At 37.2% G+C, this 72,089-nt stretch overlaps 1 protein-coding gene across 2 annotated transcripts; it reads left to right on the forward strand.

The window, feature by feature from the left end:
- The first annotated feature begins 5,456 nt into the window (after window positions 1-5,456).
- On the forward strand, window positions 5,457-57,294 carry LOC149815798 (uncharacterized). Of its 2 annotated transcripts, XM_089988365.1 has the most exons (7): window positions 5,457-5,550; window positions 6,263-6,378; window positions 8,953-8,988; window positions 9,660-9,887; window positions 41,819-41,991; window positions 50,927-50,977; window positions 56,328-57,294. In XM_089988365.1, the coding sequence occupies exons 5-7, from the start codon at window positions 41,915-41,917 to the stop codon at window positions 56,920-56,922; spliced, it is 723 nt and encodes a 240-aa protein (XP_089844491.1). In that variant the 5' UTR covers window positions 5,457-5,550; window positions 6,263-6,378; window positions 8,953-8,988; window positions 9,660-9,887; window positions 41,819-41,914; the 3' UTR covers window positions 56,923-57,294. The 2 variants fall into 2 exon arrangements, with proteins under 2 accessions (XP_089844491.1, XP_089844492.1); XM_089988366.1 differs by lacking the exons at window positions 5,457-5,550; window positions 6,263-6,378; window positions 8,953-8,988 and having other exon boundaries at window positions 9,599-9,887.
- Window positions 57,295-72,089: the final 14,795 nt, after the last annotated feature.

Raw genomic sequence — 72,089 nt, forward strand, 5'->3', positions numbered from 1 at the left:
GAACTTGAGTTTTGTCCCCAAAGCTCTCTGCAGTTGCTCCCAAAAGTGAGAAGTGAACTTCGCATCACGATCAGATATAATCGATATCGACACTCCATGGAGTCTGACGATTTCTTGAACGTAGATTTCTGTCAATCTTTCTGTTGAGTATCGAGTGCTGATTGGTAGAAAGTGGGCAGACTTGGTGAGTCTGTCAACAATCACCCATATTGAATCATGTTGGAGTTTGACGATTTCTCAAACGTAGATTTCTGCCAATCTTTCTATTGAGTACCAAGTGCTGATTGGCAGAAAGTGGGCAAACTTGGTGAGTCTGTTCACAATCACCCATATTGAATTGTGTGGTCTCTTGGTTCGAGGTAATCCAATGATAAAATTCATCGTAATGCCCTCTCATTTCTATTCTGGAATATCAATTTGTTGCATCTTTCCGCCATGTCGTTGATGTTCGATCTTGACTTGCTCGCAGATCAAACACTTTAAGACAAACGTCGTCACATCTCTTTTCATACCCCCTCCACCAGTATTTTCTCTACAAGTCTTAAAATATTTTTGTACCTCCAGGGTGGATAGTGTACTTGCTACTATGAGCTTCCCAGAGTACTTTCCCTCTTAGCTCTGGGTTATTTGGAACCCATATTCTTTCTTCCATCCATATTCCTCCATCTTCTTCCAAATGAAAGAAAGTGTCAACTTTTTCAACACGAGCTTTTAACTCTAAGTACTGGGGGTCCTTGAATTATTTGGCTATAATTTGATCAAGGATCTCAATATGGATTGTCAAATATGACAATCGGATTCTGCTTGAATCAGCCAAAAATGGCTTCCAGTTGACGAAATCCTCCATCAACTTCCATTGTCTCGCGAGGCTGGCGAGAGTGTCAATAGTCTTGTGACTAAAGGCATCTGCTATGACATTCGCCTTTTCAGTGTGATAGAAAAACGTGAATTCATAGCCTTTGAAGAATTCCAGCCATCGTCGTTGTCATATGTAAGTAAATGCATAATCGAAAGTGCAGAAAGCAGGAAGCCTTGACATTATACGATGCGACATCAAAGGTAAAATACACGAGCCTTGGCGATATAAGATGCGACGGTCAATTCTAGACGATATACACCAAGATTTGTATCCAACGATAGTTATGAGGCGAGCGAGTGAACACCGAGGTGTTCTAGAGGGCTCAACCAGAAACTAGGGCGAGATACCATTTTTAAGAACGCATATACTGCGCATTTGAACATATATATCTAACGATAGTTACAAGGCGAGCGCGTGAACACCGAAGTGTCCTAGAGGGCTCAACCAAGAACTAGGATCAGATACTATTTCAGAAAGTATATGCTATATACAAACAAGCAAATACTTAAAAGAGATGGATCAACAAAGCGAACTTACTTCAAATTGAAGAAAAAACAACTTCGAAATGCTCCAACTGCTTCAAACAGGGTTCGATCCTTCCTTCGAAAGGTCAGACTAGGTATGGGTTCAGAAAAATCAAACCAACACTTTGGACAAAAAAAGACTTTGACTTTAACTTCAAACCCAACTACGTGCAAGTCAAGTCAACTGGGTTTGGACTAGGTCAGGCATGCTCAGACCAAGTGAGCTCACTTGGGGAGGTTTAGGAGAGAGAGAGAAGGCAAAAGAGAGAGGGAGTGGATTGGGCACAGTGGAAAAGAGGTCTGAAGCTAAACTCTGCTGGACATAGTGTCGAGGTTGCTAAACTCTGCTGGACATAGTGTCGAGGTTGCTTAACTCTACTGGACACAGTGGAAAAGAGGTCTGAAGCTTGTCGTGGTTGTGGATTGGGCAAAACTAGAGAAACATGGTAAAACAACTAAATCAAATTGGTGTGATTTGAGTTTGGTAAGCATTTCGGTTGTAGTTTTGGTTTAGAACTGAGATGTTCTGATCCAGGGGTTCTAGAGACTCCTAGAAATGTGTATAAGGGTTTGGATATGACCTAAACTCAAAGAAAGGCTACTGATGATTAAGGTTTAACGGTTTAGCTAAATCAGACATTTCGAGCACTTGGCAAGATGTTTTGGGTTTCAGGACTTAGAAAGTTAACAAAAGCTAGACTAAGGATAAGAAAGGTTGGTATAAGTATGTATGAACTCTGTAGTGATTTGATATGTTGTCTCACATGTTCGAAAACTCATATACATGATTTGCAATACAGAATGTCACTCGGCTCACCGAAAGAGCAAAACACACGGTCCAAGTGTTAGGGGAAGCTCGAGCTTTAATGAAAGGTTAGACGTCCAACTTTCGAGGTCTGATATGCAGAGAGGTCTTGGAAGTCATGAGAGAGGAGGGAAAGAGTAAAGAGAGAAGATAGTAGATGATAAGAGAGATAGATATACGTTAGAGAGAGAAAAAGATAGAGGAAAATAGATAGAGAAAGAGAGAAAATGTTAGGGAGATATGTGACACTTCAATAATCAAATTCACAATTCAAATAAGTTGTCACATACCTCCTTATATAAAGGGGGTTGGGGTTGAGTCCTAATTAAACTACAATTCATCTAATTATGAAAAGTCAATAATACATTTATGTTAGGAATCCTATTTTATTAAGAACTACTAATTAATTTAACTAATTAAGAACTCTTAATTAAAAGTTATTTAATCTACTAAATCATCCTCTATAAGGGGGGACATCCTCTCAGGCTCTCTGGATTCACGCTCCCACATGTGGGGGCTCCTCTATTATTTGACTTGCTATTTGGTGATGCCACGTGTCCAACTTATCCTCTTATGACTTATGAATCAATTAGTCTTCGCTTAATTAGATAAGCCACCTCAACTGCCATGCTACTACCTTGGGTCCCACACACTTCTGTTCAAGTCTCCTAAAGCTCTAGAGGTGACATATGAATCCTAGGCATTGGATATTGTTCTACAATCATTTTTTGAATCGTAACATTAGAAGATAATCTTCTAAGGATGGTGTTCTAATTAAAGGGATTTAGGTGTTGCTCAGTGGACAAGAACAATAATTAAATGGCATATAGTTTGCCTTATATGAGTTTAAAGAGAATAAATCACAGTTCAAAGGACAAACCTCAATATTGGATCCCAGATCTGAATCATTTGTAATGAGTGCTATTGCTCTCATGTGATTTCTCATCCATATCTACCTAACCCCATCTTGCCAATCCAAAAAGAAAAGTCGGAGTGAAGCATTGAGTATCTCATCCTTGCTTAATATTTGGTGTTATTGAAGGTAAGAAGCTATTGAGTATAGATCATCTTCTTTTCATAATTTTTAGATTTTTTCGGTAGATTGAACATCATCAATGTAATCAGCAAGGTTTGTTTATTACAAAATGAGTATTAAACACCGTGCTGCGCTTGTCGCATGTAAGTAGGTTTTCTAAGAGCTATAAAAATCAACAACCAACAACACACTAATATTTTATAACTCATATTTTTATATCAAAATAATATTATCTAAAGTTTGATCATTAGCAAACAAACCATGCTTAACACTTCTATGTGGTCAAATTGAGTTGATCAGCAATTTTGTGCCTTCAATAGCACCAAATATTAACCCTTCATTCTTCCTTCCAGCTTTATGTTAAATCTACATTGGGGAAGAAAGAAAAAATGCTTTAAAAGGGACTAATCTATCAAAAAGTATCTCCACTTGTGGTGTTTCTCAATTGGTTAAACAACTGTATCCAAAGTCCTCCAACATTGCGAGTTCAATTCCCCTAGTAATCAAACTCTCAAAAGGCACAAAGCAACATTATGAGGCCGATCTACTTTCATAGGTAGGGACGACAGTGAATCAATGCAGATGCGGGGGACAAGCTCTCCACCCCTGTCCCGTCTCAAAATTTTGACCTCCATTCCTGCACAAATTTTAATTTTCACCATCATTCTTGGTCCATTCCATGTTTCATATCCTCCATTCCGGCCTCAAATGGAGTAGGTTTGGATCAATTCCCGTTTTCCACCGATCCACTGCCATCACTTTTGTTATTCACCAAAAGAGACAATACAAAGTAAAAGTTAAAAAAAAACTTAAAATAATCCAAACCAAATTTATTACACTAGGAATGAAACCCAATGCCCTATTAAAGAGTAATTTTGAACACATTCAAGAATCCTTATAGTTTAACCACAACCAATTAAAACACTAGAATATCTAAAGCCAAAAAAAATTCACAAGACTGTCAATTACCATTTAGCCCCATATCCAACCCTAGCAAATAAATGACTAAAACAAAGAAAACCATTTTAAAACAAGCTCAATCACCACAAACATGAGTAGGTGGAGCACAAAAAAAAAGAAAAAAAAAGCCATAATTATGAACCAAAAAAGAAACAAATAATTAACAACAAAATTACATACAAGATGAAACAACAAAACAACAAACAAGTTACAAACTAGACGTTACGATAAAGAACAAATTTTGATTAACAAGGCATAAATATTTTGCAAAGCATAGAGTGAACCCTAAAAACAAACCATACTTGAATCATGTTTGTTATATTTTATAGTTCACAATCAGTCATGGGGTTGTTAAAAATTAATGCTCTCTATGTCATTATATATATATATATACACGTGTGAAGAGAAAGGTAGGTGTGTCCATAGGCTAAGTTGCACTAAAATTATGTCTTGCTCTTTAAGAGAAGGACGCGTGGTAGGAGGTGTAAAAGATATTGCTGGTTGCCTCTGTTACTTTTGAGGGCAGGTTTGGAATAGGGGTGGCAATCGGGTCGGGTTGGCGTGTCAGCATACCTCAACCCGAACCCGACCCGTTTATTAAACGGGTCAACTGTGGCAAACATGAACCCGACCCGTTTAATAAACGGGTAACCCGACACGACCTGCCAACCCATTTAATAAATGGGTTGGGTCGGGTAAACGGGTTTTCAGGCAGGTTGGCGGGTTGACGGGTTGGCGGGTTGACCTAAGAGGCGGGTTGGCCGGTCGGGTCAGAAATTGCTACCCCTAGTTTCTAAGAGAGAAACTCTCGTAGAAAAATAATGAAAGTTTTGCCTATCAAAAATTTTTATATAAGATTTTTTTCAAAAAAAAGTTTTTTGCTTGTTTGTTTGTGCGGCATTAGAGTGGAAAAATATGAAAAAAATAAAAGAGAGGAAAGGCAGGGCGGTTGGTGTGAAATACAATCAGTGGAGAGTTTAAAAATATTTTTTCTCTTGATAGAGAACATTCATCCGTAACTATACTGTAAATTTTTTTTTTACACTTTCGAAAGGTCGGCATTTTGCATCACTTTTCCTAATTCTTTCTCGCTTCCCAATACGCCCTGAGACGGAAACCAATTTTGGTTTTTAATTTTTGCTTTAAACTCTTTCGAGTCCGTAGTCAAATCTCCATTATTTAAAACGAAAAAACAAAGAAGAAAACGAAAAGCCAAAACCCTCAGCATTCCCGCTTCTCCTCCATCTTCTTCGATGAGAGTTACCCAAGCTCCAACCAGCTGCCGGTGTTTAGCGGTTTTTTGACGTCTACTGCTCCTGGGCGCTTTTTTCGGTGTCTGATCCTGCATGAAAGACCACCCTATCAGGTGCTCTCTCTCTCTTGCCGAAAAAGGGGTCAGGCCCCTTTCCGACGACCTCTTGCCCCTCTTTGACCGGAATAGGGGCCAGCCCGTCTCCAACCATCTTCTTTCTGTTTGGTCGGAGTAGCGGCTGGCCAGCCCCTTTTCCGGTCACTGCCTTCGGCTATAATAGGTGTCCGACCAGTTTTTTTCGGCCGCCCTCCTCTCTCTGTCTAGCCAAAACAAGGTCCTGTTGAAGTTTCGGCCATCTTCCTCTCTTTGCTAACCGTAATAGGGCCCAGCTCCTTTTCCGGCGACCTTCTCTCAGACTGGCCAGAAATGGGGCCAGCCTATCTCTCTTTGTCCATGGATAATGTTTTCTAACGAGTTTATATGCAATTCCTTTTCTTATATGTTTTTATATTCTTCATTCTTTTTTTGGTCGTGTTTAGGTCAATATTGCTACTTGCAATGTCTTTCTTTTTGTGCTGGGGGTGAAAGGTTTGTTTTTTCCAAGTGCATTGCTATCTTATTGGGTTGAGCTGCTTCCAGCCATTTCAGAGATTTTTGTTTGAATTATTATTTTCTGAAATTTATCAAAGTTAACTTTTGTTTTATTTTTTGAAATTTGCAAACATTTCTTAGCTATTTGTTTAGGGATATTTCTAAAAGGGTCAGAAATAGAAAGATCCTATGCATTTGCTCTTTGCTTATCGACACTATATTACTGGTGGTGCAGCCATTTGAACTAGTGGTCAAGATTTATCAACCTACTTGAATTGGTGGTTGGACAGCCTTAAAGGATCAATATGAAGTGTAGTTTGCCATCTTAAAGAATTAACATTAGGTGGTAGGGTAAGCAAGATTTTTTTTCCTTTTTTTCCCTTTATGTATCGATGTCCTGCATTCTCTTTTATTTCATACTGATATTTGTGAAGCCAAGAAAGGTTGATCATGTAGTTGAAATTGTATATGTGCTAGTTGACTTGAACGAAAAACACAAAAGCTTTTTAGTAAGAGGTATATGTGCTAGTCGGCTTAAACAAAAAAAAAAGGCTTTTTTAGTAAGAGGATGTAAGTGTTGTGAATGCAGCTATCCTATTTGGATAGCAGTAGCGTTTGGTCCCTGGCAAAACTCAACTTCATACAATGTTTGGTTGGGTCATGCATTCATTGTTTAATCTCAATATGAAGGGTGAAGCTTATTAAGGATTTTTAAATTTCAAGTTGTCTTTATCTGTTAAGATGTGTTTTACCTGTTTTGCCTGTTTTTCATAGTTATAGAGGGCTGGTAAACGAGCTGAACAAACCGAACAGGGCATGTTCGGGCTCTGCTCATTTACCAGTGGACTGAGGTCGTGGCCCGCTCATGTTCGTGTTTAGCTGAGCTCGAGCTCAGCTCATTCCTAAATGAGACGAGCCAAACATGAGCTGGCTCATGCAAAAACATTTCATGTTATTTATACATGGAACATATATATTTTCATATATTATACTTAAAAAATATATATTTGTTACATATTACACTTAAAATATATATATTTGTTACATATTACACTTAAAATATATATATTTGTTACATATTACACTTAAAATATATATATTTGTTACATATTACACTTAATATATATATATATATATATATATTTGTTACATATTACACCTAATATATATATGTTACATATTACACTTAATAGTTAGATTATATATATATGTATATTCTCTTATCCTTCTCTTTATATATATATTTTATGCATTCTTCTTTTTATATATTATACTTAAATATATATTATATAAAAAATATATATATTTTTTTATCTATATGAGATCTCCCGATCCAAGCCGAGCTAAACACTCTGTGTTCGGGCTCGACTTGTTTAAACTAAACGAGCTGCTTGTGGCTTGGCTCAGCAGCTATATGAACCAATCACAAACGAGTTCATGACGAGCTGAACCGAGCCGAGTCACGAGCTACTCTCTTTGTTTACCAGCCCTAATTATAAGTATATGAAAATGATGCACACTCACAATTTTTGCATTGTATTTTGAGGGTCAACAAGGAGGAATTTATCAAACTTGAGAGGAATGTCATCCTAAAATTAACAATTATAATGGTACATTGTTTAACTCATACAATAGTGATGTAGGAGCAAAATTTTGACTCAAGGAGCATGAACAAAAAAAAAAGTACGAGGAAGATCATGTAATTCGATACATATGGTCATCTGCATCTTTATTATATTTTTGTTTCTTGTGATCAATATGGCCATCTGGATTGTGTATGGATCATAATGTATGGACTTCTACATCTCCTTCTAGGTCAAGATACCATGACTATTCAAGTTGATTGCTTTAGATTATCCCCGATATTCTTCCTCACAAACAAATGTGAAATTTTTCCAATATTTAAGAATTTCATCGAAAAAGAATATCACAAACAAGACATCTTGAAAACATTATTGAGGGAGAAATGCTTGAAACAAAAAAATGCAATCAAGCCAACGACATTGAGTTTTTATGGACTGAGGCATTTCATACAACAAATCATGCCATAACCACCTCCTCCTTGTTGCGTTGAATGGAGAATCAACATAGGAAAACTCTAACCAAAACACGCATGCTAATCAAGAAACAAGGAAAACAAACAAACAAACCATATGCTTCCGTGCCAACATTAGCAATAAACGAATAAACGAAACCAACATAGCGTTCCAAAATCATGGACGAGATTGATTCGTTGTATGAAATGCCTCAGTTCATGAAAACTCAATGCTGTTGGTCGGGTGCATCCATACCAAGTCTTCTTGATTGCATTTTTGTGTTTGAAGCATATATTTTCTCCCTCAATAATGTTTCAAGGATTCCTTGTTTGTGATATGATTTTTTGATGAAATTCTTAAATGTTTGAAAGGCTTTGAATTTACTTGTGAGGAAGAATATCCAGGATAATCTGAAGTAAAAAACTTGCAAAGTCATGATATGTAGACCTAGAAGGAGAAACAATTGGAGTCGAGCCACATTGATTCAAGATTGAAGAAGCTCTTGTGTTATTGTGAACCAGAGGTAGTTGAACATATACTTTATTACTTTGAAGACTTTAAGGATTCTTCACTATAATGATCCAATCAGCAATGCCAGGTGTTATTCGCATGATTGGCATGTCAATATTCACTAAAATGAATGTTTCTTGGCAAATTTTCAACTGATGCATGTGGTTGATGCTGGCAACTTTTACCATGTGCTCCAATCTGGTTGTCCAGAAGATGTTGGAATGAGATGTGCCTCGGCTTATTGATCTTCTTAAGGGTGCCTTTATCGTTTATCTTTTACCAGTTGTTCTCTGTTTCCGTGGTAGACATGAGCATTGATTTACTATTTTCATCACATTTGATCATAATTGATAAATTTAATCTTTTACTGTTTGTGTAGTGAATTGCCCAGAGTTACCAAAAGCTTCTTAGATAGGTGAGAAGCCCACTTCCCGGAAACTCGCTTTGGAAGCACGATACTCCTCGCTTTTGAAACTTGTTGATAATCTCGATTCTCCCACGCTTCTCCCATGCTTTTCACACACATCATCAATTCTTCTTATATGTTCTCTCACTCTGCTTTTCATATTTTTTATGTGTTTGCTCTCATGCTTTTCACTCACATTCACATGCTTTCTCTAAATTGGTGGTCATCATTTTTAGATTTTGTTAAAAATTTAATTCTTACACTAAAGAATCATGAATTTTAAGAATAGTCACTTTTATTTTAGTGTTTATTTGCGTTTCATTTTGATTCCAATTCAATTCTTATATTGCTTTTTTTATTTCTCGCTTTGAAACCTTTTCTGCTTTGGAGGAAGGAAATGCAATGAGTAAGTTGATGGGTGTTGAATAGTGTAATGCATATGAGGGATGTAATATAGGTATTACTGTGTTAGTGCTACCCTTTGAGTCTTGTATATTTAATTATTTTAGAAGGGCATTTTTGTACTTAGCCAGAGAGTTAGAAGTCAACAATTTGTGTCTTTTTGTGTAACCATCAGGGGACGTCCCCTATATCTTGTAAAGCTCTCTCATTCTTTAGTTAATAAAGTTTTGGTTCTCCTACTTATATTGTTGTCTTTTGCTCTTATCTTCTATGGCTAGGCATATCTGAATATGGTATCAGCGCTATAATCAGAGGCATCAAGAATGATGTTTGAAGCGTCATTGGGTGAAGGATATTATCTGAAAAATTGATCCAGGAAAGACTGTGACTGACACCATCCTCAAATCAACGATCCAGATTGAAGGAGACCTGATCAAAGATTTGAGTCTAGCATCCGATGCACCTTGATTTTAGAGAGTTTTCAAATCAAGTAGCAGTCAATTTGGGTAAGGGATTGATTTTTTAGATATTTGTTTTGGATTTTCTTTTAGAGGTGGTAACTAGGGTGCAGATTTGGGAAATTTCAGATCTGGTCCCTGTTTTGATGGCTGAGATAGCATGCATTAGGGTCCTTTTTGTCTTAGATGTCAACTAATGCAGGTTATATCTGGTAGTTAGATGATTTGATTGAGTTTTGTGAAAGATTTGGGGCTTTTCTATTGAAGTCAACTGGATATCAGCGTGAGTTCTCTGGTAGTCAGCTGAAATATTGTATTGATTAGTTTCATAGGTGCTGCCGAGTCAATTTAAGCTTTGAATCCATGTCATCTGATTGAGATCGTGGTTTGTTCAAGTCTGGTGAAGTTGATTTTTTATTAATGTTTGCTGTTGGTTAATGATGGTGCTTGGTATTTGACTGTTGTGGTGTACCATCAACTTCAATTTGATGCTTAACCTATGTCACATGGGTGCGGCTGCGGGTGCGGGGATGCGACACTTCCAAAAAACCCGGGGGTGCGGCAGGGGCAAAAATGTAAAAAAAAAAGAATATATATATATATATATAATTTTGAAGTTTTAACAGTTTAACATTTAACAGTAAACATTGTCATAAACTCATAATATGATTCATCATGCACGCAATATATCAACCTAAATATCAAATTATCAATCAAATAAGTAAAGCAATTACATAAATCGACCTAAATATAAATCAAATAAGTATTGTATAAAAGAACTAAATTACATACCAAAGTATATCATGATGAAGTAATGGATGTTAATAATTTTCTCATCAAATGCATCATTAGAAGGAATACTGGGCTCAGCTAAATCCATGTTTGTTACGTTGAATTCATGTTCTCCATTGAAGTCACACTCTTCTGGGTTTACATCCCAAAATTTGGATGTTCTTTGTTTGCGTTATAAACCCAATTTGAAAATGATAAATACAATACAAGTATATTTAAATGAAAACTAAGAAATAATCAAATAACTAAGAGAGCAAATTAGTACCTGTATTCATCATTGCTTTGCGAAAGTAATCGAAGATTTGAATGAACATACTAAATCCTCTGCACGCTTGCTGGTGAGTTTGTTTCTCTTCATGTTGTGGATTTGAGAATATGTGCTCCAATTACTTTCACAACAAGATGAAGTAGCAGGCTGCGATAACAATCTTAATGCAAGACGTTGCAGAAGAGGTGTTTCTGATCCAAATGTTGACCACCATGTGATAGGATCTATATTATCTTCTTCTCTCGCGAATAATGCCGTTCCAAATAATATCGAAGATGAAAATTTTCCAAACTTTTGTGTGACTTGATGTAGAAGATATGCTTTTGGAAAAAGTCTTGTCATACACATATTTCTTGAAATGAAATGGGGATCTTCGAAACACGAGCTTAGATTAACAAGAGCAAGTGTCAAGAATGACACTAAAGCATAACCCTTAAAAAGGGTATAACTGGAAACAAAATAAAAATAAAAATGTATTCTTTATTGATATGAAAAACCAATTGCTTAAGAAGCATTGGAGTAAAATACAAGAGGGGCTGCACCCCTTTATATACACAGCTGAAAGAGGACTCAATAGAGCTGTTGGGCACAATTCAACAACTCTATTTAGAGCTGTTGGAATGTGTCAGTCCAACAACTCTATTAAGAGCTGTTGGACTGTGTCAGTCCAACAGCTCTATTGCTAGTCAAGTCTGGACAGGACTTGACTAGCAACAGTCATTCTAGTTCAAACTGAACTAGATGACATAAAGACAAAAAATAAAAAATAAAGGAAAAAAATTACAGAAAAGAAAGAAATGAAAAATGTATATATATATATAATAATATAATATTATTATATATACATATATGTACAGTTTTACATTTTAACACTCCCCCTCAAACTTACGGTACAATGAGCGAAAGTTTGTCTAAGAGAAAGTGAAATCGGGGAGCAGCGAGAGGCTTTGTAAAGAAGTCTGCTAACTGATATTCTGAAGTGACATATGGCAGATCAATTATCCCGTGTAGATATTCCTCTCTGACGTAGTGACAATCCATTTCGATGTATTTGGTGCGTTCGTGGAATGTTTTGTTACTGGCAATGTAGATCGCACTTTTGTTGTCACAACACATTTGTGAAGCCTTTGTTGCTTCAACTCCCATGTCAGCAAGCAGTCGTCGGAGCCAAACTACTTCCATGGTCGTGGTTGCCATGGCTCTGTATTCAGCTTCGGTGGATGAGAGAGATACCTTCTGCTGCTTTTTACACCTCCACGAGATTAATGATTCCCCTAAAAAGACACAAAAGCCAGTGGTTGAGTGTGTTATTGGGATCACCTCCCCAATCAGCATCAGTATATGCAATTAAATCAAGAGAAGATGAGGAAGATAAGAAAAATCCTCGTGAAAGAGAGGACTTGATGTATCTGATAATACGCATGACTGCTCCCATATGAACAGAAGTAGGAGCATGTTGAAATTGACTTGCTGTATGAACAACATGTGCTATATCTGGTCTGGTAATGGATAGATAGGAAAGTGCCCCGACAAGCTGTCTGAGATAATAAATATCCTCTGGAGTGTCGACTTTCTTATCATCAGTAATACCAGACCTGAAAACAATATCAAAAGCAAATTTAGTCTGAGATAATAAATATCCTCTAGGAGAATAAGCAACTTCAATGCCTAAAAAATATCTCAACAAGCCCAAATCAGTCATTTCAAAATGAGATTTAAGAAGTGTTTTGATTGTTTCAACTCCCTGTTTATCGCTTCTGGTGATGATCATATCATCCACATAGAGAAGAGGCACAATGATCCCTACATCAGAATTCTTAATAAACAAAGCAGTGTCAGTTAAACAAAATTGAAAACCAATATCAATCATAACACGACTAAACCTATCATACCAAGCTTTTGGTGCTTGTTTAAGTCCATAAAGAGCTTTTTCTAAGCGAAGGACTTTACCCTTAGGAATACTTAGACCAGGAGGGGGTTCCATATATACTTCTTCAACTAGCTTTCCATTTAAAAAAGCATTTTTGACATCCATTTGAAAAATAGACCATTTTTTGATAGAAGCTAAGGCAATTAAGGTTCGGACAGTAGTCATACGAGCCACCGGAGCAAAGGTTTCTTCATAATCAATCCCATATTCTTGGGCATAACCTTTGGCTACTAAACGGGCTTTATATCTTTCAAGAGTACCATCACTCTTGGTTTTAATTTTATAAACCCATCGACATCCTATAGTTTTCTTCCCTGGAGGAAGATCTTGAATATTCCATGTAGAAGCCTTTTCAAGTGCATCTAATTCAGCTTTCATGGCTTCTATCCATTTGATATCATTTTTTGCTTGAAAATATGTGGATGGTTGTTCATATGAGTGAATTAATGCAATAACTGCCCTATATGTGGGTGAGAAAGACTCGTATGATACAAACTTTCCTGGAGGCCTCGAGATTCGGGTTGATTGTCTAGTTGGAATGTTAGAATATTTCTCAAGTGCACATGGAGGATTAGACTCTTGTCGCCTGGAATATTGAATACTAGTATCTCTATGAACTTCTTCATTTTCAACATTAAGATCAATAATTCTTTGATCATCATCAAAGTTATAGTCAAGGTCATATTCATTAGATGTTGATGTTAGATCTAGCAAAAAGGAGTACTCAGTGACGTCTTTTAATTTTCTAAAATCAAAGAAGCTCTCCTTTTCAAGAAAGGAAACATTTCTAGACACATATAGTTTATTATTTTTAAAGTCAAAACATCTATAACCTTTCTGGTTTTCAGCATATCCTAAAAAGGCACAGGGAATCGCACGAGGGGAAAGTTTATCATTTTTGTCAGTAAATATGAAACATTTGCACCCAAATATTCTTAGTCTAGAGTAGTCTGGAGAAATGTTCATAAGTTTTTCAATGAGAGTGATATTTTGTAACGAAGAAGATGACATCCTATTAATGAGATATGTGGCAGTTAAGGCAGCTTCTGGCCAAAAGTCTTTCGGGACTTGATTTGCTATTAATAAAGTCCTAGTGGTTTCTATAATATGGCGATGTTTTCGTTCTGCCAGTCCATTTTGTTGAGGTGTATAAGGACAAGATCTTTGATGTGTGATGCCATGCAATTTAAGATAATTTTGAAAATCTGTGGATAAGAACTCTCCCCCTGAATCTGTGCGAAAAATAGTAATATCATTTTGAAACTTGTTTTTAACTATATTATGAAAAGTTTGAAAGTATGAAAATACTTCAGACTTATGTTTGAGAAAGTACATCCATGTATATCGGGAGAAATCATCGACAAAAATAACATAGTAAACAAATCCTCCTTTAGAAATTACTGGTGTAGGACCTCAAACATCCGAGTGTATTAATTCAAAGTGGTCTTGAAGAGAAAAAGGTTCTGTTCTGAAAAGGTAATCTTTTCATTTTGCCGAGAATACAATCTTTACAATCAAATGATTCAGAATTACAAAATTTCCCTAGATTTGGAAAATGTTGGATTTTGGCTATATGTGGGTGACCAAGTCTCTTATGCCACAGTTCCAACTCTATTTTTTGAATATTATAACAAAAAGCTTTCTTTGGCATTTCCAAAAAATCCATGTAATAGAGTCCTCCTTCTCTATGGCCTTCCCCAATCAGCTTGCCTGACTGGCGATCCTGTACCCAACAACCATGAGAAGAAAAAGAAATATTACACCCATAATCAGAAATTTGAGATACAGATAAAAGATTTAAATTTAATTTGGGAACATGTCTAATTTTTGGAATAAAAAAATTTTTTGTTTTATAAATTTTTTCAAAATTTCCTATTCCTTCTATTTCAAGAGAAGTCCCATCAGCAGTAAAGACCTTTGGCACACTTGTTTTATTTTTAACACATTTGGATAGACTTTGATTATTTGGGGTCATATGAAAAGATGCACCAGAGTCAAGAAGCCAAGAAATTTTACCTAGATCAGAAAAAGATGAGGCTGCTGCGCCGGTTGAAGCTTCAGATGAGGAAGAGGCACCTTTGATGAGAGGCTTAAGAATCTCCATTAGTTGGGCCAGGGAAACTGGTGCATCCTGATCTTTAGGCTCCGATCCAGCAATTGCAGCTCTTTTTTCTCTCAGCTCCTTAAGTTTGGGACATTGTGGCCTGTAGTGTCCCGGTTCATGACAGTGATGACAAATAACTTTCTTCTTATCATAGTCACCATTTTGTCGGTTAAAGTGAGGAGGCCTATATGATCGAACATCATTCTTTGGTCTAGACACGGCTAAAACGGAATCATCTTCAATTTTTAAAGAACCTTTCCGGAGACGATTTTCTTCCATTGTTAACTCTTCAATAGTTTCAACAATAGAAGGAATTTTTCCCCGGTGAAGTAGGGCCGATTTAGTGGTTTCAAATTCCGGCCTTAATCCAGTGATAAACTGGTAAAAATGTTCGGCATCGAGTTGTTTCTGACGAAGCTCGATGTCTTCGGCACAATGCCACTTTGGTTCTAAAAGGGAAAGTTCTTCCCAAAGTTCGGACAACCCATTGTAATATTCACGAATAGTTTTGTCTCCTTGTGTCATCATTCGAACTTTTTCTTGGAGGTTGCACACGTGTGCAATATCTTTAACGGAATACATATTCTTAAGGTATTCCCATGCCTTATCGGCATGATCAAATTTGGCAAGACTTGAGCATTTTTTAATGTCAACGCTATTGATAAGCCATGACATTATCTTCGCATGAGATATTCTCCATTCTTTCCATTTCTTCTCGTATGAGGCAATAACCTTGATTTTCTCTTCTTCCGATAGAGGGACCTCTTTATCTCCCTCCTTTTTAGTAAGAGATAGCTTAGGTTCCGAATCGGAACCATCCACAATCCCCCATAAGCCTTTTCCCCATATATGGTGCTTCATGATTGAAGCCCATTTTACATAGTTCGTATCGCTTAGTTTCATAGGCATGATGGTGACTTTATCATTGTCATCCATCGATTACAAGGAGAGAAAGAATAGGGATAAAAGAGAAACAAGAAGGAAAATGAAAAAGAAAGAAAAAAAACAATACAACAAGATGTGAAATCTTCTCCAATGAAGTGATAAAACACTTCTCTTCAAGTGGCGAACACTTTTGCAAACGGGCACGGAAACCGAGGCAGCTTTTCCTCAAGATTTAGTACTTCCGCGGCTTTGATACCATGAAATGAAATGGGGATCTTCGAAACACGAGCTTAGATTAACAAGAGCAAGTGTCAAGAATGACACTAAATCATAACCCTTAAAAAGGGTATAACTGGAAACAAAATAAAAATAAAAATGTATTCTTTATTGATATGAAAAACCAATTGCTTAAGAAGCATTGGAGTAAAATACAAGAGGGGCTGCACCCCTTTATATACACAGCTGAAAGAGGACTCAATAGAGCTGTTGGGCACAGTCCAACAGCTCTATTTAGAGCTGTTGGAATGTGTCAGTCCAACAACTCTATTAAGAGCTGTTGGACTGTGTCAGTCCAGCAGCTCTATTGCTAGTCAAGTCTGGACAGGACTTGACTAGCAACAGTCATTCTAGTTCAAACTGAACTAGATGACATAAAGACAAAAAATAAAAAATAAAGGAAAAAAATTACAGAAAAGAAAGAAATGAAAAATGTATATATATATAATATAATATTATTATATATACATATATGTACAGTTTTACATTTTAACATTTCTATGTCTTGATATCTCTGGGTCTAAATTTGGAGGGCCACCACCAATATCACCAGCCCGCCACTTATTTGCATAATATTTTGGATTAAGAGAATGTGCTATGCAATGCAAAGAAGTGTTGCTTTTATCCCATCTTATCTTCTGACTAAAATTGAATGAATATGATTAAAAAATCTGAATCATCCAATGCAGGATTTTTTTCTTCATGCTTGAAAACTATAATTTCTATTTTTTCAATCATATTATCTCACATTTCATAAACTCTGTGAAGCATGAGCTCATCCTTATCAACTTATCTTAACATTTCCGAAATAGTTTGCGTGAATTGAAGGAAGTATACTACTCTGTCCTAAAACTCATCATCAATAATGAATTTTTTAATTTCTTGAGCCTTGATATTATCATCAGCACGATAAAATGTCAAATTTTCATCAGTCACCATCTTAATCAAATAATTCTTCACTCTTTTAATCCTTTTCACCGTTACAATAATGGACACAAAACATGTTTCATCGACCTTCAACAATTTCAAGTAAGAATGCCTATTAAATATAGCATTAGCACGATGGTGGTTAACAACAAAATTTATAATGCTTTTGACATTTCTTTCTAAATCTTCAATCCATGAACATAAAGCATATGATTGTGAATTTTCTTTCTTCTTTGGGGTTGCAGATGCTCTTTAGGGTTAGATTTTTAAGCTGTGTGCTACACAAGGAGTCCAAAAAATATGAGGGTACTCACTCTCCAAACTCAACGCTGAACTTTTATAAACTGGAGCGTTGTCTGTAATGATTTGTACCACTTTCTGATCACCCACTTTTTTATCACTTCTATAAACAATCCCTTCAAATACTCTGCATTTTTATATTCCCCTGATGCATCAACTGCTTTCAAGAATATTGGGCCACTAAGCGAACAAACAATGAAATTGATTAATGAACTCCTTTGAATATCTGTCCATCCATCAGACACAATACAAACTTCATTTTGCTCTCATGAATATTTTTTAATCTCTAGCAACCTCTCTACATTTGCCCTCTCTTCTGCAAGAAGTGTGCTTTATATTTTTTCTAAACTTGGAGGCACATAACCACTCAAATTACAAAATTACAATTTGCCAAGGATGTTACTAAATCCTTTCAATAAGGATTTCTAGCCGCATTAAATGAGAGTGATGTAGAATAAAAATACCTCCCAACTTTTCTATCCAATTCTTTTCTTCCATATGTATTGAATGATGCTTGTATCGTTCTTCTACCTCCGACATTGACTTTTTTTTTTTCAGCATCTTCTTGGTGGCTTGCAAATGACACACTGACTGCAGAAGAATCGACCATTGCCTTTCTCTTCTCATATTCTTCTTGTATTTTCTTGTATTGTCTTCGCATTGCCTCATCAACTTTTCTGCAAGCTGAAATGCCATGTCCTGGTATCTTCAACAAATGAGCCTTCACTCTTGTGTAAGACCCAACAAAATCTCTTTCGCAGAGCTTGCATCAAAATCTCTTGTTTCCACGACCTCCTTCTTCAGTTTTTGCAAGTTTATCTACATGTACCCATAGTGGCCCCACATCATCAATCCCACTGCAACTATCAGCAAAACTAGCAGCAAAACTCATATGTTGGGATGAGGATGACACAAGTCCTTTTCCTTTATCCGTCATTTTTATCCTGAAAACACAAAAAAATACATTAAAATTTTCAAATCAATTTGAGAACACAGGGAGAGGGGGGGGGGGGGCTCAGCCCCTCCCCTGCCAACCCAACAAGAGAGCGAGAACAAGGGGGGCTCGGCCCCTCCCCTGCTGAAAACAGAGGGAGTAGGGGGGGGGGGCTTAGCCCCTACCCTGCCGACCCAAAAAGAGAGCAAGAGGGGGGAGGGGCTCGACCCTTCCCCTGTCGACAAAAAAAAAAGCCAGATGGGGGAGGGGCTCGACCCCTCCCTTGTTGACCGAAAAAAAGAGCCAGATGGGGGAGGGGCTCGGCCCCTCCCCTGTCGCGGCCCCAAAAAAGAGCCAGATGGTGGAGGGGCTCGGCCCCTTCCCTGTCGACCCCCCCCCACCCCCCTCAAAAAAAAAAAACCAAATGGGGGAGGGGCTCGACCCCTCCCCTGTTGACCCAAAAAAAAAACAGATGGGGGAGGGGTTCGGTCCCTCCCCTGTCGACCAAAAAAAAAACAGATCGGGGAGGGGCTCGGCGCCTCCCCTGTCGACCCAAAAAAAGAGTCAGATGGTGGAGGGGCTCGGCCCCTCCTGTGCCGAAAAATGAGGGATCGGGGGGGCCGCAGCCACTCCCCTGCCGACCCAACAAGAGACCGAGAGAGGAGTGGGTGGGGGTGCTCGACCCCTCCCCTGCCGACTCAAGAAGAGAGTGAAAGAGGGTACATACATGCGAAAGGAGAGGAGGAGCTGGGGCGACAATGGGAGAGAGCTCTTGCTCAAGCTCAAGGGGAGAGAGAGGAGAGATTAGGGCAAAAATTTTTTTTGCCCTAATCCTCCTTTTCATCGGGGATTTTTTTTTATGCCCAAATAATGGACAAAAATGACCCTGGGTGCGTTGACCGAACCCAGGGTCGTGTTGACCGCACCCGGTGCCGCATGCGCACCCGGTGCCGCATGCGCACCCGGTGCCGCATGCGCACCCGGTGCCGCATGCGCACCCGGTGCCGCATGCGCACGCGCACCCGCGTCGCGTCGCATCGATGCGGGTGCAACATCTGTTTTTCTGAGTCCCTGTGACATAGTGCTTAACTAATTTTGGTGTTGATATTGCACCACTTGGTTTCAATTGTGATGAGTTTGGGCTAGTATTGCTGGTTCCTACATTGTTTGTTCTATCGGATGCATTTCATTGGTATTTTGAGAAGCATATTTGGTAATCATGACTGTTTTGCTGCGTGCATATGATTTTGTATATCGTGGCACTTGTATAGCTGCATTTGTGTGTTTGTGCACGATTTAAACTTTTTTATTGTTGGGTATTTGTGTTGTTTGAAGGGGTGAATTGTAGTATGTTATTAACTTCTGGTAAGTGTGGCCATTGGTGGAGGCATTTGCATGTTGTCTTTGGTAAAGGCACAATATAGCAGATATCTTGCTTGGATTTTTGACTAGGTGATATATACAAATTTCTTCGATATTGTTTGGCCGTGATTGTTGTCTTTGTGTTGCTTCTTTATTGTATTTGGGGTTGGAGTGATATGTAGGTTTAGGATTTTGGAGTTTTGAGGCAGACAAATAGAATATACAAAATATTCAAAAGTGACAGTATTTTATTTGTTGCTTCTGCTGTAGTCATTTGAAGAAGGCTTGTCGTGTGGTAAAGAAAAAGAACTATGGGACCCTCATCATTAATTGTGTTGAGCTATGTCACATGGATGCGAGAATGCGGCACTTTAAAAAACCTTGGGTGCGGCGGGGCAAAAATGTAAAAAATTATATATATATATATATTATATATATAATTTTGAAGTTTTAATAGTTAACATTGTCATAATATCATTCATCATACTTGCAATATATCAAATTAACAATCTACAATTCTATGCTACATCACAAAAACTAACACCACAATTAAATTAACCTAAATATCAATCAAATATGTAAAGCAGAAAAGAACTAAATTATATACCAAAAGTACATCGTACAATGTATATGACGATGAAGTAATGAATCTTAATAATTTTCTACTTCATCATCAAATCCTTCATAAGAAGGAAGACTGAGCTGAGATAAATCCATGTTTGTCATGTTGAAATCATGCTCTCCCTCTAAGTCACACTCTTCTGGCTTTACATCCCAAAATTTGGATGTTCCTTGTTTGCATTACAAACCCAATTTGAAAATGATAAATACAATTCAAGTATATTTAAATAAAAAACTGAGAAATAATCAAATAACTAAGAGAGTAAATTAGTACCTGAATTCATCATTGGTTCGCGAAAGTAATCGAAGATTTGAATGAACATATACTAAATCCTCTACACGCTTGTTGGGGAGTTTGTATCTCTTCATGTTGTGGAATTGAGAATATATGCTCTAATTTCTTTCACAACAAGATGAACTAGCAGACTGAGATAACAATCTTAATGCAAGACGTTGAAAAAAAGGTGTTTTTGATCCAAATGTTGACCACCATGTGATATGATTTATATTATTCTCCTCTCTCGCGAGTAATGCCTCTTCGTATAATCTCGAAGATGCAAATTTTTCCATCTCTTGTGTGACTTGATTTAGAATATGTGCTTATGAAAAAAGTCTTGTCATACACATATATCTATGTCTTGATAGCTCTGGGTCTAAATTTGGAGGGACACGACCAATACCACATTCCTGTCACTTTTTTGCATAATATTTTGGATTAAGAGAATGTGCATTGCAATGCAAATAAGTGTTGCTCCTATCCCATCTTCTGACTAAAATTGAATGAACATGGTTAAAAAATTCTAAATCATCCAATGCAGATTTTTTTTTTATGTTTGAAAACTACAACTTGTATTTTTTCAATCATATTATCCCATATTTCATAAACTTTGTGAAGCATGGGCACATCCTTATCAATTTCTCTCAACAATTCTCAAATATGTTGCGTAAATTGAAGGAAGTATACCACTCTGTCCCGAAATTCATCATCAACAATGAATTTCTTAATTTTTTGAGCCTTGTCATCATCATCAGTACGATAAAATATTCAATTTTTATCAGTCACCATGCTAACCAAAGCATTCTTCACTTTTTTAATCCTCTTCACCATCACAATAATGGATGCAAACCATGTTTCAACGACCTTCAACAATTTCAGGTCAGAATGACTATTAAATATAGCATTAGCATGATGGTGGTTAACACCAAAATTCATAATGCTTTTGACATTTCTTTCTAAATCTTCAATTCATGAATATAAATGATATGTTGGTGAATTTTCTTCTTCTTTGGGGTTGCAGATACTCTTGAGGGTTAGATTTAAGCCCCCTGCTACACAGGGAGTCCAAAAAACATGAGGGTACTCACTCTCCAAACTCAATGCTACACTTTTACAAACTCGAGCGTTTGTAATGATTTGTAATACTTTTTGATTACCCACTTCTTTTATGTTTTCTATAAACAACGCCTTCAAATACTCAACATTTTTATATTCCCCAGATGCATCCACTACTTTCAAGAATACTAGGTCACTAAGTGAAGAAGCAATAAAATTGATTAGTGGACATCTTTAAATATTTGTCCACCCATCAGAAACAATAGAAACTCCATTTCGCTCTTATGAATATTTTTTAATTTTTAGCAACCTCTCCATATTTGCTCTCTCTTCTGCAAGAAGTGTGGTTCATAGTTTTTTTGAGGTTAGAGTAAATAGCCACTCAAATTATAATTTAGCAAAGAAGTTACTAAATCATTCCAATAAGGATTTCTAGCTGCATTAAATGAGAGTAAAATAAAATAAAAATACCTCTCAACTTTTTTATCCATTTCCTTGCTTCCATATGTATTGAATGATGCTTCTATTGTTACTGTTTCTCTACTTCTTATATTGAGTTTTTTTTAGCATCTTCTTGGTGGCTTCTAAATGACACACTAATTGCACAAGAATCACTTTTTGTCTTTCTCTTCTCATATTCTTCTTGTTTTTCCTTGTATTGTCTTTGCATTGTCTCATAAATTTTTCTGCATATTGAAATATCATGTCCTGATATCTTCAACAAATGAGCCTTAATTCTTGTGTAAGTCCCAACAAAATCTCTTTCACAAAGCTTGCATATCCATAGTGGCCCCGCATCATCACTCACATTACAACTATCAGCAACACTAACAACAAAACTCACGTGTGAGGATGAGGATGACGCAAGTCCTTTCCCTTTATCTGTCGTTTTTGTCCTGAAAACACAAAAAAATAGTCAAAACCCATTCTAATATCAAAAAATGTGAATTAGTTGGACAAATTCACATTTATTCTGAATTTTCAATGCACATTCAAGATTGCAACAATAATATAAAAACATTGAATAAAACATGTACTATTACAGTATCTTCTAAGCATATTCACAATAAACAAACTTTCGATATTGCATTCAGATGACAGAGAATGGACAAACAAAATTTAAGATATGTGCCTCAATAGGAATCATATATCCTCATTAAAAGGCATGCATGTTTAAAATATTTCCATAGTATGATCGAACGAGAGAAATTTGAAGAAAACAACACCCTAATATCTCACAAATCATATTAGGTTAACTGTCATTTTTTAGATTGGGTTTTTCGAAAGGGGATGGAGTGGTTTGTCATTCATGAGTGTATCCTTATATGATGACACCCTTGATTTTTTACTGCATTTACATGTTTTATATGCATATTTATATATCTAAGAGCATTTACATAATATCTTCATTTGGTAACATGGATAGACTCTGTTCTCCACGTGATTGTATCATTCTTTTGACCTCATAGTCTTCTTCCATCAGAGAGTGATGGTGGCACAATTGCAGATCCTGTTTTGAACCACGTCAGCATGCTTGAGTCACATAGTTTGAAAATCTTATGGTCATTTCAACTCTTGATATATGTTGAAGCCCAATAAACTATTTTCCTCTTTCCAGTCAAAGAAAAACTCGATTCAGTCTCGACTTGCATAAAAATGGAAATTTTGTAATATCTATTATCTGTTTCAGACAGAAACGAATTAAATGTTTTATTATCTCATTCAATAAAACTTTTTTATTATTGATAATTGATGACTTTGATATGTTAGCTTCTCTAGGTTGGTAAGATATAGATATGAGATACGTTTTGATCTCTTTCATGAATGCTGCTTAATGTTCTCATTTTTTGTTCTTTTGCTTTTTCAGCTAGTCGCCTCTTCCACTTTGAAGGAAGAGATAAGAGAGGGAGTTGCCATCTTGGTTGTCGGGGAACTTACCGGAGGTGCATTCTAGGTGATTGAGAGTGAGAGAGAGACCGACTAAGAGTAAGAGAATAGAGACTTAGAGTGATGGAGAGCTCGTGAGACTGAGAGAGTGGAAGAGAGACATACCTGATAGGTGAGGGGGAGCGACTGGAAGGAGTCGGAGATCGTCATCATCGGAGGCAATGTCGGCGTCGACTTTAGGAGGGAGGCTGGGGAGAAGGATTAGGGCAAAAGTATTTTATCCTATTCCTCCTCCTCTCAAGCAATAAAACATCAGGCATTTTTTTGTCTTAAATTTGGACAAAAATGACCTTGGGTGCATTGATCTCACCTGGGTTTCGTTGATTGCACCGGGTGCCGCACCTGCACACGAACCTACGCCGTGTCGCATCACGTCGACGCGGGTGCGGCACTGGGTTGGCCGAATCCCTGTGACTTAGATCATCACTATCATCAAAATATTAATAAGATACAAATGAAGAGAAAAGAAAACTTGAAATTAGCTTTTTTATCTAAATGAAATTTAATGTGGTAATCAACAAAGATTCAAATCTCCACAAAGCTACTTGATTGTACAAGAATAAATAAAGCGTGTGGAAAGCAGTGATCAAACTATCATGTTTTTCAGATTTGTACAATCAAGTTGTTTTGTGGAGATTCGAATCTTTGTTGATTACCACATTAAATTTCATTTAGATAAAGAAACTAATTTCTGGTTTTCTTTTCTCTTCATTTGGATCTTATTAATATTTTGATGATAGTGATGATCTAAGTTACAGTAATTCGGCCAACCGGGTGCCACACTTGCATTGACGCAACGCGGGTGTTTCACCCAGAGTGGTCAACGGACCTTGGGTGCGATCAATGCACCCAGGGTCATTTTTGTCCAAATTTAAGATTGAAAAAAATGCCCGATGTTTTATTGCTTGAGAAGGGGAGGATTAGGGAAAAATACTTTTGCCCTAATCCTCCTCCCTAGCCTCCCTCCTGAAGCTGACATCGCCTCCGACGCCTTTGCTAATGTCGACCTTCCGGTCACTCCTAATTTATCAAGTACGTCTCTCTCTCTCTCTCCCACTCTCTCTCTCTCTTTCTCTTAATCTCAGGAGCTCTCCATCACTCTCTGTCTCTCTTCTCTCACTCTTAGACGCTCTCTCTCTCCATCACTCTGAATCACTTAGAATGCACCTCCAGTGAGTTCCCTCACAACCGTGATGTCAACTCCCTCTGCTATCTCTCTCTTCAATGTGGGAGAGTCAGTTAGCTGAAAAAGCAAAAGAAAAAAAACTAAGAACATTAAGCAGCATTCATGAAAGAGATCAAAACGTATCTCATATCTATATCTTATCAACCTAGAGAAACTAACATATTAAAGTCATCAATTATCAATAATAATAAAGCCTTGTTGAATTAGATAATAAACCATTTAATTCGTTTCTGTCTGAAATAGATAATAGGTATTACAAAATTTCCATTTTTATGCAAGTCGAGACTGAATCAAGTTTTTCTTTGACTGGAAAGAGGAAAATAGTTTATTGGGCTTCAACATGTATCAAGAGTTGAAATGATTATAAGATTTTCAAACTATGTGACTCAAGCATTCTGACGTGGTTCAAAACAGGATCTGCAATTGTGCCACCATCACTCTCTGATGGAAGAAGACTATGAGGTCAAAAGAATGATACAATCACATGGAGAATAGAGTCTATCCATGTTACCAAATGAAGATATTATGTAAATGCTCTTGGATATATAAATATACATATAAAACATGTATATGCAGGAAAAAATCAAGGGTGCCATCATATAAGGATACACTCATGAATGACAAACCACTCCATCCCTTTCGTAAAACCCAGTCTAAGAAGTGACAGTTAACCTAATATGATTTGCGAGATATTAGGGTGTTGTTTTCTTCAAATTTCTCTCGTTCGATTATACTATGGAAATATTTTAAACATGCATGCCTTTTAATGAGGATATATGATTCCTATTGAGACACATATCTGAAATTTTGTTCGTCCATTCTCTGTCATCTGAATGCAATATCGAAAGTTTGTTTATTGTGAATATGATTAGAAGATACTGTAATAGTACATGTTTCATTCAATGTTTTTATATTATTGTTGCAATATTGAATGTGCATTGAAAATTCAGAATAAATGTGAATTTGTCCAACTAATTCACATTTTTTGATATTAGAATGGGTTTTGACTATTTTTTTTGTGTTTTCAGGATAAAAACGACGGATAAAGGGAAAGGACTTGCGTCATCCTCATCCCCACACGTGAGTTCTGCTGTTAGTGTTGCTGATAGTTGTAATGTGAGTGATGATGCAGGGCCATTAAAATACATGTAGATAAGCTTGCAAAAAGTGGAGGTGGTGGAAATAAGAGATTTCGATGCAAGCTTTGTGAAAGATTTTGCTGTGTCTTACACAAGAGATAATGCTCATTTGTTGAAGATACCAGGATATGGCATTTCGGGATGCAAAAAAGTTTATGAGGCAATACGATAAAATACAAGAAGAATATGAGAAGAGAAAGACAACGAGTGATTCCTGTGCAATTAGTGCATCATTTGAAAGCTATCAAGAAGATGCTAAAAAAAAAGTCAATGTAAGAGGTGGATGAACATGAAAGATAGAAGCATCATTCAATACATATGGAAGTGAGGAGATGGATAGAAAAATAGGGAGGTATTTTTATTCTATTTTACTCCCATTTAATGTAGCTAGAAATCCTTATTGGAATGATTTAATAACTTTTTTGGCAAATTGTAATTTGAGTGGCTATGTACCTCCAAGCTCAGAAAAACTACGAACCATACTTCTTGCAGAAGAGAGGGCAAATATGACGATGTTGCTAGAGACTAAAAAATATTCATGGAAGCAAAATGGAGTTTTTATTGTTTCTGATGGGTGGCCAGATATTTAATGACGTCCACTAATCAATTTAATTGCTTCTTCACTTAGTGGCCTAGTATTCTTGAAAACAGTTGATGCATCTGGGGAATATAAAAATGCTGAGTATTTGAAGGCGTTGTTTATAGAAGTCATAAAAGAAGTGAGTAATCAGAAAGTAGTACAAATCATTACAAACGCTCGAGTTTGTAAAAGTGTAGCATTGAGTTTGGAGAGTGAGTACCCTCATATTTTTTTGACTTCATGTGCAACACACAACTTAAATCTAGCCCTCAAGAGCATTTGCAACCCCAAAGAAGAAGAAAATTCACCAACATATGTTTTATGCTCTTGGATTGAAGATTTAGAAAGAAATGTTAAAGGCATTAAGAATTATGTTGTTAACCACCATCATGCTAATGTTATATTTAATAGGCATTCTGACATGAAAATGTTGAAGGTCGCTGAAACATGTTTTGCATCTATCATTGTGATGGTGAATGTGATGGTGAAGAAGATTAAAAAAGTGAAAAAGTGTTGGTTAGCATGGTGATTAATAAGAATTGAACATTTTATCGTACTGATGATGATGATGATAAGACTCAAAAAATTAAGAAATTCATTGTTGATGATGAGTTTTGAGACAGTGGTATACTTCCTTCAATTTATGCAACCTATTTGAGAAATGTTGAGAGAAGTTGATAAAAATGTGCCCATGCTTCACAAAGTTTATGAAATGTGGGATAATATGATTGAAAAGATTGTAGTTTTTAAGCATGAAGAAAAAAATTCTGCATTGGATGACTCTGAAGTTTTAAACCATATTCATTCAATTTTAGTAAGATGGAATAAGAGCAACACTCCTTTGCATTGCATGTCATGTTCTCTTAATCCAAAATATTATGCAAAAAAGTGGCAGGAAGGTGGTATTGGTCGTGTTCCTCCAAATTTAGACCCAAAGCTATCAAGACATAGAAATATGTATGACAAAACTTTTTCCAGAAGCACATATTATAAATAAAGTCGCACAAGAGTTCGAAAAATTTGCATATTCTAGATTATATGGACATGCATTACTCGCGACAGAGGAGGATAATATAGATCCTATCGCATGGTGGTCAACATTTCGATCAGAAACACCTCTTTTTCAACGTTTCGCATTAAGATTGCTATCCCAAACTGCTAGTTCATCTTGTTGTGAAAGAAATTAGAGCATATATTCTCAAATCCACAACATGAAGAGTAACAAAATCCACCAACAAGCGTGTATATGATTTAGTATATGTTTATTCAAATCTTCAACTACTTTCGCGAACCAACGATGAATACATGTACTAATTTGCTCTCTTAGTTATTTGATTATTTTTTAGTTTTTCATTTAAATATACTTATGTTGTATTCAATATTTTCAAATTGGGTTTGTAATGCAGACAAAGAACATTCAAAGTTTGGGATGTAAACTCAGAAGAGTGAGACTTAGAGGGAGAGCTTGATTTCAACATGACAAACATAGATTTATCTGAGCCCTTTCTTTCTTCTTAAGATGCATTTGATGATGAAGCAAAAAATTATTATGATCCATTACTTCATCGTCGTATACATTGGAGGATATACTTTTGGTATGTAATTTAGTTTTTTTCGTTATTTTGATATATTGCATGAATGATGAATGATATTATGACAATGTTAACCGTTAAAACTTCAAAATTATATGTATATTTTTTTACATTTTTTGCCCAGTCACACCCCACACCCAATGTTTTTTAAAGTACCGCATCCCCACACCCGCACCCATGTGACATTGGTGATGATGATGTTAATTTAGTTAGTAATTAACGGGGCTATGAATTCTCTGAGTTCCATAGATCATGTGATAATTTTTATTTCATTAAGGATATTATCATGGGGAAGACCCATAATGATTTTCTTTTTTGGTTCATATCGCCGGCCCCAATTGTTTTGGGATGAAGGCGTAGTTGTTGTTGTTGTAAGGATATTAACATGCTAGAATCCCTTACACCCATTATACACATGTATGTGTGTACTCGAGTCCAAGTCTTGAAAAGCCTTGGAGTTCCACTGGCATCGTTGGCTCAACCTAAAACTTACCGAGGATGAGCACAAATGGCTGGACCATCTGGTTCGTCTCAAAACATAAGACAGGTTCACTACTTTGCCTCAAGAACACAATGGGCTAGACTTATTACACATCTCAGTTTTTCCAAGCTAGTTGATTAGGTATAGAGATGTTGATGGGGCGCTGGATTGCAGCTGAAGAACTTATGCTTGATTGTTGTAGATGAACCCTAATGGATGCATGACACCAACAAACTTTAGGACAAGAAATGGATCGGCTGTTTCGGAGCTGGTAGTTGGCATAGAGATGTCAATTCTAGTCGAAATCTTAAAAGGCCTTGCGAACAGCTAATTAATTTTCCAAATCTCAAGATTCCTGAATCGTGGATTTGTCCACTCAAGGATTTGATATTGCATCAACAAATTCAGGTTCCCAAACAATGCCTAAAAGGATTTTGGATAGTAACATATTCAAAACAATGTAAAATGAGAGAATAAAAAACATCTTTGGTAGGGAGGTAGGTGTAAGTAAACCTAGGACATCCCAAGATGGATCTAAGTAGTGACAGTGGATTCAATGCAAAAGGTTCGTAGTCACCGACCTACTCAAAGTTTGATGTATAGGTTAGACCTTAGGCACACACACACATAGGGACTGGATCTTTGGCTTATATAGTAGAATCCATCACGGAGGTGGCTTAGATAAGTGGCAAAGGGAAGCTTCTATGACTTCACTGGATTACATGCCTATTGGTTCATGCTAAGCCTTTCCCTGCCTTTTTTTAGCTGATTTCACCAATTTGCACTAGAACTGAGCTGGAACCAATCAGGAATTCACTTTTCCCTTTCTCCTCAAAGTCTCTTCCCCACTGCTATCTATCCCCATGGTTACTGAGTAAATCAAAGAAATAATAGTTACCCATGTCACATGGGTGCGGCACATACAAAAACCTTGGGTGCGGCAAAAATAAAATAAAATAATATATATATATATATATATATATATATATATATATATATATATAGAGAGAGAGAGAGAGAGAGAGAGAGAGAGAGAGAGAGAGAGAGAGAGAGAGGACTGCGGGTCCTGCTGCGCGGTCAGCGGGCGGGGGTCCATGGAAGCCACCCTTGGTGGGGGTATTGGAAGGCAGCCCCCCCCCCCACCACCACCACCAAGTTTTTTTTAAATTCCGCAGTCCATTTGATAGGGCAAAATTAAAAAAAAAACTAAAAAATAAACCAAAATGACCCTGGGTGCATTGACGGTACCCCGGGTCGGGTTGACCGCACCGGGTGCCGCACCAGCACCCGCGTCGCATCGACGCCGGTGTGGCACCTGTTTGGCCGAATCCCTGTGACATAGATAGTTACCATAATTGTATATGTAGATTAGTATATCGAAAGATAGACTTGTATGCCAAAGTTAGACCCATGTCAATGTAATCAGACCTCCAATAACCAAAAACAATGCCTACTAGTGCAAGATCACAACACAACCCCCAAAAGGGGTACACTCAAGAGTCACAATAGCACACACTCACAATATAAAATAAATATTTTATTGATCATGAAATGCATAAAACATGCATGCATGAATAGGGACCAAAAATCCCATATATATACTAGAGGGAGGGGAGAGAGACCAACTAGCCGTTGGGAAGCTCCCAACGGTTAGCTGGTATAATGGTCAAGTAAATAAAATACAAAAAAATCTTAAATACAATCTAATAATAAAAAATAAAAAATAAAAAATAAAAAATAAAAAATATATATATATATATATATGTATATATATATATATATATATATATATATATATATATATATATATATATATATATAAAGCATGTACATAATCTTGCATCTCTTAATAATCCCCTTCAAACTTACAATGGGATCATCAAAAGTTTGTTAAGGAGAAAATATAATCTGGCAGAATGTAGCACCTTGGTGAAAAAGTCTCTCAATTGATATTCAAAGGTTAAGTAAGGCAATGATTTGGTCTTCTTGAAGTACTCCCCTTGAACATAGTAGAAATCCATCTCAATGTGCTTAGTTCTCTTATGAAATGTATAGTTAATGGCAATGTAAATAACACTCTTGTTACCATAACAAAGCTTTTAGAGCGTCATGAAGTGCACCCCCATATCTTTAAGTAGTTATCTCAACCATACAACTTTTGATGTAGTGGTGGGCATGACTCGGTACTCGACTTTCGTTGATGAAACATAAGCGAGTCACCTAAATACACACAAAAACAACGGTTGAGCAACAATAATTATAATACCCTCCCCAATCCGAATAAGAGTACATAACTAAATCAAGGGGGGAGGAAGATGATAAAAAAAGTCCTTTGTAAACAATTTTTGAATAAATCTAATTATCCTCATAACAACACTCACATGAACAATAATCAACTAGTGTTGGAATTGACTTGCAATATGAAATGCATAAGAAATATCTGGTCGGGTGATAGACAAGTATGTGAGAGCTCCAACTGATGGTGCCTTGTGGGATCCTCTAGATGCGTTCCATCATCAATTTTCATTTTTGCATTAATCATTTCTGGAGTGTTGACTCTTTTTTTGTCAGTAATTCTAGACCTGTCATTGATCTCAATTGCAAATTTAGTTTGGATCAATAAATACCAACAAGGTGAGTATGCAACCACAATACCAAGAAAATATGTAAGAAATCCAAGACCGGTCGTTTCAAATCTATTTTTAATAACATTTTTAACCTATTTGTCTAAACATGTGATGATCATGCCATCTACTAACAATACCTGCATAAGATGTCTTAACAAATAAAACAATGTCAATATATCATGAGCTATATCCAATAGTTAACATGACAATATTGAATCTATTATACCCTATGTCACATGGGTGCGGGTGCGACATGGGTGCAGCGCAATTTTAAAATTTTTGGACACGGGGACTCGGCTATATATATATATATATTTAAATATATATATATATAATAGTATATCCTGTGTGCATATATGTTGATATTGTCCTCTAAAGTTTGGCACCAGCATGAGTGTTTTTATAAACTTTGCAAATTGTACTTTTACCCTTGCAGAAAGGGTGGTTGGGGGCTCCCCCTGGCGCGGGTCTCGGGGGGCAGCGCCTTGGAATTTTTTTTCTAGGGCTTATATACACAAGATAGAGAGAGGGGAGAGAGACCAACTAGCCATTGGGTGGCCTCGATGGCTAGTTGGTCCAAATGACCAGTATACCCTTGGTCAAAATATGAAAAAATCTTAAATATAATTTAATAATATATATATATATATATATATATATATATATATATATTTCATATTGGCAAACCCATTGACTCGGGAATGACCTGAGTAGACCCGGATTGGACCCAATTGGGTCACTGATTCAGGACCACCAATCCACATGCCTCTTATGTGTATTTTGTCATGCATTTTGTGGTTTTAACATGTAATGCTGATAAAAGTATGCTTGTTATAAGGAATCTTTTATGTTCAAGTTGATCCCATATGGGACCTTTCTTGATGCATTTTAAAATCCGCTTGAGATCCAAGTGTATTAACAAGAGTCACATACTCCCAGGTCATTAGAATGAAACCACATGTGATTCATACTGGACTCTGGAATTGGATCTGGTTCAACCCATGTATCATGGTCGTATGGGATTGACCCAGTGGGGTTGGGTAGCCCGTGATGCTAATTTTAATCTTGGACTTGTAGGTCTTTGTTTTTTTAGTTAAACAAAATGCACAGAGATGTACTCCTTCCCCTATTTATGAAAATCCGGGGGTCATATTTCCTGTTTATGTTAAATAGAGAAACAAACAGTTCACTCAAACAACAACTATTATTTTCAAGATAAACATAAAACAGAAAATAAATAGATCTAAGAATCTCCTTAAGCATTGATGCTTTATTGATATTCCATTGATAAAAGAAATTTCTATAGGCCGTTGAATATTTGTTGGATCCAGGAATCTTACTTTTTTAGGTGTTCGCAGCAGTGTTTAGAGGATATGCCGTGATAATGGTCTGATAAGGTGGCTTTATCAAAAGGTAACCTATGTCACTGTTAATATATATATATATATATCTATATCTATATATATATATATACACCCATCAGGGGTATTTTGGTCTTTTCATTGAATGATATTTTTATTTCTTTTCGTATTTTACTTTTTTGTACTTTTTACCTTTTGTAATGATAGGGACAGCTCCATATGGCTGTTGGATCTGCCCCTTGTGACCGTTGGGTGCAGCCCCAACAGCCACATGGGGCTGCCCCTTTAGCCCCTCATTGTATTATAAATAGGCCCCTTTGGCCTTTTATTTGTTCATCTCTTTTTGAAGAGAGTTTCTATACAATAACAAAGTTATTTGACCCTTGTGTGAGTGGTGTGTCCAAAAGTTATTTTTTAGAAGAAAGATTGTGATAATATCAAGAGGATCATGAGCTTGGTGAATACAACAAATCGTGGATTGTTGCATCGAGAAGCGCACAATCTCTCAAGCAAGTCTTGTATTGCATTCTTTTTCTTTTCTTCTCTTATTGTAAAGAAATAGAGAATGAGAGGGAAGTAATAGTCTCCATGCTCGTACGCCTAAATGATACAAACTATGTGATGTGAGCATCCATAGTAAAGCACAAAATATGAGAAAAAAGACTATGTGGTTTGGTGGGCGGTACCGAAAAAACGCCTAAACTCATTCTTACAAAAATTAAGAATGAGAAGGAAGTTTCTCTTCAAGGAGAGGAAATAGCTAAAGCCATTTTCGATTATGAAAAAAGATGAAAAAAATGGAAGATGGGTCATTCCAAGATAATTGGATGACTCATCAATAGTGTGAACATCCACAAGTGTTTTAGTTTGGCGAAATTTGACTTCACTTGTGATGCATGAAAATATCTTAAAGACATGTATAGTCTTAAACATATTGCACATATATGTAATGTAAGGTTCAAAACAAGGTGATTCAAAACAAAGTAAGAATCTTGACTCAAGTAGAGATGAACATCCACTCTCTCTTCTTTGGGTTGAATTGACTCTTCTTGAGCTAAAATGGCATTGCCCACAAGATGTAGAACTTCGTGAAAACCAAATTAAAACGGTTTCTACCAATTTATTAATGAGCTTAGACCTGAATTTGAAGGAACCAAGTTGTTTCTCCTTCATAGAGGAGGTATACCATCCATAGTAGAAATTCTTGAAGAATTGACTTGACTATGAAAGAAAATAGATTGAAGAAGCCTTCCGCTTCAAAGGATGAAGAATCCGCGCTTGTCATGTCAAAGCTCGATAATCATACTATAAGCTACAAGCCTTTTGATTTTGTAAAAAATGAGAATGGAAGAAACCCCAACAACTATGAAAGAAATGAAAAGAGGGGTGACCATGAATATAAAAAGGGTGGAAAAATAATTTGCTATCGTTATGAACCGAGACACATTAAGCCTTATTCTTTCAAAAGAAAGAAGGATGATCATTGAGAAAACAAAAGAGGTTCTTCGGTTGAAAGAAGTGACATAAACGACTCCAAATGCATTGGCTCACTCTCAACTAATGGTGGCACTACAACCCATGTTTAAAACCTAAGTTTTTTTTTTGGAGCGACCATATCTACAAGCGGTGACCATGGTAAGACCTCTTAGATCCTGGACTCTGGTGCTTCTTTTCATGTCTCCAAATGAGTCCATATTGTCTGAATGTAATTTTAATCCAAATTGCTCTTATATTTCAATTGCAGATGGAACACCTTTGAAAACCAAAAGTTTTGGTATTTTTCAAAAACCTCTAATCTTTCATGTACCAAATATTAGAGTAGTAGCAAAATTAAATTTAAATCTTTTATCAGTTTCTCAAATTACGGCCCATGGTTGCAAGGTACTATTTTCATCTAATGATTGTCTAATACAGGATCTCCAGTCTGGGAAGCCGATTGGGTGAGGCCGAAGAGGAGATCTCCATGTCATGAAAAATCTTGAGTTGCTAAAACAACCTTTTTATAATTTTGTGGAAAAAAATATATAGAAATTTGTCACAAAAGACCAGGACATCCTAGCGTTACCAAATTATACTTGTTTCCATTTCTTTCAAGTTATAAAGAAAGAGATTTTGTGTATGAAGATTGCATTCTTGGCAAAATGAAGTCTTTGCCCTTTGGACCAAGACATTTTATAACTAAGTACCCATTTGAATTAGTTCATTCGGATTTACGGGGCCCGACTCCAGTTGTGTCCAAAGGAGGTGTATCCTATTATGTTGTGTTTGTAGATGACTATAGTAGATACTCTTGGATATTTTTTCTAAAACAAAAATCGAAAGTATTTGATTGTTTTAAAAAAATTCACTGGTATATAAAGAATCAATGTAAAACTAATATTCAAATCTTTAGAACTGATTCCGAGGGAGAATTTGTGTCAAAAGAATTTGAAAATTATCTTGGCCTAAATGGGATTGTTTATAAAAAATCATGTTCATATACTCTTCAACAAAATAGACTAGCCGAGAGGAAGCATAAACGCATTATTGAGACCACTAGAACACTTCTTGTGTCTAGAAATGCTCAAAAAAATAATTTTGGGCCGAAGCTGTCCTTATGACAGTCTATTTGATAAATAAAATGCCTTCAAAAAACATTGAAAATATCTTTCTTATTGAAAAACTTTGTAAAACATCTCCTGATTATAAAAGGTTAAAGGTCTTTGGATGCAAATGCTTTGTCCTTACCAATAAAAATGACAAACTTTTTCCAGAAGCATATCCTTGTGTTTTTTTAGGTTATGCCGAAAACCAAAAGGGATATACATGTTATGACATTGAAAGAAACAAATTGTATGTTTCTCGAAATGTCACTTTTCTTGAAAATGAATTTGGTTTTAGCAAGGAAAAAATCCAAAAAAGTTATGACTTCATTTTTTTTTAACGAAAATATTCATGAGTGAAAATCAAGTCACGCATAATGCAAGTGAGAATGTGAATAGAGATCTTGATAATATAGATCTATCTCACAATAACATATAAACCTATGCTCGACGTACCGAAGATCTTCCACCATGTGCTTTAGAAAGATATTCCCAAAACCAAGAAGTAGATTCTTCTAGTCTTAGAAAATCCATAAGAATTTCAAAAGCCCATAGTAGATTTGTATCCTCTGATTGCTTTGAACCAAGGTATAGATCAGAGTTATCGGAAGCTTCTTCGATAGGTGGGAAGCTCGTTTTCGGAAACTCGCTTTGAAAGCGCGATACTTGTCGCTTCCGAAACTTGATGAGAACCTCGATTCTCCCATGTTGCTCCTATGCTTTTCACACACTTCATCTATTCTTCTTATATGTTCTCTTACTCAACTTTTCATGTTTTTTTGTGTTTTCTCAAACTCTTCTCACTCACTTACATGTGCTTTCTCTAAATTGGTAGCCATCATTTTTAGATTTTGCTAAAAATGTAAGTTTTACACTAAAAAATCATGAAATTTGATATTAGCCTCTTTTATTTTAGTTTTTATTTGTGTTTTATTTTGATTTTCATTCAATTCTTATATATTTTTTTATTCCTCGCTTCCGGCTTCCTATACATTTTAAAATGCATCATTTCTGGCTTTTGCTTCCTGTATCGTTTCCCGCTTTTGCTTCCTAGTCTTGCAACCTTGGTATAGATAATGCCTAATGGCCATACACTCATATTTCGAACCTCAATCTTATCATGAGGCTAAACTTCATCAATAATGGATTGAGGGCATGCATGATGAATTAGAAACTTTGGAAAAGGCAAAAACTTGGGTTATCTAAATATTAACTAAATGAAGGAAAACTATAAGATGTAGATAGACTATGATGAGATGTTTGCCCAGTCCCTCAAATGACCACTGTTAGAACTCTAATTGCTATAACTTCGATTAGGAAATGACTTGTATTTCAAATGGATGGTAAAAATGCATTTTTGAATGGTAATCTGGACGAGGAGGTTTACATGGATCCTCCACCAGACTTGGTTTTAGCACACAGAAAAACTCTTCAGTTGCGCAAACCCTTGTATGGCTTAAAACAAGCTCCCAAAGCTTGGTATGATAGGTTCAGTAATGTGATGACACAACTTCATTTTAAATTTTGTTTTACTGACATTGCGTTATTTGTTAAGTCTTCCAATGCAAGAATGATGATCTTATTATTTTATGTAGATGATATGATAATCATAGGAGGTGATAAGTAGGGAGATAATCATATCAAAGATGTGCTTAAAGCTAACTTTGATATGACAAATCTTGGCTTTTTACGATTTTGTTTTTGAATAGAAGTAGCCTATTCACCTTGTGGTTATTTTTTGTCACAGACTAAGTACGCAACAACGATCATTGAACGACTAGGACTCTCAGATGAAAAATTGGTTGATATTCTAGAGGTCATAAATGCTAAAATGAAGAAATATGATTGCGAGCCTTTGCACTTGGCTTTTTACGATTTTGTTTTTGAATAGAAGTAGCCTATTCACCTCGTGGTTATTTTTTGTCACAGACTAAGTACACAACAACGATCATTGAACGACTAGGACTCTCGGATGAAAAACTGGTTGATATTCTAGAGGTCATAAATGCTAAAATGAAGAAATATGATTGCGAGCCTTTGCAAGATCCAACTCCCTACATACAAATGGTTGGAGCTTTGTCTTATCTCTCTATTACTCGTTTCGATATATTTTCATGCTATTCATTCTGTTAGTCAATTTCAACATGCTTTCACTACAGTGCATAAGAGTGATGTAATGAGAATTCTTAGATATATTAAGAAATCCATTAATCATGAATTGTTTTTATCATCCTCTTCTTCATTAGAAGTCATTGCATATTCTGATTCTGACTGGGGAGGGGATTTAAATGATAAATGCTCAACCACTGGTTTATTTGTGTTTGTAATTGATTTCCTAATTTCATGGTGATGTAAAAAACAACAGAATTTGTCCCTTTCTTCCACTGAAGTTGAGTATTGTGCCATGACAACAATCACATCGGAGTTATTATGGTTGCGACAACTACTAGAGGACCTGGGAATTCACGTTCCAGAACCCTCCAGACTAAGTTATTTGATCCTTGTGTCGGCGGTGTGATTATTCAATCAATTATTCTACTTTATTGAAGTGTGTTGTTGCACGTTTATTGGGTTGAATTCATTTCATTACAGTCACATAGGTACGGGGTGCAGGTTTGAGAGTCCGACACGACAAATTCAAAAAGTGTAGGTAAGATGGTACGGTTTTATATATATATATGCTTAGGTTAAATTAAATATCTTTTCTAAATGGGTTAATCTAACATTAAACTAGTTGTGTTTAACATTAGATGAATTCAACCATATTAAAACGACTAAAATATCTTTAAAAAGTGGTATTTTTGAAAATATATGGTTACTTTTTGAAGTCAAAACGGTAAATTTAATGCATTGATAAAGTTATTTCTTTTCGAAAAAGGTGTTTGACTTTTCATTTCCATTCTAGTTCAAAAGACCTTTAATGCCCAAAAAGTAGCCATGCATTTTTAAAAGTATCATTCTTTTAAGAGTATTTTAGTCATTTTCATAAAGTTGAATCTATCTAATGTTAAACACAACTAGTTTAATGTTAGATGAACCCTTTATAAAATATGAGTGGGTTAAATTTAAATCCAAACCCTTACATAAGCGTATGGGTTTGGATTATCTTTTTGGGTACTCTTTCTCTCTCTCTCTCCACCGCCTCTTCTTCCTCCGTTTCTTTCCCTCTTCCTCTCCTTCCTTTTTTCTCTCTCTCCACCGCCTCTTCCTCCTTTTCTTCTTTCTTTCTCCCCTCTTTCTCTCTCTGCACCTCCTCTTCCTCATTTTCTTCTTTCTTTCCTTGTTTCTCTCTTTCCTTTTTCTTCTTCTTCTCCTCTTTCCTTTGTCGTTGGCAATGGCGTGGAGACCAGAAGAGAACAAAAATAAAACTTTTTGGGTGGGCTTGGCCGGGCCCAGGACACACCTGGTCCGCAGGTGCTACCCGCACCGCACCCGCGTGACATCTTTTTAATACATTAGATCAGTAACTGTATTTCTTCTATTACTTGCAGTATTTGGACAACATTCTTTGTCCAGATTCTGTCTTAAGCTTCACAGGATTCTTTTAGCTTTTCTATTGCAGCATATGACTAAAACTATGAGTAGCATACAACAACAACAACAACAACTACGCCTTCATCCCAAAACAATTGGGGTCAGCGATATGAACCAAAAAAGAAATTCATTTTGGGTCTTCCACATGAATCCTTTTCCTCCAATCATTTCTATCCAATGCCATGTCCTCGGTGAGGTTCAAAGCATTCATATCCTTTCCTATCATCTCCATCCAAGTCTTCCTAGGCCTACCCCGACCTCTTTTAACTAATATATTTTCCCATTTCTCCAACCTTCTAACTGGAGCATCATTAGGCCTTCGCCGAATATGTCCAAACCACCGTAAACGATTCTCTTGCATCTTATTTTCAATGGGTGCAACACCTACCTTCTTACGTATCTCCTCGTTCCGAATCTTATCTTTTATTGTATTTCCACACATCCATCTAAGCATCCGCATCTCAGCTACACTCATTTTTTGAATATGATGTCTCTTGGCAGCCCAACATTCCGTACCATATAGTAAAGCGGGTCTAATAGTCGTCCTATAAAACTTTCCCTTCAACCGCAATGGCATTCTACGATCGCACAACACTCCAGTTGCACTTTTCCATTTCATCCACCCAACCTTTATCCTAGGATTAACATCTCCATCAATTTCTCCATACTTTTGAATGATAGATCCCAAATATTTGAAACAATCATCCACCGATATTTCTTGCTCACCAAGCTTCACTACACTCTCATCACTACTTCGTTGCTTACTAAACCGACATTCCATGTATTCTGTCTTACTTTTAGTCAACTTAAAACCTCTTGCTTCCAATGTCTGTCTCCATAATTCTAACTTAGCATTAACCTCAGCTATAGACTCATCAATCAAAACAATATCATCAGCAAACAACATACACCACGGCACATTTTTTTGAATTGATCTCGTAAGCTCATCCATCACTATAGCAAATAGGAAAGGGCTTAAAGCAGATCCTTGATGTAACCCAACCGTTATAGGAAAATTGGTTGTCACCCCTCCACAAGTGCGGACATTGGTTACTACTCCTTCATACATATCTTTAATTATACTAATGTACTTGAGAGAAACACCTTTCTTCATCATAGTCCACCAGAGAACGTCCCTAGGTACTCGATCGTATGCCTTTTCTAAATCAATAAAAACCATATGCAAATCTTTGTTCCTCTCTCTATATCTTTCAATAAGTTGTCTAAGAAGATGTATAGCTTCCATATTTGATCTTCCAGGCATAAAACCAAACTGATTCTCCGATATCATGACAACCTTCCTCAACCTAGACTCAATCACCCTCTCCTAAAGTTTCATAGTATGACTCATGAGTTTTATACCATGATAGTTTGTGCAATCTTGTATATCACCCTTATTCTTATATAAAGGCACCAAAGTACTCTTCCTCCACTCATTAGGCATCTTATTTGTTCGCCAAATCAAGTTAAAAAGATTTGTCAACCATTCTAAACCTTTCTCTCCCAAGCATTTCCAAGCCTCGATAGGTATACCATCTGGGCCAACTGCCCTTCTTGATTTCATTTTCTTCAAAGCCTCTGCAATTTCTTTCTTTTGAATCTTGTGCGTGAAGTCACTATTTATCTCATGAAAAGGAATGGAGAAGTCTCCAAGATCTTGAGCATGACTATCATTAAATAGCTTATCAAAATAATCTTTCCATCTCTCCTTAATCTCCTCATCTTTGACTAAAACCCTTTGCGTTTCATCTTTGATACATCTAACCATACCCAAATCCTTCGATTTCTTATCTCTAATCTTTGCAAGGCTATAAATATCCTTCTCGCCTTCTTTGGTATCCAACTTGTCATAAACCTCCTTATATACCTTAGCCCTCGCGTTTCGAACAACTTTTTTAGCTTCCTTCCTTGCTATCATATACTTCTCCAAATTCTCATTATCACGACTCTTACTTAGATTTCTATAACACTCTCTTTTAACCTTAATAGCTAATTTGACATTCTCGTTCCACCATGATGTATCCTTAGTGGTGCACCGCCTTTAGACTCACCCAATACCTCCTTAGCCACTTTTCTCATGCCACTTAGACTCACCCATAAAACTATGAGTAGCATAAGTTTTCAAAAGATCGAGAGGATTCATAAATGGTTGGAGTCTATTTTACATTGAAGGGCATAACTAACGTTATGCTAGAAACCTAAGTGTACAATTATAAATACATTTCTTAAACACAGGAGATACATGAATTTCCTTGGCGAGTAAAGACCTGGACTTCACCTATTAATTGACGTTTCTGCAAGTTTCATTCAGATGATAGGGTTCTCAGTTTGTTGAGAAAATCAAACTGGCTAACCAGCCAAGGCTTTGTAAATTGGTTATTCTAAGAGATTATGAAGAACTTACCAGATTGAAAATTGGTATGACTGTATGGCAAAAATGTCATTCTCAGGGACTTAACTCACACTAGATTATTAAGGAAAATCTCCATAAAATTTTAACTCTTGGATCATCGTGGCAAGTTTTCAGCAAAAAACATTGGGAAGGACCTTTCTTTCTCTTTCTTAGGTGCTCAACTAATATTGGGGCAATCTTATAAAGAACATTGGGAGTGCCCACAAGGGCTCCGTTCATATGGTAGGGGTGATTTGTGAATGTCAACAAGTTGATGGGACATCACACAGCTGAAATCCACTGGTGGCATCCCTTGTTGCAAGATCGAAGCTGGGTGTACTCCTCCCCTGTGGGCAGGGGGGACCTCATGGGTTTTACCAACCGGAGGCCAACCAATGTGTGGTCGGTGATTGGGGTGGGGTGGGGAGGTTCCCTTGGATTATCGAAAAAAAAGAGAACATTGGGAGTGTTCTTTATTTTTGAACATCTCAAGTGTCATGATATTTTTGAAATATCAGAGGTACTTAATAAAGAGTTAACAACCAAATTTTTTTGTTAAAAGAATTTTTGTGCACCTTAAGTAGAAATTATTTTCCAAAAAATCAAGGACAATTTTTATTACTATTATTCTTTAAGCAGTCATATAACTTGTATTCTTTGCTCTATTCTTAGGAATTTTATGCTCAAATGCACATTCTTATATTGGAAAATTTGGGATATCACACAAAGTGCCAATTTTTTTTTCTTCACAAGTCTATATAATTTGAAAAACATTCCCCTCACTCCTTTCTATTTACTTTCTTCTTTGGTAAAACACACACTATAGTTCCTTTCTGGCAAGACAGTTGATGAAATAAAAAAAGACACTGCTACGGAAAGGAGTAGTGAGCTTTCTGAATTGGCAAAGGTACCAAGGCAGAACATGGAACCTTCAGCTGGAAGTGGAGCAGCAGCAGCACTCAACTCTTCAATGACTCCATCCTCTTGTGCATCAACTTTGTGAGTTCCTTTTTCTTTTCCTGCACTTACTATCTTTTCCTTTTCTGGAAAATTCATGCAATCTTTCTTCCACTTCAAAATTGTTGCACTTTCTTTAAAAGCTTCAGTTATTCTCTCTAAGCTTACCAAAGGAAACCGTTCAATTTATCCTTCTATATTCCTAAATTTGTTTTTTCTGATTAATTTCTGTAGCACAAAGTTCTGTGATCTTTCTCAGATTCTTCTGTATTTGAAGTGAATCCACCTGATCTTACTGCATTCATTTTAGTGACACAAAAACTAGCATCTTGACCTTCCTGATGATTCCTGCTTACCAACATTTGATTGCCTTGGAATATGTTAACATGTTTGTGTACTAATTCATTGTGCAGTTTGTTCCGTATCTCACACTTACTCAGTTGACAAGAATTGGACAAAAAATTGAACATGAACTTTTTAGTGACAATAATGGGATTTGCTGTATGTTTTGGGATGCCACCCATACTAGCATTGTGTTGTAATATTTCTTAATTGTGATGTTGCTTGTAATTGGGTTTAATTAGTGCACTCATATATTAATGTAATATAGAGATGACATGGGTCGACAGTGGTACAGATTGGGGTCGAGTCCATCTCAGACTCGAAACCTGAAAGTCTCCTTTTAGTTTTTTCTCTTTTTTTTTGGCCTGACCCAACCTAGCGTCCACAGCACTCTCTGCCCCCTCCTGTGTGAGAGAGAGAGAGAGAGAGAGAGAGAGAGAGAGAGAGAGAGAGAGAGAGAGAGAGAGAGACGGTTCGTTCCCCGCCCCTTTTTAGTAAATGAATACCCCACGCTCCCCCTCTTTTAATAAAAAGCCAAAACTGTCTAAATTACAAAAGTATCTCAATCCCTTCTTTTGGTTATTAATATAACAAATAAAATGTTTAACAAAAGAGCCTATATTTTATTTAATTGTATAATGCCAATAAAATGGTTTGTAGATGCAGATCTTGACCTGACACACAGGGCCACTAGAATATGAGAACTTTGGTGTGAATGAGGCATTTTCCATTTTTTTTTGCAAATTCGGCCTGCAGAGGTGTTGGGCGTGATCCATTTCCTAATAATCAATTCTTGGATCATATTTATTCGATAAAAAATGGGTTTTTGGGATCTTCAATAATTATGAAATTTTGAGCTATTGATTTTCAAGCCTTAAAAATTCTCGCTTATACATTGGAGCAGGTCCCCATAAAAGCAAGCATGTAGATCATACCAAAGTTCTCATATTCTAGTGGCCCCGTGCCCATACTTAAACAAAATCCCTGTGTCTGTTCCCCTGTGACTTATATTGTAAAGTTGCGTCTAGAGTCTGTTTTGCCTTTGTTGAGTCTGATGTAAGCTGCTTGGTTTAAGTGAATCAATATCCCGAAGGGGCAACCTGTATACTTGAACTGTAAGTGGCCTACGGGCTAAATTGTGAATGAATTAAGTGCGTTGAGCTTTCTTTTGTTCACCCTTGTTGTGATTGCTTCTTGTGATTGCAATTCTTCTCCCTCCGTTCTCTCTTGCTCTCTTGCATTTTGATTACAAGAGAGCGATAAGTAGGATCGTCGCGCCGCGCTAGCTTATTGAAGAAAATAAGCCCGTGACAAGTGATACCAGAGCTCGTTTTCGTGCTGGGGAAGTATCTTCGGAGTTGGTATCGACAGGCTACGATTTGTGAGCAAGACATCATGGCGTCCTATCAAAACTTGAGTAACACCAAGGGCAAGACAGTTGCCAGAGCTGATGAGATGGGTTCACCTTTGGGCCAAGAGCATATGGTTGCAACGGTCAACAAGCTGATGGACGATGTGACTTCACACAAAGAAGCAATTTCACACGCAATTGAATCATAAAGTGGATTGAATGATGTGGTGGCGAGCCTGCAAGAGCAGGTGTCGTTGACGACAACAGTGGTCGACTTGCAGACTGAAGTAGAGGAACTTTAGTTGAAGAACCACACATTGTTGCAGACAGTGACCCTAAATGGGGGAAATGGTGAGAGGCCATAAAGGATTGATGTGCCAAGACCATCATAAAGTTCAATGGTTCTCGCGATCGCAAGGTCATTGAGAACTTCTTGTTCCAAATAGAAGACTACTTGGATATTCAGAACGTGACGCTTAAAGATCTCAGGATTAAGGTTGATGCAATCCTACTTGATGGAGATGCTATCGCTTGGTGGAGGCGGACACACAGTGATATGGAGAGGGGTCAATGCGTGATAGACACTTTTGAGGACTTCAAAATGGAACTGCGCAACTACTTCATGTCGAGAAATGCGCAAAGACAGACTTACAGGATGGATGGAGAGGGGTCAATGCGTGATAGACACCTTTGACGACTTCAAAATGGAACTGCGCAGCTACTTCATGTCGAGGAATGCGCAAAGACATGCTTACATGATGGTGTCAGATCTTAAACATACTGGTTTGTTGCAAGACTATGTCAGAACGTTCCAGAAGCTTATGCTTGAGGTGTAGCGTGCCAGATGATGACAAACTCAACTGGTTCATTGTGGGACTTCACCCATGGACACAGTTTGAAGTGGACACAGTTTGAAGTGGAAAGCAGTAATCCCAGTATTTTGGAAGATGCATATGTGACGACCGAGCGCTGAGTTGACACTAAACGCAAGCTTTTCACCCCATCAACCAAGGTCGGGAAGAAGCCTGACCACGAATATAAGAAGGATGAGTGACGTAACAACAAAGGTGAGGCGTCGACATCCTACCAATTTCATAAGAAACAAAACTTCAAGAAGTTTAACAACAGGAACAAGTGAGCAATTGTTACTTGCTGGTTCTGTGGCGATAGACATATCGCCATGTAGTGTGCAAAGCAACTTGTAAAGGACGATGGGTAAGCTAATGCGGTGCAGGCAGAATGCAGTGATACTGAGTCCATCTAACCAAGGATGGGGGGCCTTGCGATCAATTAACGCAGCTAGAAGTTGCGCAACTGAAAAAATGCAGGTCAGTAAGGAACTCATGTACCTGGAAATCATTACGAATTGAAAGTCTACTACATCAATAGTAGATTCTGGGGCCACACACAATTTTGTCTCGCGAGAAGAGGTAGAGCGGCTGGGCTTGAAGCCCGGGCCAAAGCAGAGGACCATCAAAATGGTGAACTCTGAAGCCAAGTCAGAATGTGACTTTGCTGCCAAAGTTTAACTCGTTGACGATTATGAGGCGAAACCAGTCACACACATTTCACTACCTTAGAAAGACAATACTTCAGTGTTGTCGGCAATGCAGTTGAAGAAGAGTTTCAAGCGTGGGGAGCAGACATTCTTAGTTGTCGTGCGTGCAACAATGTCGCTGACCCTAGCCACACTGTTGGCGGAGTTTCGGGGGGTGATGCCTCCAGAATTGCTGAAGCGTCTACCACCAAGACGCGAGGTCGACCATAAGATTGAGTTGACCTCGGGAGCGAAGCCTCTCACAATGGTTCTATACTGCATGGGGCCAACTGAGCTGAAAGAGCTGCGCAGGCAGCTGGACGAGATGCTGGATGCAGGCATCATTCGTCCATCAAAAGCCACATTTGGCGCACCAGTCCTATTTCAGATGAAATATGACAGCTCCAAGCGGTTGTGTGTGGACTACCGTGCGCTAAACAAGGTCACGATAAAGAACAAGTACCCGTTGTCACTAATAGCGGACTTGTTCGATCAGTTGGGCAGTGCTCGAGTCTTTTCAAAGCTAGACTTGAGATTGAGTTATTGGCGGGTGAGGATGCTGATGGCGATGAGCCGAAGACAACTTGCGTCACTCGCTATAGTGCTTACAAATTCTTAATAATGTCATTCGAGTTGACAAATGCTCCATCCACGTTCACGATCTAATGAATCAAATTTTTTACCGTTAGACAAGTTTGTGGTAATCTACTTGGATGACATCGTGATTTATAGCAGCAATATGGAGGAATATGTCGGGCACTTGCGAACAGTGTTTCAGGTGCTAAAGGTGAATGATCTCTGTGTTAAAAGAGATAAGTGTCTCTTCAGTCATGAGAAGAATAGCTTTCTTGGCCACGTTATAGGGCGTGAGGTGCTGCTCATGCATGAACAAAAGATAAGAGCCATCCAAGAATGGGTTTCGCCAAGTAAAGTGCCAGAGTTGCGGTCATTCCTTGGTTTGACAAATTATTATCGACAGTTAATTGAAGGTTACTCCCTCATTGCTAGCCCCTCATTGACCTGTTAAATAAGAATCGGGTATGGCTTTAGATAAGAGCATGCCAAGATGTCATCGATGACTTGAGGAAAACCTTAGTGAGGGAGTCAGTGCTGCGACTGCCTGATCACTCGAGACCCTTTGAGGTCTACATAGACGCCTAAGACTTTGCCATCGATAGAGTAATTACGCAGGACGACCATCCGATCACATATGAGAGTCGTAAGCTAAAGGATGCAAATAGGCGTTATACGGTGCATGAACGTCATATGACAGCTATCGTGTATTGCCTCAGGACTTGGCGACACTACCTTCTGAGTGCCTAGTTTGTCGTCAAGACGGACAATGTTGCCACGAGTTATTTTTAGACACAGAAGAAGCCGATGCTTAAGCAAGTTCGGTGGCAGATGTTTTTGGCTGAGTTCGACTTTGCCTTAGAGTACAAGGTTGGGAAGACCAATGTAGTTGCGGACGCATTGAGCTACAAGGTTGAACTGACTGATGCGCGTGGACACTTTCTTGAGCCGCATCCGCGAAGGTACACAGCAGGATTCGACGACACAACACCTTGTTTCTCTGGCGCAGACAGGGAAGACTTGACGATTTTGGCTACAGGACGACCTCTTCATGACAAAAGGGGGACACATCATCGTGTCGCGGTGGGGAAGCCTTCGTCGAGAATTGCTTAAGGCGTGCCATGATACATTATGGGTCGACCATCCTGGTTAGGAGCGAACCTTAGAACTTCTTGAGCGCGGCTACTATTAGCCGTACACGAGGGACGATGTGGAGGGGTATGTGCGAACATGCCTCATCTGCCAGCAAGACAAGGGGACCAACCAGAAGACTGCCGGCCTCCTTGAGCTTCTACCGATTCCAGAACGTCCTTGGGAAAGCATCTTCATGGACTTTATTTATTAGTCTGTTGAAGGTAGATGACACCGACTCCATCCTTGTGGTGGTTGATCGTTTCTCAAAGTATGTCACCTTCATCCCAGTTTCTAAGGAGTGCCCTGCAGAGAAGACTGTAAAGCATGTGGTGAAGCGCTGGGGCATACCAAAGAGTATTGTGAGTGATCGCGATGCTCGCTTAATGGGCAAGTTCTGACGTGAAGTATTTCAGTTACTTGGCCCTGATTTGCTGTTTTCAACAAGCTTCCATCCGCAGATCGATAGGCTAACAGAGCGCATTAACGGGATACTTGAACAATACCTTAGGCATTGTGCCAATCAGAAAAATTGGGTTAAGCTCCTTGACGTGACACAATTCTGTTATAATCTACAGAAGAACGAGTCTTCAGGCCATAACTTGTTTGAAATAACCATGGGGCAGTAACCGTTGACCCGCACACTCTTGCTGCACAAGAAAATGAAAGGCCATCCTTCGCCTATCAGTTTGTTTGAGGCTGACACGAGTAAAATGAGTTGGCGAAGACATTTCTACACAAGGCAACAAAGAGAATGAAGAAGTGGGCGGACAAGCATCGTCGGCCGACTGGGTTTCAAGTTGGGGACCAAGTGTTGGTGAAGCTTTACCCTGGCTGTACAAGCATCTTCCGTGGGCGACACCACAGACTGACCAGAAAGTATGAAGGACCATTCACCATCACAAAGAAGGTGGGCAAACTGACGTATAAGCTGGACTTGCCCCCCAGATTTCAAGGTGCACCCGGTGTTTCACATGTGCAACCTTAAACAGTTTCATACACATGACGGAGATTCGAAACGTAACGTGCCACAACGCGCTCTCATCATGCAGAGGGCCCCGACAACACAACGGGTCGAGAAACACCTCAGTCAAATCCTTCGCCACAAGGTCAACTACTTCAGCGAAGCGAAGAAATACCTAATGTAATGGGAGGAAACAACGAAACCTACGTGGGAGCCAGCTTTCCGGATGAACAACCGCTACCCGGCTGAAGTCAGGGCTTAACATGAAACAAATGGTGCTGAGGACGACACATGATTTGAAGGGGGGAACATGTTTCCTTGTGATTTATATTGTAAAGTTGCATGTAGAGTTTGTTTTGCTTTTGTTGAGTCTCATGTAAGCTTCCCGGTTCAGGTGAATCAATACCCCGAATGGGCAGCCCGTATAATTGAACTGTAAGTGGCCTACGAGCTAAATTGTGAATGAATTAAATGCGTTGAGCTTTCTTTTGTTCACCCTCATTGTGATTGCAATTCTTCTCCTTCCATTCTCTCTTCACTTTGATTACAAGCTTCCGCGACTGGCAAGCGAGCAATAAGTAGGCTTGCGGCGGTAAGGATAGACCGTTGCGCTGTGTTGACTTATTGAAGGAAATAGGCCCGTGACAATGTCATACCTTTGTATATGTACCCACACCTATGTAAGATAGCTTTTAGGTGCCTTGAACATGAAATGTTCAATTTTTCTAGTTAGATGTTCATATTTCATGTAAATCATTAATAATCAAAATCCAATAAAAAATGGATGTGCATTTCGTAATTGATTTTAGGACTCATTTTTTTGTATAGTATATTTTTTCACTTTTCAAAAATTGGTATATTTTTTCACTCTTCTTGGAGACTTGTCCATTCCTTTTCATGAGATAAATCGTGACTTCATGCGCAAGATTCAAAAGAAAGAAATTGCAGAGGCTTTGAAGAAAATGAAATCAAGAAGGGCAGTTGGCCCAGATGGTATACCTATCGAGGCTTGGAAATGCTTGGGAGAGAAAGGTTTAGAATGGTTGACAAATCTTTTTAACTTGATTTGGCGAACAAATAAGATGCCTAATGAGTGGAGGAAGAGTACTTTGGTGCCTTTATATAAGAATAAGGGTGATATACAAGATTGCACAAACTATCGTGGTATAAAACTCATGAGTCATACTATGAAACTTTGGGAGAGGGTGATTGAGTCTAGGTTGAGGAAGGTTGTCATGATATCGGAGAATCAATTTGGTTTTATGCCTGGAAGATCAACTATGGAAGCTATACATCTTCTTAGACAACTTATTGAAAGATATAGAGAGAGGAACAAAGATTTGCATATGGTTTTTATTGATTTAGAGAAGGCATACGATAGAGTACTTAGGGACGTTCTCTGGTGGACAATGATGAAGAAAGGTGTTTCTCTTAAGTACATTAGTATAATTAAAGATATGTATGAAGGAGTAGTAACCAATGTCCGCACTTGTGGAGGGGTAACAACCAATTTTCCTATAACGGTTGGGTTACATCAAGGATCTGCTTTAAGCCCTTTCCTATTTGCTATAGTGATGGATGAGCTTACGAGATCAATTCAAGAAAATGTGCCGTGGTGTATGTTGTTTGCTGATGATATTGTTTTGATTGATGAGTCTATAGCTGAGGTTAATGCTAAGTTAGAATTATGGAGACAGACATTGGAAGCAAGAGGTTTTAAGTTGACTAAAAGTAAGACAGAATACATGGAATGTCGGTTTAGTAAGCAACGAAGTAGTGATGAGAGTGTAGTGAAGCTTGGTGAGCAAGAAATACCGGTGGATGATTGTTTCAAATATTTGGGATCTATCATTCAAAAGTATGGAGAAATTGATGGAGATGTTAATCCTAGGATAAAGGTTGGGTGGATGAAATGGAAAAGTGCAACTGGAGTGTTGTGCGATCGTAGAATGCCATTGCGGTTGAAGGGAAAGTTTTATAGGACGACTATTAGGCCCGCTTTACTATATGGTACGAAATGTTGGGCTGCCAAGAGACATCATATTCAAAAAATGAGTGTAGCTGAGATGCGTATGCTGAGATGGATGTGTGGAAATACAATAAAAGATAAGATTAAGAACGAGGAGATACATAAGAAGGTAGGCGTTGCACCCATTGAAAATAAGATGAGAGAGAATCGTTTACGGTGGTTTGGACATATTCGGCGAAGGCCTAATGATGCTCCAGTTAGAAGGATGGAGAAATGGGAAAATATATTAGTTAAAAGAGGTCGGGGTAGGCCTAGGAAGACATGGATGGAGGTGATAGGAAAGGATATGAATGCTTTGAACCTCACGGAGGACATGGCATTGGATATAAATGATTGGAGGAGAAGGATTCATGTGGAAGACCCAAAATGATTTTCTTTTTTGGTTCATATAGCCGACCCCAATTGTTTTGGGATGAAGGCGTTGTTGTTGTTGTTGTTCTCTCCTTGTGTGTGTGTGTATGATGTCATAACCTTACAAAATTCACATGTCAATAAAAAATGGATGTGCATTTCGCAATTGATTTTAGGACTCATTTTTTTTCGTATGGTATATTTTTTCACTTGTCTCTCCTTGTGTGTGTGTATGATGTCATAACCTTACAAAATTCACATGTCTTACCATTCATATCCTTGTCATTTTTTGGACTCATGTCCGGTGTCCGTGTAATGTACAGTGCGTAAGCCTACAAGTGTTTTTGCTTAGCTTGTCTTAACTTCTAATCAGTATCACATAAATAGGCTTTTACATTTTTCAGCTATAGTACTAATTTAAGAACAACAAACCTTACCTGTTCATCAACATAATGAGACTAATGAGTAGGAATTTAAAAATGATCTTTGTCATAAATTCTGTATATATATATATATATATGATTGCATCCATGTGCTTTGACAATTATATAATCATGAAAGTTGTTTGTACTTCATATATTCAGTTCAGACACATTACATTTACTGAAAGTTACGGTGATTATGTGATAGTCTTCGCCTTTTTTGAGAACAATTTTGTTAATGTTATATCTTTTCTAACTTTGAACAATATCAGAACAGATCTGAGCATTCATGGACCTGCATTGATCTTGTTTCATCGTTTCCATCAAGGTATGCATGTTTTTCTTATTTACATCTTTTGGACTTTTATACTTGTAGCGTTCAGATTTTTCATGCCGAATGCTGATGCTATTGCATTTGGATATTTATTTATATATATTTCAATTTTTTAGATATTTTCTATTGTTACAATTCTCTAACTTAACTTTTCAATAAAAATTCACAAAATGGAAAATGCAGATTTTGCACAAAATATAAAAATTAGCAGATGCTGAACTCCTTGTGTGTAAGATTTTGAACATATGTTTGTAACATGAAAAATGGTTGATTTAGGACTTAATGATGAAAACAATTACTTTTTGATTGATCAATGTGTTTTGTGATCTATGTCACACGGACTCGGCTAGGGGGTCGACGCACCCGCGTCGACACGGGTGCGGCTTCGGACACGGTTAACGAAGAGTCAGACTCAGTCAACGCACCGGGGCCGAGTCCATCCACGTTTTGCACTCGGTCAACATCGACGATTGTCTATATTCGTCCATTTTTAGAGTGAAAAACTAAAAAAATAATTATATATATATATATATATATATATATATATATATATATATATATATATATATATATATATATATAGCCGAGTCCCCATGTCCAAAATATTTGAAATTGCGCTGCACCCGTGTCGCACCCGCACCCATGTGACATAGTTTGTGATTCTTGAACTCGATATAGATGTTGAAGACTAGGGTAACATTGGTAATTTGGTATGTTGGCTTGTACATGCCCCTTATGGAAATGGTTTATTATGTGCAGAGTTACTACACATTTTACCATAATAATATTGTAATATGTTATAATCATGAATGGAGATCATTCCTTTTTATCCTGGTCTTATAAGATCCCTTACTTTTTCTCTCTTCTTTTTGGTTGTTCGGTTTATATAGTTAACCTTCTAATACATAGTAAATTGACGTAGTATTGCACAAGCAAATGGATGCCTTTGCTATGTCCATTTAGCTGGTCTTGACTTTGCAAGTCTTGCTACAAAACGTGAAGAGCTTATTCACAATTTGCATAAAAAGTTTTTTTTTGGGGGGTGGGGTGGGGAGGATCATTGTTGTGGTGTTGCTATTATGGAGGAGCTTGCACAAGTTTGTTGGGCCAAAAACCCTGGTCCACTTGTTAAGTTGATAGCCTATGTCACATTGGTTTATATATATATATATATATATATGTGCATGTGCATTTATGTACTTATATATAATATAGATATAACTGCACTTGGTTAGGGTTAACCCAATCTACTTTTTGACAGAAATGGACCTCAGTGTGGTTGACTTCACCTCACATAGGAAGCCGTGTCCAAGTGTCGTGCTCGTATCGGTGTGGGTGCGATGTGGGTGTGTTGCTTTGTTAGAAGAGTCCATGTTACATAGTTGATAGCTGTGATATGAATTTTAAATGTCCTTTTTCAATGTGATATTGCTACAACATCTTAAACTTTGGTCCAATTTGGAGTTTTTGGGTTGTGTTGTGCACCACTTTAACTATATTGTGGGGCAAGCATGAATAGATTGGTATATAATTTTGTAGGTAACACCAATGTGTGACAGCTGATGGGAAGCACTACTTTTTGTGTGTAGGATGACTTTTGGTGTTACAAGATATTTTCATTATAGACAATGTGTTGGTAACTCATTTTGCTTTACTGAAAACCTGTAAGTAAACCTAAGTGACCCCTTTGAACTGGGGGCAATGCGAATCACAACCGATAGGAAGTTTGATAAAGAAAAACTACAGCGAGTTGTCTGGATCTCTTAAATTGGCCAAATAAGCTACAAAGAAACTTGGATTTTTAAGAGTGCTATCAAACAGGATCAAACAATCTAAATTATCTGAAATTGGATAGTGAGTTGCCCAATTAGTGGAACTCTATTAGGAATACTTTCAAGTCAAAATTTACAAAGAAGTTTGTCCTTTGGGAAGCTATGACAAAGGCTTATTATACGAACATGACTGAGAAGTGTAATGTGATTGACGGAGGCAGAAATGTTGTCAAGGGAGCAGGCCAGTTAGTGATTATTTTGCTTAGATTTGGAGTATAGTGAATGTACTAAACTTTTATAACTACAATAATGTTCCTTAGGGACAAACAGATATCAGGCTGGTAAGATCTCCCTTCTCTTGATATTGTCCATTCCATCCTTCAGTAAGTATAATATAGGAGGAAATCTATGGATCCCAGATAGTAGTTCCAAAAGATTGAAGCTCTGTAATAGAAAAGAAAACTCCAACATATTTAACATAGCAGTAGTTACAATATGCCTATAAGAAACTTGGTTGGAAATGCTAAATCCACAGGAATTCTGCCTGCCCAATTGTCACTATTGAGTCATTTTTCACTGTAAAAAGACCGATGAGTTTAAGATCTTAGGTTGAACACTTAGGGCTGGGAAGACTTTCCTCATCAAAATCACATATATCATGTACAACCAGGTGGTTGAAGCTTTTGCACAGGGTTTCATTGTATTTCCAAACCATTGATTGGTCAGTAGAAAGTTGTTTCATATTTCCTTCCATCCTTATTATCATATAGTATCAAAGCTTGTTCCTTTATTCCTATTGTTGGCAAAAGAGCAACTACTTTTTTGTGCCACTTGTGTGTCATTCTGCCTGTTCTTGATTATCTAATTTGACCTAAACTTTTGTTAGATTTTTTACCAATGCTTTTAGTTGTAGTGGGATGGTTAGCCCTCATGTTTTAATGCAAAGAGAAGGGCTTATATACTTTCTAGTATGTCTTGGTCATTTTACGTAGTGATCCTAATCATCTTTGTTGAGTTGATCCAATTATGACAACATAAACTTATTGCAACAAATGATCAACTAGTAAGAGATTTTTCTTATCAATCACAAAAGTTTTATTTTCTTCCCGGATTCATCTTAGATTTTTCGGTCTTATTTTACCCCTAAAAGAAAAAATGGAAGAAAGATAAAATCACTCTAGAGTGTTCTCAAGCCTTTCATTTTGATGATATTGAGATAGATAAGGTGAGAAGAGTGTAGAAAGAAGAAGAAAGGAGATGTGGTTGGGCGATTAGGAGTCTCAACCTATTCGAATGCTTTTGATGTACATTTTGATGTATATTAATGATGAAGAGAAGTATAGAAGCAAGAAGTGAGGAGACATGAGGGAGAAGAAAAAGCACATATAAAGGAAAGGTTGGGTAGTCTTTCATTTCCTTCAATTCTAGTATGTATGTTTTGAGGTTTCAAAGAATCAGAAAAATGCCCCGTGCAGTGCAACAGGGCAAGTCTGTAAAAGATGTAGGAGAAATAACAATACCATATATACAATAATAAAAGGTATACTCACCACTGCGGTGGTTACCCATGTGGTCAGTGGGGTCCTGTGTCAAGCTGAAGACCCAAGATCGAATCCCACTGGCACATGGTGGCTGCTGTTGCTTTAACACGGTTGGGGCATGTAAGGCTGGGTGATCATTTCCTCAACCTGTAGTTTTACCTCACAGGGCGGCAGGCCCATTAAGTGACCTGGTTCTCGGTGAGGGTTCCTTCGTCATAAAAAAACAAAAAATAAATGTATACTCTTCAACAATTGGAAGGGGTCAATGTTCTTCCTACTTCAAGGGAACACAAATATACTTGATAAATGACTTTAAATTTTGCCAAGACAAGGACAGGTTTGGGATCTGAACCTAATATAACACCTGGTCTCAAGATGCTGTTGTCAGCAGAATACTAGTTGACATCAGCATAGATCTAAAAGAAGAAAAGGAGGGAATATAATGACTGGATTGAGTGAAGAAAAAAAAAACAATGAATACCTGAAAAGTAAGTAGAAAAATAGGTTTTGAAACTTGCAAAATGTAATAAGAAGGTAGAGAACAATTATATAAGTTTGCAAATATGGTTTGAAAGAAAAGGATATAGAAAAGAAGTGAGAAGAGGATCATAAGCAACGAGGAAGAAAGAAAGAAAAATAAAATGGAAATAGAGAAAGAAAACAGAAAAAATTAAGAGTTAACAAAGAGTAAGTGCTCTAATACCATGAAAATCCTTAAAAAAAGTTTGTTAGAGCAGAAACAGAAGAGAATAGCAGTTGTGACCTGTAATCCTTCATTAGCGAGGGGAAGTGTTAGTATCTTATATTTATACTGTTAGCTGTAATCAGGGTAACTAGAAACAATGAATAAAGTAATGAATAATTACAACAAATACCACAGAAGATGTATAAAGAGAAGGATGCATAGAAAATATATACATAAAATACGAACTATTAAGTGTAATATATAAATTATATATTTTAAGTGTAATATAAAAAAATATTTCATGTATAAATAACATGAAATGTTTTTACATGAGCCAGCTCGTGTTGGGCTTGTCTCATTCAAGGATGAACCAAGCTAGAGCTTGGAACGGCTAAACACGAACACAAGCTGAGACACTAGCTCAATCCATTGGTAAATGAGCCGAGCCTTAACGTGCCCTGTTCGGTTCATTTACCAGCCCTACTACCAAGTTACTGATTATTCAAAAGAAAAGGAGAATTTTTACAATTCATGTGGTGTATGTGTACAACATGATTCAAGTCAATATTGAAATTGACCTGGAGAGTAAGATGGAGATCAAGGTGAAACAATTAGTTATGTAAATGGATCAGATTAGGTTCAGATGTGGACATGATTGTATCCTAATCAAATCTTGACTAATTGAATTCAGAGTTGGATGGAGAAATGTAATAGCAAATCTGGATTCAACCAACTAATCAGATGATCTTTATGTGTTATTCGGAATAACCGTCAGATTTGGATTCAGTTAAGGATTTGAATTCGGATATAAACCTGCCTAACGAATCCGAATCAAGTTGTTAATCAAACGTTTCTTGAACTACGAGATGGATTCAGAGTCGGTTGGATATCGACCCAAATCAAACCCTTTTTGCACCTTTCCAGCTCATGCTTGACATATCACGTGTCTTTGCTTTTAGGTTAACACATCTTTTGGATTTCTGAATAGGAAATCTTGGAACTTGACTGTCGTTTATCAGAAATTCATGCATGTGGAAGTTGATCTTTCGTAGCATATGCATCATCCAAGTTCGTGTTGCACCTCCACGCTACTGATGGCACACAAGTGTTCAATTGAAGCTATTTTTGTTTTTATAAGTTGTGAACGAGTATAAACTAATGAGACTCTTATTCAGGTCGGCTTTTTGTTAATTTCTTTCACTTTTTTATAGCAGTTCTCTCTTTTTTTTTTCTTCACATATATACATCATATCTTTCAGCATAAGTTTGACATCTTATTTAGCTGTATTTCAAGTGCCTTGGTCTATATGGTTTTCTGGCTAATGACTTGTAATCTGAACTGATAGTAACCAACCTCAAATCAGAAGCTTGGGTTCTGTTCAAGATAATCCCAAGCTGGAACAAGGCACAGTGGTGCAAAGTCCAGGTTCACTTCAACAACGAAGTAAAATTCTGCAACAGGAAAGGCATATAGTGCATCAGACTGGCCATGCAAAAAGCATTCCGACATACCTTGATGAATTTACAAACGGATTTCCGGTGGATGGCTTATCATCTGTTTCTGTCAAATGGTGGGGGAATGACAGTAGGAGTGATGATGCTGAGATGGTCTCAGGGGAAGAATGCTTGAAGAATGAAGCATTAAAAGATTCAACAGCCAAGACTGAACTAATGAATCACAAAGATGGTGAAGCCTCAAGAGAGGAAGTAGTTACATGCGTTAAGGATCCCTGTGACCCAGAGAACCACAAAGTAGGACTGGAAGGGGCATCCTTGCTTTTGGCGATACGAAAAAGAAATGCAGAGGATGGGAGTGAAGTACTGAAGTTTGGTATAACCAGAGGATATGATGCATCAAGGTTAAGCAAGAGAGAGAAATCATTGCTTTCACAAGTTTTCAGATCTTCGCTGCCTGCTCAATGGAGATTCAACATGTCTTGATTCAACCTTGCAATGCAAAAAATCAGAACTTCAGCATTATGGTGGCAAGCAATTGGAAGTGTGAACTCGTAAATGATCGATCTGTATGTTCTATCACCACCTGATGCTCAGATATGATACCCTATGATTGTGCCCTAATTGGCCCCATAGCTGTAAGCTCCATAAGAGTGGACTGGTCGCACAATGATGCGTCATACCCATCGTGGGTTAGATTCTAGAGATAAATGACCTTGTAATGTCTAGGGCCTCCAGACATCCTGATGCTCACCCTAACCAACTGTAAGGAGCGAGAGACTTTTTTATACTAATTAAGTCGTGTTGATCAGTTTTATGTGCTTTTTTGTTTGGTTGAAGTTTAGTAACATGAAGTTTTCACGCAAATTAGAATGCATGATTACTTTTCAAGTGTTCGTTGAGTTTAAGACGTCTAAAAGAGAGCCGGAAACATCCACCACATGCTGATGCATTCTGTGGTTGTAAAAGATGTAGTCATCCATGATCGAAACCTGAAAGTCTTTCCAACAGACTAGGACTATAAGAGATAGGGTGGCACTTTTCTTTTTTCAGTTTCATCGGCTCTTTTAGGGTAAGTTTTGCGTGCCACAAAAGGTTTGGGTCTCTTCTTTTGGATGCGTAAAAAATGAAGCATTTCTGTGAGCTCCGCTGTAGCAATTCAAATATGGTCTTGGCTTCGCTTGCGCCATAATAGAAAATGTTATCTGAGCAGCTATGCTTGACTTAGAGGGAGGCGCCGCTTGTGTGGGATGGTCCTAGCCATGGAGTTCTCTCCCCTGGGGGGTTTATCTATGATCTACCCGTTCCCAGGCCTTGGTTTTGGGTAACTAAATAAAAAAAAGACAGTGCTGGAGCATGTCAAGGACCTTCATAGACCCCCCCTCCTAACACCTCATCCCTCCTACAAGCTTGATCATGTATTCTGCTACCATGCTTGGACATGGTTATATGGTGTATGGTCGATGAGAATCTATCCATTCTAGTATATGACCGTCGCTCTCCAAGTGACAACACATAGGTCCTCTATCCATCTATTAATGAAATGGATCTAGCAGTTGGAGCAATCTCTTTCTAAGGTGATCACCCTCTTGAAGGGCGGACACATGTTCTTAAGGCTATGCTTGGGAGCTGGAGATGGGAATTTAATAAATTCCACCAACTGCATCTAACTCAATTGATGCTTGGAAGCCAAAATTGAGAGATGAGAGTGGAGGTAGGCCCTTTTCAACTATATCTTCACAAGGATGTAGTTGACAGCTCTAATTTCATCACCCATTTGCTTCTCTACTCTCATCACTCCTCTCCAACTCCAGCTCCCCAAAATGGCCAAAGGTAGTTAGCAATGCCATTGTTATCCATTTACATGGAAAGAAGAGGAAATAACGAGTTAGACAAAAAAGACACTTTTCGATTAATTTGTTTTTGGTGAATATTGCTATATGAAGGTTTTGGTCATTGTGTGTGTTTTGATTACACCAACGTTGTATTTGGATTCAAAGAATTTAGTAGAATTGAAATCCAATTCCACTAAGGCTCTGTTTGGGAGCTTACCGTTGTAGCACCATCAGAGTGGAGCTGTAGAATCCATAGCATGAGATTTTGTTTGGGAACATGGAGAAATGGTATTTAAGGGTGTTGGCATAGGGAATGCCACCTCCAATTCCTTAAATCAACTACCAACACATAAAGGTGGTAATTTGCAAACACCCACTCCAGAAACCATTCCATGGTTCTTTCAACTACCACCAAGTTCAGTTTTATAGGTGCATTTATTGTCCGTCTCCCTTCCCAAACACCTTCCATTGGAAATGGGAAAGAAATGATTAAACCATCCCAAACAAATGCAATGAGAAGTGCCAAATCCATGGTTTTCACTTCATACGTGAAATTCACAGCTGCAACCTCAGTGTCTGGCTCCCAAACAGAGCCTAAGGTCCTCTTTGTGGCTGACAGATGGTCATAGGATTTTTGTAGAATTTAGTGAAATTTAAGTGAAAAGAGGGTAAACACCAATTTTGGAGGGGGCAGTTACTTGGGTAGTGCTTCCTAAACAGTCACTCTGTGAGTTGTGACCCTCTACTACTTGCAAATGAGGGAGTGAATCTACCAAGTGCAACAATGACACTTAACGTGGGGAACATGCATGACCCAACAACCAAACTTTGTTCCCTGCAATTTTCTTAGATTCCTTCAATCTTATGATGCAGGCATCAAGTGCTGAAAGAGATGCATGCTGTCCCCCGTTTCTCAAATGTGTTCAATTGCCCTTGCATACCTCACAAACAGATAGAAGACATGAAATCTTCATATAGAGATCCATCATTTGCCTAATATGTCAAAAAGAATTCTACATTTTTTTACAAGACATTTCAGGTCTCAACTGTTCACTGAAATTATCAAATAGAGAGCTAAAGTTAATTTCATAGTTAAGATCCATGAAATTAACTTTAGGTCTCTATTTGATAGTTTCATGGTTAAGATCTAGACCCGAGGGGTCAGATGGGCGGTCAGGGTTTGATTCTCATGGGTATTATCCCCATGCGTAAGCCGAAGCCGGTGGTTCCCTGGGGTCAAGGGGTGGGCCCGGGTTTACACCCCTTCGGGGTTGGTTTCGCCGTCCTTATGAAAAAAAAAAACATGGTTAAGATCCATACAAAGTACCATTTTAACATTCATTTGAAAAGGTTTATTTTGACTATTGTATTATGCAATAAGCTTAGTTTAATAATTTTATTAAACATAACTCACGGTTGACCTGAGTTATTTCAACTGAGGTCTTTATTTGACAGTTTCACTGAGAAGTTGGGTCTTGAAATATGTTTTCTTAAAAGATGAGACTCTTTTTGGAATTAGAGCCAAAAGTTGAGACTCTAAAAGAAATTATCCCAATGAAAAAAGAAGCAAGTCAAGCAAGCGTCAGTTGTTCATTAGACCCCTTTGCAGCAAGGGAATGGAAAGAGAATCAAGTCTGTGCAAAGGAGATTGTGAATGAAATTTTAGATTATTTGATCCTTTTTACCAATAAGACAGAATGGAATATAAGAATATGTTCATCCCATGATTTAGGAGACTTTTTTTTTTTCTGGTGAGATAGATTAACACAGTAAACGGATAATGAATTTCTTTTCCTTACCTTTTAATTGTTGTGGTTAAATAGCCACAACATCTGGAATCAGAGCATCTAGCTTTTTTGCACACAAAGTATTCATTGATTTGATTGAGAGAGAGGAAATTGAAGTATAGCATTGAAAGTTGGGTCACGTGAGTGAAAAAATATGAAACTCTTAACGAAAAAGAATCTTATTTCTAAAATAAATTTTGGTTAAATTTTTTTTATGAGAATTGTGTACCGGTTAAATCAAATGGTGGTAGACTTTACTTCGTGTAAATTGTTAATGATTTAAAAGAAAAAGATAAGGGTTTATCGTTTAAAATCCAAATATAAAGTATTTGAAAGATTCACGTATTTCAAAGTCAAATTTGAAAAACAAATAATTCGGTATATTAAAGCCATTAGGAGAATAATGACATGAAAGACAAAAACAATAAATTTACAAAATTTTGGAAGCCATTAAGATGAAAGATTCGCCACGGTTGGTTAAGGGGTGTTGGACGTTCATCAGATTGGGGAGGTAAGGTGGCTGATTCGTAACCTTATATTTCTCCTTGTGATCTCTTTATTGATAGTGAAATCTTTTGCTAGTAAATGTAGCCCTTTGTGGTGAATCACGTAAATTTTGGTGTTGTGGTTTGTACCTTCGTGCTTCTTAGTGTTTTGTGTGCATATGTTTTGGGGATGATTTGGTGGGTTGTTTAAATTGATTAGGTGTTGTTGGAATCGATTTGAACAGTCAGGTTAATGGTGGTTAAATTATAATATTAGCCATAGTGATTCCTAAAAAACAATGTTTTGCTCACGGTTTATTGGTAAATAAAAAAAATGTTGTGTGTATTTTCACATATGTTTTTTTTAAGAAAAAAAATTCAATTAAAGAGAAAAGAAACTTGGTGTGTACTTGAATACATATAAAGGACAATGGAAACCATAACTATGCAAGAGTGACCTTCCAAACATACCCCAACTGATCCTTAAAAAAAAATAATAGATTTTTTTTAAACAATTGTGGAAACTAACCCAATTATCCGGGGCATCACAAATTTAATAAACCAAACCACAAACCAAAATTGTGCATTGAATCAACAAAAGAATAATTCAAACTTTATTTATTTATATCAAAGAGTCAAACATAATAGAACATAAAAAGCGTCTATATCATATGAGCCATCCTTTTAGAACTCAGAAACTAGTCACACAACTCGTAGTCTTCAGCCAGCTAGTCAGGACATCAGTGAGCATCCGTGCCTGTAAAATAATTTTAAGAAAATGGGTAAGAACCAAAGTCCTTTATACGATTTTTTTTAAATCTAAACACTAAAAAAAATAACATAAACAAATTCATTCCAAAATTTCAAAGAAATATTACAATTAACAACTTACCACAATCAACTTACTATTCAAGCATTTAAACAAAATATCAAGCAAAATCAAATATTATGCAAAGCTATAAATATGCATGAATGCATGAACTAATGCTGAACAGTAGCATATGCATGAGTTAATGCACATGCATGAATAATTTATTAAGTTATTTATATAAGTTGCATTTGCGTGCATGTTTGTATTAAATGTACACAGGTTTAATGTTTACTTTTTCTTAAACACGTGGATACTCAAAACATGCATAAATTCTCGAAGTCTAAGTTAGGTTTTCAGTTGTAGCTTAACACACTATTTGTATTTTATTAATAGGTTTCACACTTGTTCCTCGAACTATATCAAGAATTCTCATCTTCCATCATAACATTAGGGATCCTCACTTAATGTGAGAACATTAATGAAAATTTACAACCATTTACGCCACTTTCTTGGTATACCAAAACTACAGCTGGCACTACAAAAAAACAGTTGATTAGCGACGGAGTTATATCGTCGCTACTTAGCGACGGATTAACGAGAGAAATGAATCCGTCGCTATATTTGTAGAATTTTACGAAACTAGCGACATATTATATTCTCTCGCAAAATCCGTCGCTAAGTAGCGACGGATTGTGCGAGAGAATATTTTGTCGCAATAAATACGGCAGTTAGCGACGGCTAAAATTCCGTCGCAACATAGCGACGGCCTAGGCGACGGAATATTTTCTGTCGCCTTTTCGTTTTTTGAATTACGATGGCTTAGCGACGGAATTAATCCGTCGCTAAGCCTTCGCTAAATGTCGCATTACCCCTAATCCCAACCCTCTTTTTCCTTTCTCCTTTCACTGCTCCCGCCCGTCGCCCTCTCCCTCCTGCCGCCCTCTTCCTTCGGCCGCCCTATACATCCCGTCGACCTCTCTGCCGGCCCCCATCGTTCGCCGGAAGTCGATCTCCGTCAACCTTCCGCTGCCGTCGCCGCTGCCCGGAGCAACCGCAGGTATTTCACCGTTAAATGGATTGGGGGTCGACCCCCTGCGTTTTCCGGCAGGGGGTCGACCCCCTGCGTTTTCCGGCAGGGGGTCGACTCCGCCAGGCGGTCGACCCCGGTAGGGGGTAGATGTTTTTATTTTATTTGAATAAATTACAAAAGCCTGTGCACTCTGTTTGCAAAAACTAGCTCAACTTTTAGATTATTACATTGTAGTGCGTGCTTATCCATGATGAAATTCAATAGCCACTTGGTGTATAGAATTACTCCTTTTCCTTCATTGTTAATATCCACTCTTACGTTCTTTTGTTATTGGAATAAGAGATAAATATTTTAACCTTTTTTTTTTCTAACCATATATGGCCAACCAATTAGTTTATTACCAGGCGTGTCCTTTTTATAAAGATTCAAAAATCTGCAAACCTCTTTTAACTATATTTCTCATCGTATGTATGCAAATATGATATGATTGTCGCAAATCATTTTTGCAAATTTCACCTAAAATATGTGAATCTCTTTTAACTAGTTTTTTCAACGTACGTTCGCAAATATAATACGACATTCGCAAATCATGTTTATGAATGTTTTCAGAATCTATGAACCTCCTGTAACTAAATAGTTACCTTTATAAATCATTTGTTTAGAGTGAGATACCATTTTTTTTCATGGTATTTGATTCACCTCCTGTAACTAAATAGTTACCTTTATAAATCATTTGTTTAGAGTGAGTTTTTTTTCATGGTGACTTCATTTTAAAACATCAATTTTTTTGTGCAAATTTCTCAACGGAACTCGCTTGTGCCCCGCCACCCGTGGTAAGTAAGTGACAAAAACAATGCAAATCGGGTAAATAGCCGTGGTGAGTAAGTGATGCAAGCGCATCACATGTTATTTAATTTATTGAATGTAACACTTTATTGTTCACACACTCACTTAGTTGTTGATATCTAGGACTGCTTTGTTGGAGTTCGGAGATCATGCTGAGCATGATTTTAATGTATGAATATGGAAGTGTTCTTATTTTTGGAGTACGGAGTCCATGCTAGGCATGGTAGTAGTTAGTGGGATATTGAAGTGTGTTTGCTGCAGGTACATGTTTGAGATTTGTTTGATATGAATTATTTCGATGTATTGCAATGTTTGATGTGATTGTATTCATGCTTACATGTAGTTACTTTCAATTTGATTATGTCTACCATGTGAAATTGTATACTGAAAGCATGCTTCAAATGAATGTATCGTGTCATGAATAGTTTGCACATGAAAATATTAAGTTATCAATGCATGCATCATAATTCTTGTGATTGTATGACATCATATATTGCATGATAAATTTGATATTTTCTTCATCATAGCATTCTGATGGTTCTCTTTTAACTGGTTAGGATACTATTCGCAACATCATACGACAAAATGACTGCAAACCGTGAATGAATGTACCGTAGGATAATGGACAATGAGTTATCGCATGAATATATGGATGGTGTTGACAGTTTTATTGAATTTGCAACGACAAGTGTCAGTACAGTAGATCCCACAGGTCGGATTAGGTGTCCCTGCAACATTTGTAAGAATAATCGATTTGTAGAACCTCATGGTGTTAGACATCACCTATACAGGAAGGGTTTTGTGAGTGATTATCAGAACTGGACGTTTCATGGAGAAGAATTTAGAAACGATTTTGATGCACGGGTGAATGTGGTGCACGATAATCCATATACGAATTTGATATTTGATGCCGCAGGAACAAAACTGGGTTCTGCTATGAGTTCTAGTGATGTAGGAACTGCCATAGATGAAGAATCACCAAACGATGCAGCTAGTAGATTTTATGATTTACTTAGAGATGCTGATGAGCCACTTTGGAACGGTTGTGAGAGTCACACTATCTTGTCTACAGTTCTTCAACTAATGAATTTGAAGTCCGAGTATAATTTGAGTCAATCATGTTTTGACCGTTTGTGCATGATTGTGAAGAGTATTTGTCTAAAGATGAGAAATTGCCACAAAATTTCTATCGTGCGAAAGTTATGGTCAACGCTCTAGGTATGGGTTACAAAAAGATTGATGTTTGTCCAAATCACATGGTATGTTATCTGGTTGGAGCACACATGGGAGGTTGGCTTGTCCGTACTGCATAGAGGATTCCAAAGCTTTTAGATTGAGGCATGGAAGGAAGCCTTGCTGGTTTGAGTGCCATCGTCGATTTCTACCCAGCGATCATCCGTTCCGACGTCAAAAGAATGCATTTAAAGCAGGCACAACTGAAACGGAAGGTCCATCCTCAAGATTGTCCGGCATAGAGATTCTAAGAAGATTGCGATACTTTCCAGATGTATTACCAGATGCCCGCAGTCCTACACCCTTCCGTGGATTTGGGAAGGATCACAATTGGACGAAAAAATCTATTTTTTGGGAACTACCGTATTGGCCGACCCTATTGATACGACATAATTTGGATGTGATGCATGTAGACAAAAATGTGTTTGATAATGTGTTCAATACAGTACTGAATATTAAAGGAAAAATGAAGGATAATTCGAAGGCCCGTATGGATTTAAAATTAATATGTAAAAGACCAGAATTGGAACTCAAAGAGTATAATGGCAAAGTACTGAAACCAAAAGCAAAGTACGTGCTCGGACCTGATCAAATAAAACATGTATGTTAATGGTTGAGACAACTGAGGTTTCCAGCTGGATATGTCTCTAACATTGCTCGGGCTGTGAAGATTGACGATGGACAGTTATATGGGTTGAAGAGCCATGATTGTCATATCTTTATGCAACGATTGATACCCCTAGCATTCCATGATATGTTAGACAAACCTATATGGGGGGTATTGTCTGAGTTGAGCGGATTTTTCAGAATATTGTGCGCATCGGAGGTCGTTTTATCAGATGTAAAGAATCTCGAGGACTCTGTCATCACCACTGTTTGTCTGTTAGAAAAGATATTTCCGCCAGCATTTTTCGATGTTATATGAACTAAGGGTTGGTGGCCCTGTGCAATATCGATGGATGTACCCATTTGAAAGGTATATATTTTTTTATATTTGTCTCTTTAATGACAGATATTTAAAATTTGAAATGTATATTCTTGTCAGATGCATGTTCGACCTAAAAAAAAAGGTTCGTAATAAAGCAAGAGTAGAAGGCTCTATTTGTGAGGCGTACACTTTAGAAGAGATTTCAAATTTCTCATCTATGTACTTCGAACCTCATATTCCAACACGTTACACATGCCCGCCCCGTAACGATGATGGAGAACAAGTAACTGTAGCTGACAAGCTGTCGATATTTCAAACACTTGGGCATGCATTTGGTAGTTGCCGATCAAGGCTATTGACAGATCGAGAGAAAGATGCAGCACACATCTATATTCCTTTTAATTGCTCAGCGATCGACCCATACATCGAGTAAGTATATGTATATGCAACTCAATTATAAATCCTTTTATGTTCTATATGTGGATACATGGCTCGGTAATATAAGTATTTGTGGTTTGCAGACGATTTGATCTGGAGTTGCAAAACGAAGTTTCACATCTCACTGATGCAGAAGTACAAAAAGAACGTGAAACTAAGTTTGTGAAGTGGTTGAAACAGTTGGTAAAGAAGCTAACATAAATTTTGTACTTATAAACAACACTAAGTTACTTAATTGATCGTGATCACAATCATTGTTTATGTCTGTGCGTAGGTTCGCCATGGTGATGTTAAAGATCAAGGAATATGTGATTTAGAAAATGGTCCGACCAAAGTTGTGCAATGCTACAACGAGTATATCGTAAATGGTTATCGATTCCATACAAAAGACTACGGTATAAACAAATCAACGATAAATAGTGGCGTGTGTGTCAAGGGTAGCAGCTACGGTGAAAATGAACATGATTACTACGGTGTTATAGAGGAAATAATGGAGTTGACTTACTTAGGCATGAATAACAGGGTTACGATATTCAAGTGTCATTGGTTTGATCCAACTGCAACAAGACTCGACAAAACTTCAGGCATTGTGGAAGTGAATCATAAATCCAGGTTTGGAACATATGAACCATTCATATTAGCCTCGCAAGCTCAACAAGTTTATTATACTTTATATCCGAGTATAAAAAAGTTAGATAGAAATGAATGGTGGGCAGTTTGCAAGGTGAAATCTAAACTATACCCTGAGTATGATCAGTTACAGGAAGATGAGTTAGCTGAAGACAGTGATTACTATCAATCAGATGATGTCTATGACTTCGCTTATGGTCATGATGTTGCGCATGATATGCATGTCATATCTTCATTGGCCGATGAAACATTCATAGAGGAATGTGATCCAAATGATGTACCAAGTGGATGGGCAAACAATGAAGAAGAAGAAGAAGAAGAAGAAGAAGAAGAAGAAGAAGAAAGTCAAACTAGTGACGAGGAAGAATTCTCAAACTAGTGAGCAAAATCTTATACTACAAACCTCTATTTAAATGCATTGTAATACTTGATGTGAGTTGTATTGCAATACTTGGTGTGAATGATTAAAAATTTTATTTGAATGTATTGTAATACTTGATACAAATGATTCGAATGCATTGTAATACTTGATGTGAATGATTTCAATTATCTGAATGTATTATAATTTATGCAACGAATGATTTGAATTAGTGCAATACTTGATGTGAATGATTTTAATTATTTGAATGCATTGCAATGCTTGATGTGAATGACTTGAATGCATTGTAATACTTGATGTGAATTATTTGAATGTATTGTATGACATATGTTATTTGTTAGAATATGGTTCGTGGAGGTTATAGTGGTCGCTCATCCAGTAGTAGCCAGGCTCAGCCTTCATCTTCACGGGCTCCTGTGATAGGTATATCATATAACTAATTGGATGCTTGATTAGTTCAAATGCGCATTCTGAGAATTTATAATGTATTTTTTTACAGATGATGTTGCGCTTGTACACGACCCACCTACACCAGTTGATCACACAAGTCAAGAGCCAACACAGGAAACAGGGTCTTCTCAGGCTGGCACAAGAAGACTCATTTGAATAGTGTATATCGATAATCGACCGTAAGTATTTTGTTTTCAATTATTGCATATCTTTTAAATATTTTATATTGATATTTACTGTGTAACAATTCATGTGCAGCACAAGGTTTGAGCCACAAGAAGTAGTACGAGAGATTAGGAATTCACTTCTTCAACATCTACTAGGACCAGTTGCTCAATGGAAAGAGTACCCAAATGAGGTGTTAGACAGATTGTGGTCCTCATTCATGGTATACAGTTGTTTCTCATAGTTAATGTGTTTCATAGTTAATTTATTTAAGCAATGTCTACAGAATGACTGAAAATATTTGTAGGCTTCGAATCGCTTCGCAACTACGGTGGAAGAAAATGATGCAAGGAAGGTGTGGCAGAAGGTGACTGCCAATCGATTTGCAGACATGCTGCACACTATGAAGACTACAGCAAAAAAAGCATCTGGCGTAGTAGATGATCCATTACTGTGGAACGGCCATGGTCCTATTACTATCATGAGAGATTACTGGGATGAAATGTGCGATAAGTGGGCGGGAGATGTATTTAGAAATCGCTCTGCGAAGGCTGCACAAAATCGATCGAAGATGCCCGAAGCCCATCTACACACAGGTGAATCTAAGACATTTGAGAGCCACTTAAAGAAAATGGTAACTCATCAATATATAATATTAATTTTATAAGTATTGTTGCAAACTTGTGTACTAAATCTTTTGTCATTTAACTTCGCAGTAAGCAGAAAAAGGAGGCAGTGTACCATATAAAGATGTGTTTGTAGAAACACATAAACGGAAGACCACGGGAGTCTTCGTATCAGAGAAGGCGAGAACGACAACGGTATGTATTAATTCTATTAATAATCATTGCAATATATATGCAAGTTATCATAATGTTATCATTAATTATTAATGAATACTTTAAACATTATTTTGTAGGAGGCATATGAGCAACAGTTGGTAGAGCGATATGGCGATGACGCTACTCAACATCCATCATTTGATCCTACAGCATGGGTGACTGCAGCAGGTGAACCCAAAAAAGGTCGTGTGTTCGGGTTTGGGAGTAATATGAACACTTCACCAGTTATTGGTTCTTCCAGTTACGGCTCACCGACTTCTTGCGCCGACATAAGCTCCAAGCAGCCGACTATTCTTTCCAGTGATGATGTACGCGAGATCATTAATGAATCACTGAATAACTACTTCCAATACACCGTCTTCCCCTTTCTCCGAAATGAGATCAAGGTCGCTGTTCAGGATAGGGGATCTTCGATTCCAGGTCCCTCTCAGGTATAATCACATATTCAGTTTTTTGTCTGCCTTAGAACACATATGAGCATAATCGAATCACATATATAACTTTTTGCCTGCCTAAAAACACATATGAGCATGTTATAATCACATATTCAGTTTTTTGACTGCCTTAGAGCACATATGAGCATGCTATAATAACATATAGAGTTTTTTTATTGAATTAGAGCACATATGAGCATGCTATAATCACATATAAAGTTTTTTTGCCTGCCTAAGAACACATATGAGCATGATAGAATCACATATAAAGTTTTTTTGACTGCATTAGAACACATATGAGCATGCTAGAATCACATATATAGTTTTTTGACTGCCTAAGAACACATATGAGCATATTATAATCACATATTCAGTTTTTTTGACTGCCTTAGCACACATATGAGCATGCTATAATAACATATAGAGTTTTTTTACTGCCTTAGAACACATATGAACATGCTATATATCATTTATGATAGAATCACATATAAATTTTTTTGCTTTGCCTGCCTTAGAGCACATATGAGCATGCTATAATCACATATTCAATTTTTTTGCTGCCTTAGCACACATACGAGCATGATCGAATCACATATATAGTTTTTTGCCTGCCTTAAAGCACATATGAGCATGGTAGAATCACATATAGAGTTTTTCTAGATGCCTTAGAGCACATATGAGTATGCTATAATCACATATTCAATTTTTTGACTGTCTTAGCACACATACGAGCATGATCGAATCACATATATAGTTTTTTGCCTGCCTTAAAGCACATCTGAGCATGGTAGAATCACATATAGAGTTTTTCTAGATGCCTTAGAACACATATGAACATGCTATAATCACATATTCAATTTTTTGACTGCCTTAGCACACATATGAGCATGATAGAATCACATATATATATATATATATAACTTTTTGTCTGCCTTAGAGCACATATGAGCATGATAGAATCACATATAAAGTTTTTTTTACTGCATTAGAACACATATGAGCATGCTATAATCACATATTCAGTTTTTTGACTGCCTAAGAACACATATGAGCATGTTATAATCACATATTCAGTTTTTTGACTGCCTTAGAGCACATATGAGCATGCTATAATAACATATAGAGTTTTTTTATTGCATTAGAGCACATATGAGCATGCTATAATCACATATAAAGTTTTTTTGCGTGCCTAAGAACACATATGAGCATGATAGAATCACATATAAAGTTTTTTTGACTCCATTAGAACACATATGAGCATGCTATAATCACATATTCTGTTTTTTGACTGCCTAAGAACACATATGAGCATATTATAATCACATATTCAGTTTTTTGACTGCCTTAGCACACATATGAGCATGCTATAATAACATATAGAGTTTTTTTACTGCCTTAGAACACATATGAACATGTTATATATCATTTATGATAGAATCACATATAAATTTTTTTGCTTTGCCTGCCTTAGAGCACATATGAGCATGCTATATTCACATATTCAATTTTTTTACTACCTTAGCACACATACGAGCATGATCGAATCACATATATAGTTTTTTGCCTGCCTTAAAGCACATCTGAGCTTGGTAGAATCACATATAGAGTTTTTCTAGATGCCTTAGAACACATATGAACATGCTATAATCACATATTCAATTTTTTGACTGCCTTAGCACACATATGAGCATGATAGAATCACATATATATATAACTTTTTGTCTGCCTTAGAGCACATATGAGCATGATAGAATCACATATAGAGTTTTTTTATTGCCTTAGATCACACATGAGCACATGATAGAATCACATATAGTGTGTAATTTATTTTATTATATTTTGTTTATCAATACTGACTGTTCTTTTCTTGTGTAGGCTGCTAGCGATAATCAGCGTAGTGGAGCTGAAGGGACAGATAAAGACAATGAACAAGAAGACACACAAAATCTTGGCGATGATTAGAGGACTGTGTTGAAGAAGTTCTATTCTTTTTATGTTTCCTAATTGTAATTGTTGAATTATAAATAATTAAACTTCTTAATTTTAAGGTGGAACGATTAATTGTTGTAGATTCTTGTTATATAAAATTTTTTGTGTGGTTTGTTTTTTATTTACAGGAAATATAAATTGTACAGGAAATAGAAATTGCTCGGTATTTAATTTTTAAATATTTTTTTTTATTTTTTTTTGTGTTTGCGACGGATTAGCGACGGAACCATCCATCGCTATTTATATTAATCTAGCGACGGCATAGCGACGAAAGTAAATCCGTCGCCAAGCCGTGGTCGCCGTTTAGTACCGGCGGATTGGCGACAGAATATAGCGCTCGGTATTCCGTCGCAATTAGCGACGAACCTGGCGATGAAATAATTCCGTCGCCAGTTAGCGTCGAAATATTCGCGACGTAAGCATACTGTCGCCTCGTTGTCGCTAACCATGTTAGCGACGGAATGTGGTCGTCGCTAATCTACTGCTTTGTTGTAGTGTGGGTCAACAATACCACCCATCAGCAAAGTGACTCAAATCTTTCTAAAATCGTGGTCGGGAGGTGAACCATCATATCAGGGTGAACCGTGAGGATATTAAAACTTTATGTGAGATTGTGCCCCTAAACTCGATATGGTAGTTCACCTTCCGACCACAGTTTTAGAGAGATTCAAGTACTTTGCCTAGGGGTGGTGTTGTTGATTCATTTCTAGTTATTAGTATACTAAAAAAATGTCATCAGTAAATGTTGATTTCTAATGTTTCGATGGATAATGTTGATTCCTGATATCGGTCAAAGATCAAGTGTGAAACCTAGTAATAAAATACAAATTGTGTGTTAAGCTTCACTTAAGAACCAATCTATTGTGTGCCACATTTCCCTATCCGTAGAGGAAAAAGGCATATGAGAAAGTCTCCTTTTTTTCCTATCAATATCAATATTGGTAGTATAGTCAAGCTTTCTAGCGTGCCTTCCTTCTTTGATGATGTTGTCACTTCTCTTCCACTAGAGCTTAAAGCAACTATTGAAGCAGGATAAAACCACTAAAAATAGGTCTCACATAATGTTAGAATTTATATATGATTAATCTCTAGACATTGACCCTTGGCCCACCAAGGGTTGACCATAAAGGAAAAGCGACTTTCAGAATTTGTACCCATTTTGAGTATCTGCGGGTTTAAGAAAAAAATAAAAATAAATTTGTATGCATTTAATAGGAACATGCATGAAAAAATAACCCTAATAAATAACTTAATAAGTTATTTATCAGAATACTAAAAATCTGTGTGCAATTGTGCCCCTGATTGCCATACAAGATTTCCACACTGTGAAAGGTACATCAAGGAAGAAATTAATTATATTTTTGGTCTCTT

Source organism: Nuphar pumila, chromosome 15 (genome assembly GCF_984573655.1).
Source record: "Nuphar pumila chromosome 15, dmNupPumi1.hap1.1, whole genome shotgun sequence".
NCBI classification, from domain to species: domain Eukaryota; kingdom Viridiplantae; phylum Streptophyta; class Magnoliopsida; order Nymphaeales; family Nymphaeaceae; genus Nuphar; species Nuphar pumila.

What these genes read in the sequence shown, in the direction of transcription:
- LOC149815798 (XM_089988365.1), top strand. Translation starts at nt 41,915, where the DNA reads ATGGAACCTTCAGCTGGAAGTGGAGCAGCAGCAGCACTCAACTCTTCA. An exon ending in TCCTCTTGTGCATCAACTTT is followed by an intron (nt 41,992 to 50,926) that starts GTGAGTTCCTTT and finishes ATATCAGAACAG; the next exon opens with ATCTGAGCATTCATGGACCT. An exon ending in GTTTCATCGTTTCCATCAAG is followed by an intron (nt 50,978 to 56,327) that starts GTATGCATGTTT and finishes CTGAACTGATAG; the next exon opens with TAACCAACCTCAAATCAGAA.